Source organism: Numenius arquata, chromosome 2, assembly GCF_964106895.1.
Source record: "Numenius arquata chromosome 2, bNumArq3.hap1.1, whole genome shotgun sequence".
Classification (NCBI taxonomy): Eukaryota; Metazoa; Chordata; class Aves; order Charadriiformes; family Scolopacidae; genus Numenius; species Numenius arquata.
In genome coordinates this window covers 22291962-22352909 of record NC_133577.1, presented here as the reverse complement: position 1 = coordinate 22352909, position 60948 = coordinate 22291962, and the positions used below count along the sequence as shown (strand labels likewise).

General features: G+C 47.1%; 3 protein-coding genes across 3 annotated transcripts; 2 read left to right on the top strand and 1 right to left on the bottom strand.

Moving 5' to 3' along the window:
* Nucleotides 1-3738: 3738 nt before the first annotated feature.
* SPRTN (SprT-like N-terminal domain) lies at nucleotides 3739-9924 on the bottom strand. Its single transcript, XM_074168972.1, has 5 exons — nucleotides 9543-9924; nucleotides 7947-8046; nucleotides 6992-7120; nucleotides 6352-6619; nucleotides 3739-6069 (listed from the first exon to the last, which is right to left on the bottom strand). The coding sequence occupies exons 1-5, from the start codon at nucleotides 9857-9859 to the stop codon at nucleotides 5333-5335; spliced, it is 1551 nt and encodes a 516-aa protein (XP_074025073.1). The 5' UTR covers nucleotides 9860-9924; the 3' UTR covers nucleotides 3739-5332.
* A 217-nt stretch (nucleotides 9925-10141) lies between these two features.
* Nucleotides 10142-15999, top strand: EXOC8 (exocyst complex component 8). The gene is made up of 2 exons (XM_074169090.1): nucleotides 10142-11656; nucleotides 12331-15999. Exons 1-2 carry the CDS (start codon nucleotides 10142-10144, stop codon nucleotides 12937-12939), a joined length of 2124 nt encoding a protein of 707 aa, XP_074025191.1. The 3' UTR covers nucleotides 12940-15999.
* Nucleotides 16000-41489: 25490 nt separating this feature from the next.
* RHOU (ras homolog family member U) lies at nucleotides 41490-48705 on the top strand. The gene is made up of 3 exons (XM_074163401.1): nucleotides 41490-41811; nucleotides 42610-42668; nucleotides 45673-48705. The coding sequence occupies exons 1-3, from the start codon at nucleotides 41490-41492 to the stop codon at nucleotides 46126-46128; spliced, it is 837 nt and encodes a 278-aa protein (XP_074019502.1). The 3' UTR covers nucleotides 46129-48705.
* Nucleotides 48706-60948: the final 12243 nt, after the last annotated feature.

Here is a 60948-nt window from a genome sequence, read left to right as displayed (position 1 = left end):
CACACCCCTCCAGCTCCCAGGCTTAGTGAGGTGCAGTTTATAAATCCCTCTGCCTTCCCACAACTCTGTTCTGCCTCTCTTGAGGAGTTGGGTTGATGCCAGACGGTGCCAGAAAATTAGATTTTTCACTGCAATGGATGCAAGCAACGCATATGGTGAACACAAAAGGATGCCTTTTGGGTTATTCACTGAGCCTGAAGAATAACTTCTTTCTAGTATCTAATCTAAATTTCCCCTCTTTCAGTTTAAAACATTTCCCCCTTGTCCTATCACTACACTCCCTGATAGAGTCCCTCCCCATCTCTCCTGTAAGCCCTTTAGGGACTGGAAGGTTGCTATAAGGTCTCCCCAGAGCCTTCTCTTCTCCAGGCTGAACAACCCCAACTCTCTCAGCCTGTCTTCACACGAGAGGTGCTCCAGCCCTCTGATCATTTTTGTGGCCCTCTGCTGGACCCATTCCAACAGGTCCATGTCCGTCCTGTGTTGAGGACTCCAAAGATAGACACAGTACTTCAGGTAGGGGTCTCACGAGAGCAGAGTAGAGGGGCAGAATCACCTCACTCGACCTGCTGGGAGCTACTGTCTCATCTTCCAAGTCCCTCTTGCAGCAAAGCTAGAAGAAACACAGAAAACCCAATTAGATGTAAATTTACCTCTCATCTCTCAGCTAGTTTCAGACCTACACCCGCGCCATTCCTTCTCTTTTAGCTTGTTTGTGGTCCACTCGGGGTTCCTGCTGAATCACCTTCAGCCTGGACTGTGGGTGTAGGTGAAACAGGAGGCTGCTAATTCCCCGCTTTCTGTTGGTTCCCTGTGCAGGTTGGAGAGGAAGAAGTAAGTATTTCTTAAGTGCAAGGAGTGCCACCTAATGGCCCGTTGAAGAATCCTAAAGCTCCATACAGCCTAGCATCTTGGTATTTTTTTCCATATACAGGAGTATATGAAAACACACACAGCATATTTTCCACACACATAGTGAAATCTGAATGGCCTGTCTACCCATCAACTATTCTTTAAGGGTAATTTAATGTACAGTCTTTACCTTCATATGCAAACAATAGTTTCTTCAAGCCCAAGACTTCAAAACAGCTGTAATAATCTAGATGGCAAGTAAGAACCAAGAACTTGAGTATTTTAGTTTGGAGTGTAAAATTCATGACTGCTGGCTGGCAGGTAAGGAGCAGCTGCTGGAGAGCAGCCCTTTCACTGCTGTCACTACTGTGTCAGGCAGCAATAATCGTGCTCATAGGGGAATTTAGGTCATATGTAACCTCAGGAGGTCACCCAGTCCAACATTTTATCAGCCTTTCAATTTAAGGTGGCTAAATGCGACTACTGCTGCATGGACACCGCGTTCAAGGATAGCTGGATCCAGCAGTGATGAAGCAAACAGCTGTGGTGGCAGCTTCTTGACGTTCTCCAGCCAGACCCGTTTACATCACCCCATCATCACCATGAATTGCTCCAACTGATTCAGAAGAGATGTCCATGTTTTTTGTTTTTTGTTGTTTTTTTTTTTTCTTCAGAAACTCACCGTTTGTTCTGTCTTGCTGTCACCCTTCAGTAGGGTGCAACTTGCTTTACTGTAAGGAGGCGAAGGATGCTGCGTGTGTGGAAAATACAATAGAACAGAGGGGCTCCAAAAGAACGCTCGAGGAAGAAGAAAAATCCTTACAAGCCCTTTACTCTACAGTACATCTTGTTGCTGCAGCAAGAGAAGCCTGAAGTTTGAATAGCTACTCTACATTTCAGGAATTATTCACTAGTCGTCCGGTTACAACTAAGCCCTCTCCAGCCTCTGATTTTGTACCACGTTACCTGGTACGGCGGCAGGTAGCACAGCACAGCGTGACCCCTCCTGGAGGTTGTTCCAAATGAACAACATTTAGTCGTTCTCTTGAAAAACGTTCCTGGAAAGGAGGCTCAGGTAACTAATTCCTACACAGTTTGAGCAGCAGCACCTTCCCTGCCCGAGAAGCGCAGTTCCACCGAGCCATAAATAGCCTCCTCAGCAGCTTACCCACAGGAGTTAGGGCTGAACTTGCTGTGAGAATACACTTCCCATCTGACCTAGATACCCACAGGGAATACAAATCGTGGTTGGACTACAGGAGGTGGTACAGCATAGAGGAATGGCACTTTTAAAACATGTTACGAAGCAGACTATTTCTATTACGTATTTTCTTGCATGATACTAATGTATCATTAGTCCGGAGAAAAATGCTACTTCCAGTTACTTCATCAGAACTCATCCAGTATTATGGAAACTTCCTAGATAAACATTTCCTTAAAAAGTAAAAAATACTTGAAAACATTTGACCTTCAAGATTTCCTGCCAGATAAGCAGTTTCAAGGCAACTTAAGAGCAACCTCTTTCATCATAATGAAATAGCTAAGTAACCCCCACTTCGCAGTATGACCTCTAGAAAGGCTACCTGAATCCTTCTGAGCAATGCCACTGGATGACCACAGGGTAAGATTGCCTTTAGTTCGCAGAACCATTTGTTGATCTCTCTCGTACCTGATTTGTCTCAGAGATCACGTATATTAACTTGTTTCTCAGATTTCCAGTCAGGTAACTTATTTTGCAGTTCAGTGAAGCGTGTTTGGTCAAGATTTGTTACTAGTTTGTGCTGTTAGAGACAGCATCTAAACTCACTCAGGACAGAAGTCAACCGATACAGAAGACGAAATTTATCACCTTTGCCTTAAATTTACCAGCATATTTTAAAAGCATACTGGTAGTCATTGTTACCATTGTGGGAAGGACACCGTATTCAAGAACAAAATCTTACAGCAACAGCATTCACATACCTGAAAAACCAAGGCCATGACCAGTTAAAAATAGCCTGCAACAGGTAGCAACTGCGAAGCCTGTCCACCAAGCTCTTTGTCACCTTCATCTCTGTATAAAAGAGATCTTGGCACCATGATACTTCGCTGTAAAAACACGCATGGGCAGAGGTGATGTTTTTTCACAGTTGGTCCAAAACTGCTCAGTTGTTTTGAAAACACCTATTTCAGTACAGTTGTATATTTGAGACAGGAGTTGCCAATAGCTTATGTTCCCCCCCAGGCTACACTATTCACTGAATTCTACAGGCCAATTCCCACACTTGTTTCTATTTTTTGTTCAAATTAACACTGTTGATGTAAAAGATGACATCAGAAAAAAGAATCCATTTGAATATGAAAATGTATTTAACAATACCCACAATGCTCCCTTCCTGGAGTAATCCCTTACTCTCATCAGTTGCAGTGGGAAAGACAAACCAGGAAACTGATGGGAACAATAGTAACGGAAATACCTCTCAAAAAATGCTTCATGATGTGACAGACCATTCATGATGTGAACCTAGTCCTCATCTTAGAAGTATCTGTACTATTGTAAGTTTTCTTGAGTAGTACTGTCCTTGTAAAAGTCAAGTTTCCCTGGGAACACTGTCAGATACTGCAGTTTTAAGAAGGAAGTATGGAAAATTAAGACATCAAATTAAATTTTAGAATTGGTATTTGTAAAATTTTCCGCAGAAATGCAACAAAAGTGAAACTGTACTAAAAATATGATGGAGAAGGCAGAAGTTGATGCAGTCTATATTCACCAACACCTGTTTTTACAGGGAAATTTAAGAAGGAAAAGTGTTAATACAGAAAGGATCTATTAAACTAAACTGTTAGTAGATATACAGGTGAGTAACGCAAGACGGCCACATCTGCCATGTGAAACCCAGGCTTAATGAAAAGTTAAAATTCAGTACCAATTTATTCAGAATATGCAAGAACAATCCAATTGACATTAAACATCTGTAGCGTCAGTATTTAAAAAAATACACCAACGTTTAAGAGTAAAGGTATCATTTGCCAAATCCCATTGCACATCAGTTTATTTCCCAATTTCAAAAGGGAACAGCAAGTAATTGATTATATAAAGGCAAATATATGTGCATCCGAGGCTAATATAGCCATTTAAAGTTGTAGCAACAATGTATGAAGCAGCATAATTATTTTTTTTAAACAAAAATATTTATAATCAGTTTTACAAGTAAAGAGTCAAGCTGTTAACCGTTTAACCAGTTAAATACTTTCAGTGCAGCATGAGAACTGTTAACATTTTCAGAAAGTTTATACAGAAAACACATCTGCTCAGCGTTCATAACTTTTCACAGCACAATGGTTTTAGCACTCAACTTGCTGGCTTGTTGGATACTAACCACCGAGCTGGCTGGCTTCCAGAAGCAGCAAAACAAAGACTGTCAGCTAAGTCAAGTTAATGCCATTTTGGGCTGTAAAGCACTGGAAGTTTAACTGAAAAAATCAGAAAGACTTTTATGATACAGCCAGGAACAGTCTTTACCAGTATTGCTTCCAATATTCCTCACAACATTTTACTTATGAGTATCAGCATGGGGGGATCAGTCTCTCACGCACGTGATACCTATATCCTAAAAACTAGTGAACTTCCAACACAGAGTTTGTGCAAACAATCAGAGAAAGTGGGTGGAGAGTCTAGCTGAGATCCTGGAACAAGAGACACGCAAGACAGATGTAATTTGACCACTCCAACTTTTACCAGTACAGCTAACTTTTAAATCCTTTTTGAAAACAAGTATCTTGTACTTGATTTCCTAGCAGCTTCATTGCCCTTCTGGATTTTCTCTTTTCCTGCCACAACCCACCCATTAAATCTAAACAGATGCTTTGCTATGTTTTTGATGCCTATGCCTCTCCCATCTTTGACAGAAGTCTGTATTTGAGATTCTCACTCTCATCTATGTTTTCAAAAAGGTCACAGGTGAGAACGGCCATCTGAGAGTGTAATTGTGGCTTATGCAAAATATTTACTACTCTAAAAATACCTGCCACTTAATTACATTGCAGTAAACAGAACAATTCTTATCTATTATAAGTGGTTAATATTAAGAATGGCACAAAACACTTAAAAAAACACCATAAAGGGGTCTTAAGAACAAAGAAAAAATAGCAGGATTGAAAATATCTTGATTCAAAAACTGCCTTGAAAACATGCAGTTCAGCAAGTATCCACTTTCTCTTGTATTACCCAGTTTCTGCAACAAGAACGTCGACAGAAACATCCACCTACTAAAACACGAGTATTTGACTCTTTGGAACATGAGTAGCAGCGAGCTTCCTAGTCAGCGCTGATGTGCAACTCCACAGAACTTGTTGTTCAGCATGCTGACAGTAGTTTACATTCCAGTTCAGAACAGGCACGCAGGGAAGTAACCACAGCTAAGCAAACCCTGAGCAAAGTAGTTTTCAAGCAATGTTTTCAGCCTTGGTTTATCTTTTTGAGACAGCTTTCTGAAAGGCTTTATGCAAGACAAGAATCAAGGTGCTCATTTATTTTAGACTCCAAAACCTCAGCCTGGCAAACAGGACAACTGACTTTTTTATCCTGCCTCACAGCAGCACTGGAACTTGCAGAGGACACTGTACATTCAGTTTTGGTTTTCATAGGTGTGTTTATACTTGAAGTAATATCAGTGCTCCCTTTTTTAATGAAATAGTTTTCAAAGGCAGTTTTGTCTTCCATTTTTGGCCAGTACTGCAGTGTATTAATACATTCTGAGCTTTTTTTCTCTGGTGCAACCTCAGCTGTTGTTGTCTGCTCAAAACAAACTTGTTTTGGTGGCCTCTCATGAAACGGAATAAGCCTCTTGCCATTTGCAGAACCTTGGTTTGATTTTTCTTCCATAACACGAGCAATTTTAACAGGCGATCCACCAACATTCTTGTAAGCTTTTGTATTAGCAACAGAGGGTTTAGGAAACTCACGCTTTGAAGCCAAGTTGATTTTCTCACTGGCATCGTCAGTATAAAGTGGAAAGAAGATGCCACTACGGGGCGATTTTTCAAACTTTATCTCATTTTTAGGGATTGGTATTGTCTTTACTGCTGAACGATGCTGCGAACCAGGTGTTTCGCTGTTTCTAAGACTGCTGCTGGAATTTATGCTTTTTTCTGAGAGTCCACTGTCTCCTCCTCCAAGCCGATATCCCTTTCCACTAAAAGGCATCAGGTCTTGCTTATCACGTGTTTGTGTCTTGCCTGCAAAATAAGAAAAGAAAGTAAGAAAAGTAAATTTTCATACATAGAACACTGGCTTAGTATTTCATGTACTTCGCCTGAAAAATCTGCTGCTTGAAAAGAGTGTAGCAAACTAAACCTTTTGCAAACAATTAATCTGAGAAGGAACCTAGAAACGCACAAATAAAATGGGCCATGTTCTTTGCTACATAACAGTAATATCTAACCAAAGCTCATGTAGTGGTTGATCTATATTTGTTCAAGGAACTGTTTGGAAAAGAAAAAAGAAATTATCTTAAATACCTTTGTTAGTTGACTCAGAATTTGGAAGGTTAGTTGGTTGGGTTTTCTCCTTGGATTTCTTAGAGAAGTTCTCTGGCTCCTTCACTTTTGTGAATGTACCTCCACATGTCTCTTGATGCTCAGCCCACCAAAAGTCTCGTGCAGAGGGTGCTCTATTCATCGAACGTTTCACATACCCAAAATAAGGTTTTCTGTTTTGACAGGGGCCATTGCATCGCCACCAGTGCTGGCGATACAAATCCACCTCATCATGAAAAGTATGATAGATCTAGGTTTAAAACAAAACAAAGCAGTCATTCAGAAGGTTTCTAAATTTATATCACTAGCTGTACCATATTTTTGTAAAAACATATTACCATTTCATTCCTTTCATTACTGCTGTAAATTTTACATTATCAGTTAAAAGTGCTGAACCTGGGTAAAATTTGATTAACATTTAGCTACCATTAAAACAAAGCTTTTTTATTTTTTAAAAAATGAGTATGTCCTAGCCATCTTGTTTGAACTGCAATAAAATAATTTTGAAAATCTACCTGCAATTTCACAAGAACAAGTGTATTACTCATACCACACCAGGCTTACTAGAAAACCAAATCAGGAAGAAATCTCTATTAAATTAGGTTAAGTGGATTATGCTTACTGTGACATTGGCTCCAGTCAAGCGATTAATGCGACGCATGTGTTTGCAGAACTCTGGTCCGTGAGATTCACGATCTTTGTCATTATTCGTAACAAAAAGCAGAGCATGGATCATTTCGTGCAACAGTGTCTGAAACGATGCAAATCATTAGCTATTTACTGAAAAGCATTACATATAGTTTCAAAATTAAGCTGGAAGTATTTTACTCCTCTACATTTATCTTGGTATTTACATCTTATTTTCATGCCTTCACATGTTCAGTCTGGGTCATAAAAATATAATACTTATTCCACTTGTCAAATCAAATTATGTCTATTCCCATACCACCAAAACACGCTGGGGAATATTACTACAGTAAGTGACATTCCAAACAAGAGAAATAATCCTCAAACTTAAGCCAGATCTTCAAAGAGATCATCCCCTCTACATTCCAAAAAAGAAATCCTTGTGAGAAAGTTGAAACTCTATAGCATTTCTGTTCATTAAGTAAATACGAATGTTGAGCCAACTCAAAGCAGCAGCCCTGACAGAGGCATAAGCAACACAAACTTATGTTTACAGTCATATTCTTTATCCTTATTTTCTGCTGTTGGCCTTTTGACCTAAAGGATGAAGCTAAAGCCATTTTCTGATTGTCCTGTAAGTCCATGCTTGTTTTTAATATTAGAAGATAACTTAGGAGAAAAAAAAGTTGTTTTCTTTTTATAGAGTCAGTAAAATAAACAAGTGACTTTACAGTCCTACTTGGAGTTCCCCATTTTGAAGCTTAAAACTGAAAGACTACCATGATATTGCAACATAAGCAACACAAATGTAGCAATAAAGCCATCACTATTTTAAAATCTACAAGTCACTGTGTATGAGAATTCCAGTGAGAAATGTAAAACGTGTCTAAGGGGGGCGGGGGTAAACACTCTACATTTTACATGCAGATTCATGAGCAACCTTCAAATACCTCAACGAGATCCTTCCTTGGTCTTAACTTTAGGAGCGGCTCACTTAGACGAATGGAACACATTCCACCTTTTCCTTCATATCTACAGATTCCAGCACAGCTGAGAGACATGGAAAGCAAATATGAAAAGCTATTTGTTTCTGTAGTACGTAAAGAAAATTGAGAACTGGAGTTAAAATGCTGGGCCCTTCCAACACACACTAGGTAACTCAGGACATGAAAAAACACTTTTAGTAGTTACTTGAAAAATTCTGTTGAGTTTTTAATTTTCATTCATTTCTGTTTAGTTTAATCATTAAGCAAGAAAAAAAAAAATCCCACAAGTTTCTTAGAATAAACTCTGACTGAACTACAAATAGAGATACTATAATTTATTAGATCTGTTGCAATCACTTAATTATAAGCTAGCAATCCTCGGGGGGTGTGGGGACAGGGGGCGATCACAATGGACTGTTCCAAGCTGACCTGTTTAGGAGGCAGAGGACGGTTTTCATGAAAACTGTTGATGGAGTGAAATACATAAAACAGAGGCTAGAGATTCACAGCGGCCAACGTTGACTTTACTGCTCATTGCTGCAATTTCACCCCTCACCCTTCCCCAACTTTTGATGCTTACCGAACCTTTCAAAATTCCGTGGGGTTTTTTTTTTTGTTGTTGTTGTTGTGATTAGCTTACTCCTCTACCAGTTCAGTATCCAAATATTTTCACGTGTCTAGAGTACCACAACCAGCAGAGGACAAGACGGGGCAGGACTCCAGCAGGCAGCAATTGCATCAGCTCATCTGCTGCAGAACTGCAGCCTGCACTTCGAAGTTTTTTTTCTTTTTTTAGTTCTCAGATTTCTTGTATATTCCCTTTCCTACTCTAAGTCTTGTTAATATACTACTATCATTTCATATTTACCTTTCTGCCATGCTGTAAAACTATCATAAAAAAGGAGTAAGAAAAACGACAGCAAGAAAAGTATGTTCTTTTAAATTTCAACATACACAGTTCAAGACCAAGTTACTTATTGCACTGTAACATCTCTCCAGTTTTGCCTGCACCACAGGAAAAGCCATTTATGGCAGCTACAGATGACAAATGAAGGACAAAACAATGACAGCGACCAACCAACATCCTGGGGTACGAACTATGTTAGAAAAGCAGGACATTCAAAAACCTGGAAGAGAAGCTGTGGCACCAGAAGGTCGTGCCTACAAAGCTACAGTGAGAAGCAGCATATAGTGATAAATAACAGCTTTTCCTCTCCCTCCTTAAAGCCCACAGCTGTACGATGAGAAGAGCCAATGCTTATTTGACGGGTCACAGGCTCTTCTGACAGCTCTGACACAGCACCGGCACACTGCTGGGCCGTTCAGAGGCAGCTTCTGAAACTCGTCACCGGTGAACGCCATCCGGCAGCGCTGCTCGGGAAGGACCGGCTTCTCCTGCCGCCTTCCCGCTGCTGGCTGGAGAGCCCCCCTCGCACCTCGGCTCCCCGCCGGGGCCGGGCGATGCCTGGCAGGAGGCCCGGCCCCGGAGCGCCGGCCCCCTCCCCATGCAGGGCTGCCCTCCGGCCCGACCCAGAGCAACCCCCCGCTACGGCAGCGTACAGGGTCATGCGTGGGCTCCACGACACCTCCACAGCAGCCAGCCGGCCCCAGAAGAGCGTCTCGTTGAACTGCACGAAGAGGCCGTGTACGTCGGGGCTGGGGTCCAGCAGCTCCCAGGCCTCGTCCACCACCGACAGCGGGCGGAGCGGCGAGGGGGCTGGCCAGGCCTCAGAGGCCGGCGAGGCCTCAGGGTACGCCGCTGCCGCTGCTGCCGCTGCTGCCGCTGCTGCTGCCGCCGCCGCCTTATCCTCCGCTTCCCACAGCTCCTGGAGCTGCAGCGCCAGCACGAAGTCCTCATCCTCCGCCGCCGCCGCCATCGCGGCTGCAGTGCCGTCCCACCTGCCGGGCGCTAGCGCCCCTCCGGCGGCTCCAGAGACCCCGTGCGCATGCGCTCTGCGCCACCAACGGCACGGCCGCCCTCCCACTACGCATGCACCGAACGCCCTCCCCGTGGTCCGTAGGGGGCGCCCGCGCATGCGCGTTGGGCGCGGCCGGCGCAGGCGGCGTACGTGCCTCTGTGCGCAGGCGCGGCGGCGGGTTTCCCGGCGGCGGCGGAGCGGGCGCCGGTCGGTGGGGCAGGCAGAGGGGCGGCTATGGCGATGGCGCTGTCGTTGGGCGAAGGCGGCGGGAGCCGGCTGCGGCGGCAGCTGGAGTCGGGGGGCTTCGCGGCGGGGGAGTACGTGAAGCAGCTGTCGCAGCAGTCGGACGGGGACCGGGACCTGCAGGAGCACCGGCAGCGCATCCAGGCGCTGAGCGAGGAGACGGCCCAGAGCCTGAAGCGCAACGTTTACCAGAACTACCGGCAGTTCATCGAGACGGCGCGGGAGATCAGCTACCTGGAGAGCGAGATGTACCAGCTCAGCCACATCCTGACTGAGCAGAAGGGCATTATGGAGGCCGTCACCCAGGCCCTGCTCCTCCAGGCCGACCGTGACGACCCCGCCCTGGGCGCCCGCCGCGCCGCCGCTGACCCCTTCCTGCCGCTGTCGGCCAAGGAGGCCGCGGCCAGCGAGGAGGGACGGCAGCGCACCCTCACCACCCTCCTGGAGAAGGTGGAGGGCTGCCGCGACCTCCTGCCTGAGAGCCCTGGCAAGTACCTGGTCTACAATGGGGACCTGGTGGAGTATGATGCCGACCACATGGCGCAGATCCAGCGGGTGCATGCCTTCCTCATGAACGACTGCCTGCTGGTGGCCACTGCCCTGCCCAACCGCCGTGGCGCCTACCGCTACGATGCCCTCTACCCCCTCGACGGGCTGGCTGTGGTCAACGTCAAGGACAACCCGCCCATGAAGGACATGTTCAAGCTGCTCATGTTCCCCGAGAGCCGCATCTTCCAGGCCGAGAATGCCAAGATCAAGAAGGAGTGGCTGGAGGTGCTGGAGGAGACCAAGCGCAACCGGGCCCTCAGTGAGAAGCGACGCCTGGAGCAGGAGGCCCTGCCCCGACCTGCCCCAACGCCCCCCGAATCCACCAATCCCTTTGAGGACGATGAGGATGATGAGGAGGAAGAGCCTTCTGCTGAGGAGGAGGTGGTCGACCTCTCACTTGAGTGGATCCAGGAACTGCCTGAGGACCTGGACGTCTGCATTGCTCAGCGGGACTTTGAGGGGGCAGTGGACCTCTTGGATAAACTCAACGAGTACCTGGGGGACAAGCCTGTGAGCCAGCCTGTGAAGGAGCTGCGGGCCAAGGTGGATGAACGGGTCCGGCAGCTTACAGACGTGCTGGTGTTTGAGCTGTCTCCAGACCGCTCGCTGCGGGGAGGGCCACGGGCCACCCGCCGAGCCGTGTCCCAGCTCATTCGCTTGGGCCAGTCCACCAAGGCGTGTGAGCTCTTCCTGAAGAACCGGGCGGCCGCAGTGCAGACAGCCATCCGACAGTTGCGCATTGAGGGCGCCACACTGCTCTACATCCACAAGCTCTGCCATGTCTTCTTCACCAGCCTTCTAGAGACAGCAAGAGAGTTTGAGACAGACTTCGCTGGTAACAACGGCTGCTACTCGGCCTTCGTTGTCTGGGCCCGCTCTTCCATGAGGATGTTTGTAGATGCCTTCAGTAAGCAAGTATTTGATAGTAAAGAGAGCTTGTCGACTGCAGCAGAGTGTGTCAAGGTAAGAGGGTCTAAAGAGGGTGATGTGATGGCCAGAACAAAGGCTGTGAAGCTTGGAAATCCTCTTTTCTAACCCTCGGTTAGTTGTTAGATCTTGTGTGAATCTCTGGAGAGGTTTTCTTCATTGAAAGGTTAATATTGGTTTGGGGTTGGTTGTTGGTGGTTTGTATTTTTTTTCAATTTAACAGAGGGAAGCATTAAGATGAAAGTTCACAGGAAGAAAAACTCCACCTTTATCAGAAATGCAATATGTATTTATTCTTAATTTGCCTTTAACCAGTAGGAGAACCTAAAATTTACATAAGCTACATCTAAATTATGAGTATTTTGAAGACTTTTTGTTTGTTTTCCAAGCCTGTCCTAGACTACATTTCTATAATTTTTTGCAAGACTAACTTTCTCAGGTTATAATTTCTTTCAGCTGCTAATAGGGGAAAAAAAAAAAAAAGTGTGTGCATGTGGGGTTGTAATGTGATTGTGCAGAGTATTTTTGATAGGCAGAGTTTATCTTTCAGTTATCAATTTCTCATTAATAAGGAATTTCTTAAAGCAGGAGAAATGAGTAAAGTATGACTGACACTTCACCATTTTCTGAGAATGGTAAATGTGTAAGATGTAAAAGGGGCCCGCTGCTACACTCTAGTAACACCCCTTTGCTTTTTGTTAATATCCAAGGTAGCTAAAGAACACTGCAAGCAGCTTAGTGAGATTGGACTGGATCTCACCTTCATCATTCATGCACTTCTGGTGAAGGATATCAAAGGTGCTTTACAGAGCTACAAGGATATCATCATCGAGGCCACCAAGCACCGCAACTCTGAGGAAATGTGGAGAAGGATGAACCTAATGACTCCAGAGGCTCTGGGGAAACTCAGGGAGGAGATGAGGAGCTGCGGGGTGGGCAATTTTGACCAATACACAGGTGATGACTGCTGGGTCAACCTTAGCTATACCGTAGTAGCTTTCACTAAGCAGACTATGGCCTTCTTGGAAGAAGCGTTAAAGCTTTACTTTCCAGAGCTGCATATGGTTCTTTTAGAGAGTCTCGTGGAAATCATCCTGGTGGCTGTCCAGCATGTTGATTACAGTTTACGATGTGAACAGGACCCTGAGAAGAAAGCCTTCATTAGGCAGAATGCATCCTTCCTGTATGAAACTGTCCTTCCTGTTGTGGAAAAAAGATTTGAGGAAGGAGTTGGAAAGCCAGCCAAGCAGCTACAGGATCTGAGAAATGCTTCGAGATTGATGCGTGTAAATCCAGAAAGTACCACCTCTGTGGTGTGAAGTGACCTAACTGTTCTTATGAACAGAGTGTGAAAGCACTTAGTGAAAATGTTGTACATTGAATTTATGAACTAAATGTTGGGGGTTTTTTTTGAGTCCCTGGAAAATGCAGTTTTATTGCTGCATTCCAGAAGCTGAAGACTTACCATCAAAGCCTGCAAGGATGCAATGTTTTTCTTGGTGGATGGGAGAAAGAAATAAGGTTGAGGTCACATGTCCTTGGACAGCATATCCTGTAAGAATGGCTTGTGTAGTGTTTGTGACTTGGGAAATACTATAATATACAGTTTTTGGCCAAATGTTTATGAAAGTCTTAAATACACATACACCATATGGCAGGAAAAGACCACTTCTCATCACATCGCTGTAGGACTTCTTTTTCAAGGCAGAGTTCTGGTAGGAGGGGAAGTGCTGACATGCTCCCAGGGTGTGGTATTTGGTGAGGCACCTCCACCATCCAGTTGTGACTCAGCACTGAAGATAAACAACATAGATTTGCACAGTCTGATTTGTTTGGCAGCAAAGCAGACTCTTCAGTTTCTTCAACATTCAGATTCTCTTAATTCATTTCAGAGACAGATCTAAAATAAAAATGGGGTTTTAATAGGTTTTTGTGTGTGGGTGAAGGGGCTGCTTTTATTTAATAAGCTGTCCTGTTGGCCTAAATTACAGCTCTCTGAAAACAAACCTTCTCCTGTCAGAAACATTTGTTCCCTTCGGAGAAGTGAGAATAACTTTCTTCCCTTCCCCTTTGTGTTCCTCTTTCTTGTTTTCTCATGGACTTCATTAGGGTCAAGTCCATTTGGTGAAGTATGCACTCTTGCTTGAGGTGCTGTCATAAATGCATTGTGGGCCATTACCTACTGGTAGAAACCATAGCGAAGAGGCATAAGTGCTCTTGAGGTGTGCAGGGCAGGGAGAGGGACTGAAGGTACTGTTTCATTTGGAAGAAACGGAATGCTAGTTTTGCTGTACAGAAGCAGCACAGGATGAAGAGACTGGGTGTGGGGCTTTTTGTAAATTATGTGATCTTCAAAATACACACTGTCTCTCCTGCAAATATTAGTGTCATTTCCTGTAATACAGCAATAACTGAGAAGAACAATTGTCTTTTGCAGAAAACACAAGGTCTGTATTTGCTTAGGACCTCTAATGCAGATGGAGGTAGTTTGTGCAAATGCTCATATGCTTGGGTTGAATGGTGATGGCTATATCGTTCAGTATGTGTCTCTGAAAATAAAATAAGCCAAGTCTTGTGTAAGGGCTGGCTTTAGAAAGCTGTCAGCATCATCTTCTAAGCTGTGTAAACTTATTCCCCTTTAGTGCAGACTTTCTTAGTTGTGAGAAAATCATGTTACAGCTAAGTAACCTTGTAATAGATTCTCAGTAAGTGTTCTTAACTGGAATAATTGAGTATCCTACTCCTCTTGCACTTTCAAATGAAAGCTTTTGGAGTTTGTATCATGGTAATGAATGCCTTGTGACTGCCTGAACAAACAAAAGATATAAAGGTAAAACATTCTGCATAACTGCTTATACTGGAGCTGCTTCATTTCTCCCTATTTTTGCAGTGCTGGTTCAATGCAGTTTTCACTTTAGTGTCTAGTTTTTGTTCTCCTGCTCTTTGGATGCCTTTTGAACTCTCAGATTTTGCAAAGCATCCTACTGCCTTTGCTCACGTGCTCTCCAGTGTTTGGACCTTTTTCTAGCAGATCACAGAAAAAGCCCTGTGCAAAATTGTTTTAGAGTGTAACTCATTGCTCTCAGCTAAAACTGATTGAAAACCACTGAAATAGCTATAGTTTTATTTTAAGGTAGAGGAACAGTGAGAATTAGAACTTGCGTGAACATATTATGTCCAAGAGAGCGCCACAGAGGCGTTACTTCACTAGTGAATTGTTTTTGATACCAGAACCTGGTGATGTATATCAAAGTAATATATTCTCTGTCATCTGTTTAAGGTGAGCAAAGATAGCAACCTGGCTTTACTTAATCTGAGAAATACTTTCAAGTGGATTATAAGTGAGTGCTCTCCGTGATGATAGGTAGAAGTTAGAGGGAGAAGAGGGGGCTTTTTTCCTCTGAGGACAGATATATTTTATTTCTTTACAGGAGAAGAAAGCAGAATAAATACAGATGAGTCTTATGTAATTATTTTTTTTTTTCCTGTGCAAGAGAAGGGTAAGCTGTGGAGTTGCAGGTCAAGACTCTTGATTATTGTGATGCTTGAGGATTTTGTGTACAAATTGTAGTTTCCTGATTCTTAACTCTGGCATAAGGTTGAATAGGAGGAGAGCTCTATTCATGCTTCTGTTGCAAGCTGGTGTAGTACGTCTTATCCTCGTCACAGGATGAAATGTAGAATGTAATTCCGCCACGTGCTCTGTTATGTCTCTGTCACTGCTCCCTTCATCAATCTATTTATGGCCCACAGGGCTGTCATCCGTGGAGCAGTGGGCTTACATGGATGTTGCTTTTAATGGATCAGGGAATCTGGCATTTCCTTTGGGTGATCAAATATCATGTTCGTGTGCCTGTCACAGTTCAAACACACGTGGATTTGTATAAACTGCTGTAGGTAGCATTAATATTTTGTAACTTGTGAATTTATTCAAGTCATAATAAAGAAAACCAATAAGTTAAGGAAAACGGTGTGCAATTAAATTAAACACGCTTTGTTAATTCAGTTAACAGAAAACGTCAACGTATGCTGAGAGTCATGGTTTAATAAATTTCGGATTTGCAGACGGTAATTTGGAATGGCATTTTTCTTTTCCTGAGCTATACACTTGTGGGGATAGTGTTGTTTAAGCTGAGATTTGTAGTAACTACTGAATAATGTGACAGCAGTTTTGTTGATTTGAGGAAGAACTAGTCATATTTTTCTGTTTTGAGACGTTTTCGTATAAAATCTGGTTTCCTTTAGCTGCTGTGACAAAATTGTGATGTGTAAAATATAGATTTTTTTTTTTTTTTAAATTCAGATGAATTTCTGTATTAGAATTTGATGCAATAACTTTTCCGAAAGTGAGGACCATATATTAAAACTTTTGGACGTACAACACTAGCGGTGTATTTCTGTTTTTATTACATCATCATCAGAAATAGGATGTTTGTTCAAAGTTCAAGTCCACTAATAAATTTCAACAATGATGTCAAAGAGCTTCAGGGCAGTCATTTGTGAGGGAGATGTAAGAGGCAGGCAGATGATGAAAGCCAAGTGATGGCACTGCAGTTACATTCTTATAAAGTCAGTGTGTGGCTTAATAAGCAGAAGTTGGAAGGAAATGTTTCTCATCATTGTATCTGATTAAAATTGAGGAGAGGCTGTTCTCTAGTCTAATGGGACTTTGGCTAGATGCGTGAAGCCTTATCAACACCAGGACAGCACAACGCTATGGAGTTTGTTATCTTCCAGAGATTTTTTTGGCACTGGAGTCTACTCATACTGAACTTGAATGCTGAATGTGCAGTACAAACCATCTCCTCACTAGGTGGAGTTTTGTCCGTTCAAACCTCAGTGTGCCGTGGGCAGGCTCAGGCGTTAAACCTGTGCTACCTCACAGTGTGGCTTGGGTTGTTTTTGTAGCACATTGGGGAACGAAGGTGCTGCACCGAACCATTTAGATGTTAGGGTCAGCTCTTTTTCTGTTAATTAGTTCTTCTTTTTCTGTTAATTTCTTAATTCTTCATGTTTCCTGCTGTGTTCCTATACCATCAGCAGGCATTCTGCAGAGGATGTCAGCTTTCTACTTTTTCTAAAGGTACGTACTAACGTGACTTTTGTTCCGCCTTAGAGACACTCTGCTCAACTGCAAGCCCCTGCAGAGATGTGGAAAGTCGCTTGTCCCAGATTCAGCTGTCGCATGTAAGATAGTCAGCTTAATGACTTCTCAAAGTCAAGCTTGTGTGACCTCTTGTCATTTTAATTCAATATTGGACTGAAATTCCAATGAGACCTCATGCTCCTAATGCAGATTTGCACTCCAGCACAATAATGCAGAAGGTCCCCACCACCAATCTGCCTAATTTACAAACTCTTTATGTTCCTTTTACTGCACAACTCTTACATTTTAGTTGAGTTACCTTTCACCTAAAAATAGTAGTAGTTCTGCAAGCTCCCAGTGTGTTTTCTCTGAAGAAAATCAAATCCAGAATGGGGCTTATCAGTCAAGGAGGTTTGTGAGCACAGCCTGTAGACACATCTTTTTCTTCAGAGGTTCAAGAGTTGTGAGATGTGTTCAATCGCTACCCTGAAAGGTGGTGGAGAGAGAAAAACATCCCAAACTGTGGAAAAAATGTTTCCCAGTCTTACGTAGTATACTGTTTTTGTGAAAATAGATTTATGCCCTTTATAATTATAAGGGGTGCTGACTGGAGTAATCGATCAGAATTTGATTGAGCTACCTTGAGCAGAGTAATGACCTCTTGAGTACCCAGGAAACTTTGCTAATACAACTTAGTGGCCTCAGCGTGCCCTGTAATACAGTCCTCAACTTCAGAGTTGCGGCTGAATCAGATTCTCTGTGACAGATGCGCTCTGTTTGACACAGCAGAGAGCAAGTGCTAGCAAGAGGCCTGGCCTGTGCTGAGCACTGAGCAGTATTCCCCTTCCCCGTGGTTTACATGGCTGATCAGGAGACCTTTAAGGCAATTTTAGATCACCCTTCTGTGACCCTGTGGCATTTATCCTCTCCCCCTCCCCATGCAGTATCGGGATCATGGCCGCATTCCTTTCAATGGCCTGAGCATCCCACTTCTCACCCAGGCAGATAATCATATCTGGGGAGGATGGAGAGAACCTGCTCCCCAAATTACTCGAAGGGAGCTGTGATGGCACATGGTCACCAGTGGGGGTCCCACAAGAGCTCTGCATTGGTGAGCATCACCTCGGCGCAGGGAAAACGGGCACCCACTGTATATGCAAGCAGATATGATTGCATTCAATTTGTTCTCATAGACCAGTACAAGAGCTAAAAGCAGGTATGAAAGGTGAGATAATAATCTCTTCGTGTCGTGGCAGGAGCTGGACTCTGAGGCATCGGCTTAGATTGCCCAAAATATAAATTGCCCCTGCAGCTGTTGGGAATCTTGCTCATATGTGCAAATACATTGGCATGTGATTATTGAATGTACTGTGATAGGGACCAGGGAGAAGAACAGGTAGCATTAAATTCACTGCTGCTTGGGAATTCCTTGGAGATGCTTGGATTAATCATGATTCCAAGTTATTAAAAAAAAAGATTAATCATGCAGCTCTTCAGCTAGTTGCACCAACACATACAGTTTTTTCTCTGTCCTCCCAGAAAGCTGATGCAGTCAAAATCAAAATTCTTATGAAGGTGAGAGAGAGTTAGCCACATCCTTTGTGATACGAGGCACGTGAACCTAAACACCTGAAAACTTGGGCAAAATTGAGATCTGAACTTCAGACACCCCTGAGCCTAACTGTGGGACAAGAGAAAACTTTGCCTCAAATCCCTCCAGACTTCAAGTTCTCTGGGCTTTGAGTCATTCCTACTGTTTCTAAAATCACAATTAATAGCTGACCATCTGTGCCAGTCAGGTTTGTTAAGACTAACATGCTTTGTTACATATTTTTTTAAATACAGCTTTACAGCACTGCTGCAGTCTGGGGCTCCTGTTGTTACATTCATTTTCAGTTCTCCAGACCCAGTTTTCACAATAGGAAGGGGCCCAGCTCCTTGCCCCAGCTCCTGCAGGATGGGGTTGTCAGAAGAGTACTTGAAGCTCTGCAGAGAATCCTTCCTTCCTCAGGATTCAGCAAATTTTCCTCTCAAAATGTGGGTCTCTGATAAGCAGCTCCTGTTCTGCTTTTTTTCCCCTCACTAACAACTGGCAGGATTGATTGTTTTCCCACTCTGCAAAGCAACTTCTCCAGCAGAGGTGCCAGATTGGCTTTGTGGAGGAAGGAGGCCAAACTGCATGTTAAATTACAGCCTGTGCATCTGTTTTAATGTAATTCAGGCCATATACCTCCCACCTGCTCTCGCTAATGACAATGTATATGGGGAGAAGAGGGTTAGGTGGGTTGCAAGGAAAGATCTGTAATCTTTGTCCATCTGACTTCCATCCAGCAAAGTGCTTAAGCAGGCACTGAAAAGCATAATACGTCCTCCTGAATTTGAGAGGTCCACTCCTATACTCAGTTAATTAGATGGTAAAGTGCTTTTCATTCGTGGAGCATCACTATATTTCTGTTGAATTGCACAAGACCAGCTGGCAAAGAAGCAATAGGGGGCTGAGACTAGAGCAACAGTGGCACATGAGCAAACATTTGTTTGCTCATGTTTCTGTGACACCTCAACTCTAGTGTGACAAATTGTGGTCCCAAACAAAGCCTTCCCCTTCTTCAGCGGGAGCAATAGGCTCCATAAATCACCAGCATTGCAACTTTCCAGGAGGCAGCCATAATAGAGTTGGACACGCTAAAATAAGTTTGCTTCATTTGACCTGGTGCAATATGTGGCACCGCGTTAGGGTGGAGGAAATGCCCTCAGGAAAACTACTATGCTTAATGAACGGTGTGCAGTGAGGCTGGATCAGCTGCTCGTCTGGGATGTGGCTCCACCAGAGCACAACATGGGTGCCGGCTGGCACCAGGAGTGGCAGTCCACCACGCCACTCCTGCCCACGCCTCCATCCTCCCTCGTTTTACCCAAACCCAATGCCTCCCACAGCAAACCCTTCCCTGCTGCCGTCCACCCGGCCTGAAGTAGGTCTCCTCACTCCCGCCGGGATTAAACCCCATCTTGTTTGCTTGGTGACAAGTGGTGTGCACAGTAGGCAGAAGGCCCCTGTGCCACCGCCTGGCATCTTCACACCAAATAGCCCCTCTTCTGGTGTGCCTGTAATCAGTCACCGTTTTTTGTTTTCCCCTGAAGTTTATTACCATTTAAATAGCCCTCCAGCCTGAGACCCCCTGGGGGGAGGTTCTGGCTCTGCTGCCTCATGCTCTGTGAAATTAATTCCCCTAAGATCGTGTCCTCACAGGAAAATTGTATGGCTTCAACTGAACTGGTTTAGAAAATGTTTTAAACCCACGCAAAACCTTCTGTGGCCCTTTAATTTTGACTGGAGCACTTTCTACATACCTGGCTTGGGGTATAACACGCTTAGACAGCAAAGTGTTTATTCCCAACCAAAATTACAGCTCTGAATCCTGCTGTCTGGGGCAATGTTTTTCACTACTGTGGGCAATTTCCATATTTAACTCAGTGTGTGTTTTTAGGCCTTGAAGATGTAAGGGCTAGACTGCAAATGCCTTTAATCAGGAAGCAATTAATCGCACAAATTTCCTCCTTGCAGTCAGTGTAGCGCTCACCCAGGTAATACTCCCTGCGAGGCGATGGCTCATGCTTGTGCCATGCCTTTATTACTGTATATCTCTGCTAATTAGTTCCTGTTGGACGGTAGGCCAGGTTGCTACAGGGGGTTCAGATAAAAGGTACAATCAGTTAAGACGATCTAAAGATGGCTTTAAGAATAAAAACAAATGGTTTGCCTGATGAGCTCTTTTTTTAAAATATTATTTCTGAAGAGAACTCACAAACAGGATTCATGCTTTTGATGGAAGTCAGGACCAGGTTTGCAAGGATTGTTCCAGTACCTCGATGTTGAGCACGCTTGACTGGGGCTTTTTACAGAGCACCCTGCTGCTCACCCAAGACTGATCCCAAGTCAGGAACACCTAGTTTGTCTCTTTTTGCACCCACCTCCAGGCAAAGGATCACAGTCCTGGTTCTCCCTCAGAAACGATGCTCAGCTTCACTTTGAGAGGGGTGTATGCGTACCCGGGCAGGGAGAGCTGGGGGGGGATGTTTAGCCCTCATTGACAGTCCCTGGGGCAGCACATACACCATGTCTCGCAAAACAGGAGGGTAAATCTTCGGCTGCCCCCCTGCCCACATTCAGGTCAGGGCCATTTCTCCCCTGCTAACACTGACACCAACCTTGTTCGCTTTTTTAAACACAAGCCACACATCCTTCCTGTCCTGCATGCTGGCTAGAAATGACGAACTCCCTCATTAGGCTATTATTATAATTTACTCGCAGAAATCTTCCTCTCTGCACACCCAACACACAACTCTTCATGTTTTACTATTATAATTGTATTTTCAAAGCTATAAATAACACATTAGCCTGGTTTATGTGTTCATGCAAGTCAAGCTATAAACTGGCAGATGAATGAAATTAACTGCCTCCAGAATTCACATTCCTGTCACTTATTCAATTATTTGATCAACATAATTGCTCAGAGCAAGAGCTAATTGGAAAATGACATGCATTTACCCTCTCTATAGAGGAAGAGAGGCTTATCGGGTATTTTACTGCAGGCACTTTCATTACTTCCAATATTCTGGAAGAAACAAGGTTTTTAATCGAGCCAGACCCAAATACACAAAGCTTATGTTGCTAGCCAGATGCTTTCCCACCCTTAAAATAGTTCCAGTATTTTGTGGTGCAAGGGTTTGAACACGTCTGTACTGCACTGCATGCAAGTACCTTGGCACATGGGTATGGGAGCCACAAGCCAAGCTTGCCCCCAGGAGTCTACAGCATTACATGTGTCCTTGATTCCGTATATCTGTATTCATGCTGGTGCTGCAGCGTTACATGTTTGGTTCTGCCTATGACCGGCGTCCATCCCTGGGAGCTGATATGGAGAATATTAGTCAGCTGAGGCAGAAGAGCCTCTCAGGAGTAGAAAAGGCAGAAAATGATTTTTTTCTTGCTGCTGTTGTAGAAAAGACTTTAATTCCTCACCTTGCCAGCTCAGACCCTGTGTCAAGGCCACAGTTTGAAGCACTGATACCTTTCGAATGATTTTTTTTGTCCCTTGCCTCACTCAGATGTTCTGCTTAACATTGTGAATTTACACACACACACTCTCACATACATCTGTGCAATTTGCTATTAAATGAAAACCTAAGAAGCAGGTGCCTGAGCAGAGATGCGGATGGAAAGGATCGGGAGGTAGGAGACTCAAATCCTAAACGGGTCCCTGTTTCCATTATTAGCTCTAGCATTGTTTGGGGTTGGAATCTTTAATTTGTTTAAGTAAGAGACAAGCAAGCACTTTTCCAGGCTGTGTGAAGGGGGAGGAAGCTCATCCATCAATGTCAACAGTTTGCAACCTATTGTCTGCAGGCCCTGAGGGGATCTGTGGGTTATCTGTAGGGGAAAGGGAGCTAAGAAAATCGGCCCTGTTGTCAGTTGCCTTAAATTCTTGACCGATGGTCTGCACCTCTGCTGGAAAATATTGGGCTCTGCAAATTAAAACTGGGTAAAAACCAACGTATTTTCCTCCTGTTGTTCACGAGCAGTTAAAGCATTGGTTTTTTGGCTGCTTCAAAAAACTCCAGAAGTGGTCCACAGAGCGTGTGAGGACTGAGAAACATGCTGTACTGGGTTTTGCCCCCTGAGCTCTAGTTGTGCTGCTAACACTGCACAAGTGATACAGGACAGCTCTGGGAAACTCATTGTACTGCATGCAGTGTCCTAGAGGCTGGTACTGTCTATATTTGATGAGAAGTAGTTAAACAGGTAAGTATTTAGTTCATCCAAAGGCAGGTTAAGAAATGAGTGCAGCATGGCCTGTTTGTACTTATACCAGGACATTTCTGACAGCGGAGGTCTTTTAGGGTAGGAAGAAAAAGTATACAGTAAGAGAATAAAAAAGTGACCCCACCATGGGTGGCCGGGGAGCCTGCAGGGGTCCCGGGGGGAAGGAACAACCTGTATATACAAGTTTGTTTTGCTGCTTAATGGGGATGCCCTGCAGTTTGGAAAAGAGGAATGCTGAGGACACTGGGTGCCATTCCTGCTCGCAGCTCTGCTTCGCACATGGCCACAGCAAGCTGAAAATGAGGATGATGCCAAGGTTTGGGGTCCTGTGAGTGACTCCAGCCAGTGGACAAATAGCTCCTGAGTGTGATGCTGCGATCTCTAAGGTATGACTAATGGTATAAATCAGTAACCTGATGGCACCACAGAGAAGAGAAGGCCGAGGGGAGACCTTATCTATGTTTACAAGTACCTAAAGGGTGGGTTGAAGGATGATAGAGCTGACTCTTTTCAATGGTTTCCAGTGATAGGACAAGGGGCAACGGGCACAAGCTGGAACATAGGAAGTTCCATTTAAATATGAGGAGAAATTTCTTTATGGTGAGGGTGACAGAGCACTGGAACAGGCTGCCCAGGGAGGTTGTGGTGTCCCCTTCTCCGGAGATTTTCAACACCCGCCTGGATGCAGTCCTGAGTAATGTGCTCTCGGCAATCCTGCTTTGGCAGGGGAGTTGGACTAGATGATCTCTAGAGGTCCCTTCCAACTCTGACAATTCCGTGATTCCGTGACATTGTGCATGGAAAATGCAGGCTCCTTTGTTGCCAGCTGTAAGCACGAAGCGTAAAAAGAAAAAAAAAAGTTAAAATATTTAACTAAAAAGGTATGTCAGGATCTTAAAATTCAGGCCACTGCTAGGGCCACAGCAGGGGGCAGGGGTGCCGGGAAGTGGCCGTCGCCAGGGCAGAGGGAGGAGGCAGCCCTGCAGCCTTGCCGGGCCCCGAAGCAAAGGGGTGCACAGGCAGCGGGACCGGGGCAGCGCCCAGGGGGGAGCGCGGCGCCCCCGGCCCGCACCGGGATGCGGCCGGGGAGATTCTCCCCCAGCGGCCAGGCTGGCACCCCACCGTCCTCCCTGTCCCCAGCGGCGCCGGCACCGCCCCGTTCCGCCCCCGGGCCGCCCCCCGACCTCCGCAGGGCGCCGCGGCCGCACAGACAGCAGGGGGCGGCCGCCGCCGCCGCCGCAACCCGCCCGCCGCCCCGCGTCCAGCCCCGCATCCCAGCAGCTCCGCATCCCCCTACCCGCCTTCAGCCCCGCAGCCTCACAGCCCGGCACCCCAGACCTGCACATGCAGTTCCACGGCCCTGCAGCCCCTCCGCCCAGCACCCTGCAGCCTTGGACCCAGCCCACAGCCCTCCAGCCCAGCATTTCCATGCGCCCACCACCCAACAGCCTCATATTCCCCCAGCTCGGTGTCCCAGCAGTCCCACAGACAAGCACACTGGCAGACTTGCATCCAAAATATCCAGTTCTGTAGCCCTACAGACCCACAGCCTAGCATCCAGCCCCAAATGCCTAAAATCCCAGCATCCCTACAGCCCAGCATCCCTGCAGCCCTACAGCCCAGGAGTCCTGCAGTCCCAGGACCCCCACAGCCCACCACCCAGCCCAACATCCAAGCTGTAGCAGCCCCAAAGCTCTGCAGCTCTGCATCCCCGGGGCCCCACACCCAGCATCTCAGCATCCCAAGCATCTCAGCATCCCAGCCCAGGGCATGGAGCAAGCGCGGCTGGCACAGTGCTGCTGCTCGTGGGTCTAGGTTTTATTGTGGTTTCTGCCCTCAGGGGCAATGACAACTGTGACCGTGGAGGTGATTGTAGTTATACTGGGGCTTTTTTGCCTGAGGCCCTGTTATAAACTGTACTGGCAGAAGTGCTATTTCATTCCTGGGAGCTGGAAAAATCTTTCTAGTGCAGGCTTGCCACAGCCTGAGGAGTCAGCTTTACAAGCGTGCAGGATGCAGCCAGAGTTACTGGTGCACTCCCGGTCCCACCGCTGCACAGTGTTGGAGGCAGGCAGGCAACACGGATAAAGAAAGGCAGCAGCTGCCTCTGCAACTTCTTGGCTCCAGAGCTGCAGCCTAGTACTTCACTGTGAGATTTGTCACCCTCCCTATGCACAGTAACAGATTTTTCAGAAGGATTTTAGCATTAGAAAAGGATACTGGAAACCTGGTGCTTTTGTTCCACTGGGATATTCATTCTGCTGACTGTGAATCGATAAGATTGCATTCTGCAATTGGAAAATTCAATAAATATATGCAGAAAAATTATTGTCCCCCAGTTTTTTGTCTATTCCTGTCCACTTTCTTGTCCTGCTGAGCCTCATGCTGGCAACTCCTTGCAGGAGGCCTGTAGTGTGTTCGATCTGATGGAGTGCTCCTCTCCTGCCCAACTTACAGCAGAGCCTTACTGCATACCCAAAGCGATGGCACAGATGTGCTGCTCCTCTGTGAGCATATTCCAAGGTCACATGTGGGCAGTCTTAGCTGGAACTTCATCCTATTTTTCTTTCAGGTACAAAATATCTGGTTACTATTTTCTGTGGAGAGAAACGGAAAAAGTCCCTCAAGTCACAAAACGGGATAGAAAACCAAGCTGTGGAAAATATTTGCAGATAAGAAATAAAAATGCAGTTTGAGTCAATGGAAATATTTAATTTCAATACTTTCAAGTGGATTTTTTTTGATTGCTTAAAAGTAAAATTATTTAAATTGTAGAAGATATTTGAATAAAGAAAACACTATTCTAAATGTCAACAATGGAAAAATGTGATGCTTTGATACCCATAATTTTTCTCCTTATTACTTTTATTTGAGAAACGTATTGGGCATGTTTTATTTTGTAGCTCCTGCAAGAAAAACAATAATCTTAAGGAATCAGTATTTTTCAATTAGAAAATATTTTACTGAAAACTCCTATCGGGAAAAAAGCTGGAAATAGTTAGTGTGAAAAGTCTAGCAGGAAGCTTTTAGTTCCAGATGTGTTGTTCTAAATCCCCTGGTATGACAGAGGTACTTACAATTAAAGTTCAAAGATGCAATGCCGGTGGAACTAACTACATATTTCCTGACGTTTGTGCCTGTCAGCACAGGGGTGGTTAGACTGCTGTTTACAAATCTGAGCTTAATTCATTCTCATACCAAAGGGAGCAATCAAAACCCCAGTGATTCCCAGAGACAAACCAGGGCCAGTGTACTGGAGGCTTTCTCCCATCTTATTTCTGGCTGTGTTGTTTTCGGAAGAAAGATGCACACAGCAGACATAGTCCAATCCCAGCCCTCCTCTGGTGAGTCAGAGTCAGCTTCTTAGGTCTTACGGCTCTTAAGTCAGGAGGGAAGGATGGTCTTGTGGTTTAGGACAAGGACTGTGAGTCAGAAGAGTTTATTAATGAAAAAAAAAAAAGTTCTCCTTTCATTTATTAGCAGATGTCTCTAACCACCCTAAGCAAGTTGCCGCTAGAAAATGTTAACTGTAGGCATTTTAAAGCTAGAGGGGGTGGGGAAAAAAAAAAAGCAGTCCAATTAACATTTAATCATTTCTGCAGCAACATTACATTTATCCATAACCAGTTGTCCTGATAGGAAAAGGACAAGCACCACAGTAAATACCAGAAATATCCTGATTTGGGTTTCAGGCTTGCTAAACTCCTGTTGATTAAGCTGGGAATATTGATTAAGGACCTCAAGCTGTGACCCACAACAATTCAGTCAGGTTACTCCTTCCGCTTAGCAAGGCTTGAGCTAAATTGGAAAGCAGGATAGAGCCTCAGTGAGTTTATCAGCTCTGAGCAGTGTGTTTCTAGGCAGATAACCTGCAAGCACCTCCCTGCTCACCCCCAGAGTCTTATGGGGGATTCAATAGGTTGTCTGTGTGCCAAGAGATATTAAAGTCCTTCAAAAAAAAAATTAAAAAGCAACCCAGCTTTGGACCAATTGTCTGGAAATCAGTCATTCAGTCCATATAGTTAATGATCAGTTGGTGGGTTAATAGCCAAACGTGAAGTTAAGGGTGATTAAAGCTTTAAAAAAAATTAACTGCTCAGTGACTGTATTTAAAGACAATATTCGGTTATTTTTTGATGATTACTTTTCTGTCTAGGCTCCCACGGATGCTGACAAGGGATATTTTAACTTGTCTAGGCAATAGCACCATAGCAACAAACCCTTAAGAAGTGTGTCAGTTTGGTGCACAGGACCTGTTTTGCATACCAGGCCTTTGATCTTCAAGTGCGTTTAGCATTGCCATTTTTCTACGAGTGTGCTGAAAAGGTGAAATAGGTCCCTTGTTTAAGTAGGACAATTAATTATTGTCATTTAGCTTTTGAAGGACAAGCTGTGCAGAAGAGCTCCAGTCAGGCCTTGAACGCAAGAACGTTTACACTTGGGTTACCAGGGAAGCAAGCTGTGCGAGGGTCTGCAGAATCCAGTCCTTATTGTGTCGGGAAAAAAAATGATATTTTTATTTGTTCATCTTCAATTCATGCTTCTTCAGTTTACTGACGAAAGAAATGTTAATTATTTGAACTACAAAAGCTAATGCAGTAAAAATAGGGCTTCTCCCTTCTGCTTCGTGCCACAGCAAGATTGTCGGGCAAACTTTGACCGAATAACCATGCCACTAGCTGTGAAAAGTACAAGGAATTCCGACAAGTTTTGAGGGCACCAGCTGAGTCTGTCAATCCAGCAGGGAAGGAAGGAGGAATCACTGCAAACCAAGTGGGGACTTTGCCAGCGAGACTGTACAGAGATGGTATGAAATAGGTAAATGATATAATACAGGTAAGAACAATAGCTGCTTCCAAACTGTACTAAACTGGAAGAGGCAAGTGTCATTTCTTGTTTCTGTGATCTCTCTCTGAGAGGGAGCAATCTAAAATCTGGAACAGAACAGCATTTAACAGGATCTAGCTGTACATCTGATGATAGCTCTTGACTATGTCTTCTTGCAGGCTTCTTGGGTAGTGTCTGGTACCCAGCACCCCTGTGTGTCTCACCCAGGAGACAAGCAGTCCCCTGGTCACAGGCAGTGCCTGGCGCTGGGCAGCCGGCAGCACTTGCACGGGGAAGGGACCCAAAAGGGCTCCTAGGAGGACACACAACCCTGTGGTTATCAGGCTGCACTTTGGGGGCACACTGCTGATCCACAGGCCAAGAGGAGCTGGTTGGTGAAGTGGATGGAGAAAAAGCAATTTGAACAGGCACATCTGCTTACACACACGGTGAGGGAGCAAAAGCACTGAGATGTATCCTAGGCTTTGTCTGGTTTCCATAGCGTTGTCAGTGAAAATCATCACGGAGCCATTGCACGTTACAGTCCTTGGATTATTTTCCAAAAGTATAGCTGGAAGACAAACTGTCAGGAAACACCAGCATATCCCAGCTGCTTAGAGATAAAATCAGCTGTCCCTAGTCATTCCTGACAGCTCCAGGGGTCTCACCTTGCTGGAGGTGCCTCAGCCCCAGGAGGCAACCGCAATATGCAACTGTCTGTACCATTAGAAAGTTTATCCTACCATCTGTATTGAGCTTTCCTTGCTGCAATTTAAACTCATTATTTCTTGCCTTATTTACCTCCACATGCTGTGGAGAACAGATTATTCCCTTTCTCTTCCATGTGGCAAAGCAGCTCGGGAACGGCACTGTCTGCAGCTTTCCTTTTCTGTTCCTTTGGTTTTATTCAATGTTGTCTTCCCATCCTTAACCATGTGCTGGGTTTGCCTCTAGTTTTGAGTCCTGTGCAAGCTCTCATTCCTCCCCCTGGGCTCCATTTACCAGGATCACCCAAAGCACATTCTTGTTTCCTCTGCACCCACTTTGCTCTTTTGCTTCCCTTCAGGAGGGCTGCCCTTCACAAAAGGCAGCTCCCAAACCCACGGGCACTGTACCACACACACAACCAGCTCCACATTAACCAAGTCCTAAGATAACCTAAAGCATGAGAAAGAAAAAAAACCAACAGCTCTGTGTATAGTCAGTACCTGGAGCTAAACAGAGATATTTTACCCCTTGTATTTTCTTGTTAATTGTTGCTCTGGACATTTTTGTTTTATCAGACGGAGAATGACACTGGAGACCTAACTAATTTGTGCCTCTTGTCAATGGCTCTTTGTTTTCTTGTAGGTTTTTTTTTTTTCCTTATTTTTTGCCTGACCCAATAATAATTTCTTTGTTCCCTTTGGTAAGCTGGCCGCTCAGATCGTTATATTCCTGCAAGGCAGGCCTGTCTTAAACCTGGCTGGATTATTATTCATAATAGCAGCAGCATCCGCTGGGATGGCAGCAATTCACAGCAGCCAGGGTTCCCTCTGCTAGGCACTGAACAAAAAAATCATACTACTCAGCTCTGGAGTGACCGGGACAGGACAAAAGAGATGGAACTCTAGGTGAGAAAGGACCTTTTTTTTTTTATAAAATGAAACTAAACACTTTGGGCTTTTCCCTCGTAGGTACTTTATTGCCCTTGCTAATGGCAGGCTCTCTGCCTATACTAGCGTTGGCTAGCAGGAAGGTACTAACACCCTAGTAAACAAAGCAGAGGCAGGGCACAGGCCCAGGCAGTTGCCCATACGGTTAAATGGTTGGCATTGTCCTCACATGAGTTTGTCCCAGACCAAGCAAATATTCCCGCAGCTGGTGCCCAGGCATGTTTCGGGAGCCGGGGTGGGCCAGGGAGGGCTCCTGGCAAGCAGTTTGGGCACAGCTCTCCTGCTTCAGGGGGACAAAAGCTCTTCCCTCTGGGGATGGCTGGGCACGTCAGTGGAGCTTGGGGACAGAAAACATCCCCTGGCCTGTCTTATTAATTTGCGTTGCTATAGCCTTGGTGTCTCAGCACTGCACAGCTTTTAATGGGTTTACTCATCCCAGCATCCCTGTGGGGTGGGGATTGCTGCTCAACCCCTGGGTCTGAGAGGAAAAAACATACCCGTGAGGACACTGAAAGGGTGACGAGTCTTCAGAGAAGCCTTCAGGTCCCACAACCATCTTTTTTGTCAACCTCCTGTCCCAGCCCCAGGGCTTAAAGCCCCTTGGGATGGTGAGGATGATCCAGCCAAGGAGATGTGCCCCAGATTGGGTGGGGGTGCTGCCTAGGACTGCAGGGATGAGATGAAGCCACCTCCTCTGAGCTCTGTGGCTGAGACAGAACCCAGCCTGGTGAAGCTGGGAGGCTTAAAGCATGAGCTAGGCAAGTCTGGTCCAGAAAACAGCATCAGGCTTGCACTTAACTTGACCCTTAGGGACTTGCAGAAGCTTAGACAAGGACCTGGCTCCTCTGCATTGTATGCTTTGCCTTACTGGGATGTATAAGACCTTGGGGCTTCTCAGAGAACACGTGTCAAATCCATACAGATAGTTTGTGCAGAGGAAATTGGTAGTGGGGTCTGAAAGAGCAGAGGGTGCTCAGTGCTTTACAGCCACACTGCCTGAAGTTCCTCTGCTGGGAAAAACAAAAAGCAGTTCAGAATCATGAATTTTCCATAATCATTTTCTCCATGCCTGCGTTAACAGGGATGATTGGTCTTTTAGGTACTGAGTCACCAGTCTTTGCTGTTGGATCATGCCCATCACCATGGCGTCAGGGACTGCGTGTGAATGCAGAGAACCTGTATTCATTAATTAAGGCATTACATGAAAATGCACTGTTTTATCTACAATCTTATTTTGAGATTTTTTTTATAAGCAATATTGTTATTTTGATAGCTGAAAAGTCACAACTGGACCATTTGAGAGAGCACTTTCAGGCTTCCAGGGCCAGCTCCCAGGCACATGTTGAAGGTCTCTGCAGAGCCCGGCACACACAGGGTGAGGATTTGCAGCAAGAGGAGGGAGGTGTCAGGACCTGTAGCTCCCGGCTGGCAGTGTGGTGGTGGGCCCTGCCCCAAGCCACCCAGCTGCAGCGAGCCCACCTCTGGCCATAACCTGGTGAGGAGCTTTGCTCCGACCAGCAACCACCCCGAGGCTCTGCCGGGCAGGGCTGGATCCAGGGACCATATGGATCCAGGCTGTGAGGCTTCAGCTGTAATTTATCCCAGCCTTTTTGTTCTTCCTAGCTCACATCTCGCTGACACCTGCACAGCTCCTGTGTGGTGGGAATATTTGCACCTTTCCCTCCTCCAGGGCACTGACAGCAGGGGTGCAGCAAGGGCCATCACCCACACAGGTTGGAGCTGCAACCTTGGACCCCACCAAGGAGGTGAAACCTGCTCATGGCCTTTCCCTAATTATTATTCTCCTTGCTGAACCTTCTCCTTGCTTGATACTGCCTCTGGTAGGAAAGATGTTTTTCTTGCGTTATCAAAACAGCTTAAAAGCAAAAAGAAAACTCAGCAAAATGGAAGTTACCACCACCACCAAAAAAAAAAATAATCCATGCAACAAAACTGGGCCTTACCCACTCTTCTCTTAATTAGCCCTAAAGAAAACAATAAAACCAGAAAGCAAAGCAAAAGCTGACAGGGGTAATTGGGAAGGGCTGCTGGAGAAGCAGGAGCTGTGGGAAGTGGGGGGATGCCTGTGGAAAGCATCACCTTGAAGAGAGCCCCAGATTTCTGAGGTCTGCCTCTCCCCTGAGTCCCATTGTGTAGCAAATCAGAGTAGATGGGGTAATTATCACAGCTGTGTTTTGGGCTGGTTTAAGAGGTTGTACTTTCCTGGCTGCCTTTGGAGTGCAACAGCAGTGGCAGGCAGCCAGCCTTCCTGCCAGCACAGCCAGCTAAACCCACCGAAACAAGCAAGCAAGCAACTAACCAACCAACCAACCAACCAACCAGTCTTCTGGAAGAACTTGCTCAGTGATTTTTGCCTGTTCATTTTCAATGACAAGTTTCCGAGGAAAACAGTAGCATTTAAAAACCCACATGTGCAGCCAAAAAAGCTTGTGGACTTTTCCCTCCTCCTCTCCAGCAAATACTTTGCTGCCTCTTTTACAATGCCGTTTCTATTGACGTAAAGCAAAGATAAGAAATGTTTGCCCGCGCTGCCTCACTCAGTTTTCCATGTGTGGCTTCTGGCTGATTTGCCATGTGTCCCTGCTGAGGTCTCAATCCACTTCTGACTGAAAGCGTCCGGGTCCTTGCTTGGCTTATCGTGCCGACACAGCTGGCAACCTATTCATCTCCTGCTCCCGATGCCTTTACTTCAGTGGGAAAGCTCGAGTGCCTTATAGCGGTTTGTATTTACAGCTAACAGAGGTTGGTGCTCAAAGACCCTATGTCACTTCTCCATGAAAACTCTTCTCCTGAAGTGTTGGAGCTGGGGGAGGTTCAGCATTTTCATCCTTCTTGCTCTGGCACTCTCTTTCAAAGGTATGGACAGCCATAAAGCAGCAGAAGCAGGTTCAAACCCAGGATCACATTACCTACCAGTAATGCTTTGCCCCTGTTCACATTTTCAATCTCAGGACTTCAAGATATCTAAGAAGAATCTCATACACTGATAAACAGGCTCAGTTTTCACTTGACAGAAGTTTTCCTGTAGAGCTATGCTTTTAGGCACACGAATTCTGCCTCCCTCCCTAACTAAGAAAGGACACCAATCTGGCAAGATTATCCAGCAAAGCACCCCTTGAAATCTTACTCTGTTCAGAAAACCATTTTAAACCAGGCTGGTGAAAGCCCTGCTGCTTGAAAATAAACCACCCTGGAAGGGTTTGCTTCATAGAGCCGCGTTGGTAGCACCGTTCTGGCAACGCTTTCTTTCTTTCTAAATCCAGCTAAATCCTGAGGCAGAGGGAGGTTTGTGAGCAGGAAAGCTGGGACTAGAATGGTAATTTCCTGAGCCTGGCCTTGTACGCAGGCCAGGAGACACTCTGGCTGCTAACAAAATAGTTAGCGAGGGACTCACAGGTAGAGATGGGACGCTTGAAAGGAAAAAATAGCTTACATTGTGGCTGGCTTCTATGTCTGATTACGTATACCTATTATGGCTGAAAAGTTCTGACCTGAAAACCTGGGAACTGAAGGTTTTCATCCTGTCCTTGTAAAAGAAGAGAAACATAATGCCTGGTTAACTGCTTTCCAGTATCCCAAACCTGCTTATAGTTCTTCTCCCAAAGCAGGTTGCTGGTGGGGTGAAGCACAGCATGCTGAGAAGTGCCTGCTCCTCCCCAGCTGCGGCTGCCAGTGCCAGGGAGGTGGGCTGGACCTGGCACTGAGTTAGGGATCAGGGGGGCACCTGGGAGAGTCTCCAAGTACAAACACCTGAGCTTGGACTGCGCAGATTTGGGTGACAGGATTTGCTCTGCACCAAGTGAATCGTGCTTTTTGCTTTCCTACCTTTGTTTTACCATGCAGCACAGAAAAAGTCATGGCTTTCCCGGTTCTGCTGTGCTGCCCCAGAGCCACCTGTGGATGCTGCCCCGTGATGTCCACCCTCAAGGTTGGGCAGCTATCAGAGAAGAACAGCCTGTTCACTTTCAATAAAACTGACACTTGTGCTGCCTTGTTTCAAGCCTTTTAATCCCCATCAAGAAGACCTAGCAACTGCTTTCAGAAAAGATCTTTAAATGTGGAAAAGGAAAACGCTTTTCAGCAGTGGCCATGAGATTCTTCCAAGTTTGATACTACAAGGAAGCAGCCAGCTCCAAAAGAGATAACACTAGGACGAATCATTGTTTTTTGGACTTTAAGAGTACCCAACTGAAAATACATGGGCCAAACTCGCCACGGAGGCAGATCAGCACAGATCCATTGGCTGGGGAAAGCTTCCCCGGGAAAGGTGGGTGCAGAAGTGAGCGCAGGGGTGTCCATGCAGAGCAGACAGGTCTCTGCCCCTTCACCTCCCAGAACCATTGACAGGAGGTTCAGTACCCATTAGGAAGTTGCTCTCACCCCCTATGAACCATGGGCTCATGGAAGGACATGTATGGCCCAGCAAGAGGAGCTCTGGGGACACACCGTGGTAGTGGGGAGACAGTGGAGTTCTCTAGGGAGTCCTGATCTCTGTTCACCCTGGCTAATGACCATTTCAGCCTGACCTGGGCATATTTTACAAGGACCATAAGATTGCTCAGCATTATGAGGCTGTCCAGTGTCCTGGTTCTCTGTGCCTAGGGGAGACATGGACTGTCCGCTCCCTTGCATTCCCCTTCCCCAATGTTTGCGTGTGGGTTTAAGAATTCCCAAACCTGCCTCCTTCCACCTGCCTCATTGCTGACTGTCTCCCTCTGTGTTCACTGCTCTTCCCCATCACTCTGGCCTCTGGCTGCCTCTTCCTGGACCTCCAGCCAGCTCTGATCACATTATCCTCTGCCAAAACTCATTTGCAAACTGGGACCTTATTCTTAAATACAGCCCCACACCCAAAATGCAAAGAGATATCTCTGCATTTCCTTTATCAATATATTTATCAATACTTGGTCCTGTCCTGTTCAACATACTCATCAGTGACCTGGACGAGGGGACCGAGTGTATCCTCAGCAAGTTTGCTGATGATACCAAACTGGGAGGGGTGGCTGACACCCCGGAGGGCCGTGCTGCCATCCAGCGAGACCTGGACAGGCTGGAGAGCTGGGCAAGGAAGAACCTCATGAGGTTCAACAGGGAAAAGTGTAGGGTCCTGCACCTGGGGAAGAAGAATGTCAGGCACCAATACAGGTTAGGTGTGGACCTGCTGGAGTCAAGTTCTGAATAGAAAGATCTGGGGGTCCTGGTAGACAGAAAAATGACAATGAGCGAGCAGTGTGCTCTTGTGGCCAGGAAAGCCAATGGAATCCTGGGCTGCATAGGGAAGAGTGTGGCTAGTAGGTCGAGGGAAGTCATTCTCCCCCTCTACTCTGCACTGGTGAGGCCACAACTGGAATATTGCACCCAGTTCTGGGCTCCCCAATTCAAGAGGGATAGGGAACTACTGGAAAGAGTCCAGCGAAGGGCAACGAGGATGATTCAAGGATTGGAGCATCTCCCTTATGAAGAAAGGCTGAGAGAGCTGGGACTCTTTAGCCTGGAGAAGAGAAGGCTGAGGGGAGACCTTATCAATGCTTATAAGTATCTGAAGGGTGGGTTGAAGGAGGAGGGAGCCAGACTCTTTTCAGTGGTTGCCAGTGATAGGACGAGGGGCAACAGGCACAAGCTGGAACATAGGAGGTTCCACTCAAATATGAGAAGAAACTTCTTTACGGTGAGGGTGACAGAGCACTGGAACAGGCTGCCCAGGGAGGTTGTGGAGTCCCCTTCTTTGGAGATTTTCAAGACCTGCCTGGATGCAGCCCTGAGTAACATGCTCTGACATGCTCTGGGCAATCCTGCTTCGGCAGGGGATTTGGACTAGATGATCTTTATGGTCCCTTCCAACTCTAAAAATTCAGTGAAATTCAGTGAAATATGTAAACGTGTCAGCATTTCTAGGTCTGGCCACCGAGGTCTCCCTGGTCCAGACATAAGCTCTGCATCTCCCATTGTGCAGCTGGAGTCCTCCTGGCACTCCCCAGCTTTCTCTAGGAGATCAGGCTACTTACATCTGTCGTGCCACCAAGGTGGACATTTTGGGGAGGAACTCCCAGGTCTGGCAGGCTGCTCTGGAACTTGGCTCCCTTTTGAAGTTGCCCTGAAGCTCCAGCAATGTGAGGGGTTTGGGTACGGTGTGCAGGTGAGGTGAACAGAGGGGGGTGATGAACTTCGGTGCACACAGACTGCTGGGGTTCATCCCCATTCAAAGAGACTCTGGGTGTCTGGTTAGTATAAAAACAAACCAGATGCCTGGCATAACCCTGAGGTGAAAACTGATAAAGGTCTTTTAGCTTGGCTAGAAAAGAAAATGTCCGCTGTACAGAAAACACCTCTGAGATACAGATGACTTTAGGAACACAGATTGAGGCACTGAAGATTGGGGTAGGAGTGTACATCGGAGATGGTAGATTGCACTCTAGGCTTGGGCATGAGGGCCATGGAGATCTACCTGTGGAGTCACCTGAAGGTGTCCATAAATGCACGTCACCTCAGCTCAAGCATGGGTGAAGGGCAAAGACAGTGCCCACAGCAGGGATGAGAGGAGGGCTGGAGCAGGAAGCGGCTAGCAGGGTTTCTTCCCAGGAGTGCTACGAATGTTGGGAAAGCTGTAGCAGAAAGGTTACCCACTAATCTGTCCTTACAGGGAGGGGGTTGTGTAGTAGGAAGGACAGTTTTTCCCAGCTGCTGGGACTAGGATTTTGATAGGTGTTTTGGGAGTCCACCTGGGGAACTGGCGGGCTTGTGACAGCTAAGAAAAGGGATTCACATATGGGCTGACGGGTGGTGTGGCAAAGAGCATCCGTGCTACAGATGCCAAGCCTGTTTTGAGTGCTAGCTGCTCTGCCCCTGGCTCCTCAGAGACGTGTGTCCAAACTGAGCTGCCATTTCTCTGCTCAGCTCTCTCCCCTGCCACTCTCACCAGCCCCACTGGTGTGCAGCATATTGCCCAAGCATGTTTTCTTCTCCTCCAGCTTAGTGCTTGGACTCACCTCCCTCTCTCCAGATGGTCTCTGTAAGCCGGGGCTCCTGGGGCAGAAATAGCATGGCAGGTTACAAACCCCAGTGAGCAGGAGGGCAATGAAATGCAGGATGCCACAGGGCAGAGGCAGTTCCTTCACTCAGGTGTTCGGGAAAACTGGTATCTTTGTTATTTTTCTTACCAAGACTTTTATCTGTCACCAATGAGATCTTCCCCAGTCTGTCCCCAGCAGTGTCCAGGCGACCTGCTGGGGCCATGGCTCCGTCCTTGCACAGATCCAGCAGGGAGAACCCTGGGAAGAGCAGCCAGTCAGGAGCAGAGCTCCCACCTCTGGTGCACCCGGAGGGGTGTGGGACAGCCCTAGGGCAGTGAAGGGCTTCAGGACAAGCAGGCAAATTGGTGACCGTCACACAAAACACAAGGACATGCAGCACATTTTCAGCAGCTGTGACCCCAGATCAGCTGAAAAGGATTTTGCAAGCGAGATAAAGGGATCACCTCCCACCGTGGTTCCCCTGCAGAGGCACTGCAGATAGGAGGTTAGGGTTAATTTGTTTTCTGAATTAACTAGGAATTTGGGAGGCTTGAAGCAATTGCGCTTTGTTTTGTTTTGTTTTCCAGGTTTATCTCAACAATCCTTTTTGCCTGTGAGTTTTTGGTAGCGTCATCTCAACCAGAACTTAGCTGAAGGGGTGGGGAGAGTTTATTGTGTTAACAATGTGTGTCCCTTACTGATTCCTTTTCCCAGGTAGCGAAAACTTCCCTGAAACAGATATTTTGGGTGATGAAAATGTTGTTTAAAAAAAGCCCTTGCACATATATGTATATTTTTAATTACAAATCAAATATGTAATAAAAGCAGCAATATCTTGTACTTCTCTAGACCTTTTCCCTCCTTGTTCTCAAAGAACAGCCTCAAAAGCACTTCTCTGGAGTCAGAGAAGGTCAGAGACATCCGTTATTCAAGCTGCCTTTTCTTCCCCAGGTTCTTGCCCTTTCTTTGCTCCCTCATACTTCCCCTTTCTTTTCTCCCCAGCTCAGACACGTCACCAGGATCCTGCTCTTTGGAAAATGAAGGGGTACATCACAGATAATTTCTTTTTCCAGACCTTGGGGTTGCTCTTCTCGACAAAGAACAGGATCTTGGTGACAGCCCTGCAGAGCAGGCTGTACCCTTCCCTTGAACAAGCAGCAGTGCATCACGTCATGCTCGGAGCGCGCTGCCTCACTCCCTCGCCTCTCTCCGTGTCAGGCTTTTCAAGTTTCTACAAGAAAAAAAAAAAGAAAGCTTTCATTCTACAAGACCAGCATCCAGTTCATATATTTTATATCACGGGGAAAATGATAAGCCAGGATATAACAATGACCTACTTCACGTCTTGATAAAATAATTTCCTCTCTCTGTCATTTTTTCTCAAAGAATAATATTTGACTAACACAAGCGTGTAAGATAGAGCAAGAGCTTTTCTGTGAACTGGCTGATAATGTGCCAAATTCAGCCCTGAGACAGACAACTGCCACCCTGTTGACCTACGTGGAGTTAAGCCTGTTTATCCCCCAGCTCAGAGCTCTGAAAATAATTGGGTTCAAACCTGTGAGATGTGTGCATGCGACAGGGCCGAGGCCGAAAGCTTCAGAGACAGTGGCTATCTGTCACAGCATCCCTCCATCAATGCACCCTCAGCCCACCGCCACCACGGCTGCCTGGGAGCTGCTCTGACTTGCTGCTGTGGTGTAAACTGGGGCCCCCTCTGCAAAACAACCGGTTAGCTCATCCTTTTACACAAAAGGCTACTGTATTTGGTAGGGTACATTACAGTATAGGGCAACCATGCAGCTCTGAATCCACTCACGCCCCCCTCCCCGAGCACAGAAACAATGCAGACCGTTATAGCTATCTCACTGGAGCCTACTTAGCTCAATGCATTGACTGTATTTGTCTACTGAAGGTGTTTAAAAATGTGCATGTGGCATTTTTTTGCCCGCAGCATTTGCATGAAGAGCTTTCTCACATCATCTTTTGACACCGTTCAAACGGAGTGTCACTCAGTGCATATTGCCCACTCTCTCATCTCCCACCTACGGGAGTTTTCCTTGTGGTTGTGCATCTTTCCTCTTAATGAGTTCTCATCACAGCACTGACACGGGCCACGGATTTGCTGTTTGTCACTGCAGATAAGAGGTGGCATAGCTCAGGCATCCTTGTGTCTTCAGTTGGGTTATATTCTGTCCTGGCATCAGAGACCACAGTATGTCTGCTCTCCTTCAGCTGGCAGACTGTTCAAAATGGACAGAAATTCATAGCTGTCATGAGTCCATCATGCCATGACACCCTGCCCATGATGGCCAAAGCTGACCAGTGTATCTTACTTACCATATTTACCATGAGCTTATTTAGCACCAGCATATTTACCATATGCTGACTTCCATCATCACATGCCATTCCACAGTACTAACAAGATACATGATTTATGGGATGCTGCTGAGAGTAAAATATAGTTAAAATGTAATTATAGTTCTCCTTTTATTTCTTTCCTTGCATAAACGTGGTATGAACCAAGTCTGGTCTATTGACTTTTCTCCAATTTTTTGTTCCCCGAGGTGGAAAGTTCCTCTGGATTTCTAGAGATGGAAAACTACAGATTGCTGGGCTCTGGCGGGAGAAGGAGAAGGGTAACAAGCATCTGGGCATGGAGACAGAGACTCCTCTTGACAGCTCTGCTCCTCAGGCACAACGGGTCTTTCTATCAAAGCTCATGTATGTGGTAGACAGCTTTCTTGGGTGCTGCTTGAAGCCTGAAGCCTAAACTCTCACAGAGCCTTAAAAGCCGTACCTTTTCCCTCAGTATGTGCCTTCTGTTAGCCTTCCTTTGTCTTGTGTAGAGATGCGGCTGTGTGTACTTGGAACCATGCAGAATAAAAATGAGACACTGGACTGCAAATGTGGCTTTGCACCCTGCGCAGAGCAGTAGGGAGCAAACGCTTCAGACGTAACAGCATCCAGTCTCCACGCTCCATGCAGTTCTTCAGAAATGACTGAAGATGTTATTCCCTGTCTTGCGTACATCCTGGCTGTCTGAAAAGTCTCACTGAAGTGATTTGTTTTTAATTCAGAACAAGGGACACAAGTCTCTGTGCAATTCACTCATTTTCCTCCTGGATCAGTTGAAGGAAAAGAAGTACCTGTAACAATTTTTGGTAGCGGGATTGGTACCTGTTTTTGATCAGACACGTGATCACTCTCACACCAAACTATGCAGTTCATTATTGAAACAGCATCAGTGCTCAACATGTTACCACAGTACAGGTAGCTCTGAGACCCCTCAACCGCTGGAGCAGAGCAGACACGCGAGGGCTTCTCACCCGTTTCAGTGGAACATTTGCTGGGCTGAAGGTGTCCAATACTGAATTTAACAAATGCCATGACTTTGCAGCCAGGTGGCTGTGGAGCATGCAGGCTTTAGGGCTCTGCTCTGGAGGAAACAGCCCCGGGAACAAGTGTGGCAACAGGCTGCCATGGTGGTAACCTTTCAAACAGCTGCAGCTGTTTGCAAAGTAAACCTGTGCTTACACACGTAATTTTTTCCCTTTCCTGACAAGAATAAGCCGTACTAGCTTTATCCCGGCACAACTACATCATGACTCCAGGGAGTTAGCTGCAACAGTATTGTTAAAGCAATTCAGCTTTTGTAGGTAGGCAGGCTATAATTACACTAAATTAAAATAGAAAGCTTTTGTTCTAACCTAGGCATCCCCAAGAGGACTTGCACCAAAACAACCAAAGGTACGAATTAAGCTATTTCTGTTATTTTAGCACATGCCTGAGCACAGGCAGGCTCCCACTCTGGTCCTTCTGGCTGTCAATCCTGGCAATGCTCAGCTGCCTGGGTGATTTCCTCTTCTAGGGCTTCATCACAGGGGGATCAATATACGACAGTACCTGACAGGGAAAAGCTTCTCAGTTGTGGCCGGGTGCACTGTCATGTCTCTCCCTGGTGCTAACTCCTGTGTCTGACAGCACCGTCTTTGTTCATTAAGGGGAAGGTAATCCCACAGGACTGGGGAGTCCCACAAGTGGGTCAGTGGCTCCTGTGGGTCTCGTGCATGAGGGTCACACTGAGCCCCTGTGCTCTGCTGGCTGCCATGCTCCGTCCCTGCCTGGTCGTGCTCCCTGCAGGGAGAGGGTGGGTGATGCTGCCCGGGCACAGGGCTTCAGGGAGCTGTTTCTTCCCCACCTTTCCAACTGCATGCACGAGGCATCCAACCTGGGGTCTTCCCAGCTGCCTTCGGCCAGGGAGCACCTTGGCTCTAGGCCTGCTTTGGAGATCCCATAATGCTGTCTAAGTGCAGGAGCGCCACAACTCCACGGAGAGCCACAGTAGCTATTCCCATGGAAGAGGCCATGGCACAAAGGAAAGCAACGCCAGCTGCAGCGAGTCCTTATTTCCACCAGGCACGACCATGCAGCTCCAGGGTTTGGAGTAGAAGGATGGCAGCTCCCCATAGGCCCGACATTTCCATCTCCTCCAGCGAGGGTGGGACAGGCTAGCTGGGGCACAACGGGCAGCGGAGGCATCCGCTGCGGAACGGATCCCGCTACACCACAGGGGCTTCTGGATCAGCGAGGGAAATGGGGAAACAGCACGCTGCACCAGGAAAAAAAGAAAATGATGATGAAAACAGTAAACTGAAATCCTGACGTTTCAGTCGCTTAAGCTACCTGTACTTGCCATCTGCAAAGCGGGGATACCAACAGCTATAGCCCAGATCCTCCAGCTGGCACCGTTCACGTGTGTACAGCGCTGTTGAGGTCTTCAGAATAAATCCATTAATTTCACCAATTTAGGGCAGAGCTTAACTTTTTAGCAGGTTTTCACTTTCTGCGCTCAACCCCAACAACTTTCCAAGGCCAACCCATCCCAGCGCTGCTAAAAACGTAGCTCCCCCCCGCCTCCCACAGCGCCTGGCCCACTTCCTCCCGCCCCAGCCCGGCAGGTGGGCGCTCACCCACCGGGGCGACCGGCGGCGGGCGGGCGGGCGCTGCGCGGCCCCGAGAGGGAGCGGGGGGCGCGCCCCCGCCGCGCCAGCCAACGGGGAGCGGGCCAATGAGGGGCGCGCCCGCGCGGCGGGCGGGGCGTGCGGCGCGGGGCGCGGTGGCGCCGCCTGCCGGGCAGGGCCGGGCCGGGCGGCGGCTCCTCCTCCCCGCGCGGCGCTATGTCACGCGGCGGCGCGAGGCCGCCAGTTGGGACTCAGTAGCGCGGGGTGAGGCGAGCGCAACCCGAGCCGGGATCCCGCCGCCTGCCCCCGCGAAACGCTCAGCGGCGCCGGGGCTGGCTTCGCGGCGGTCGCGCCGCGCCTGCCGGCCCGCCGGGGCCCCGCACCGCCCGCCAGCCGCCGCCGCCGCCGCGTCCCGCCGCCCACCGGCCGGCGGCCCCGCGCCGCGCGGTGCTCCCCGGCCGGCGGGGCTCGGCGTGGCCGGTCGGATGCCGCCGCAGCAGGAGGGCGAGGCGGGCTACATCAGCAAGCCGGTGCCCGGCGGCTGCGAGGTGCCGCCGGTGCCCCCGCGCAGGGTGCGCAGCGGCCGGGCGGCGGCGGCGCTGGGGGCGGCGCTGGGCGGTCGCTGCCGGGCGGCGGGGACCGGGGCCGGGACCGCGGCGGGAGCCGGGGCCGCAGCCGAGCCGCGGCGCAGCATCAAGTGCGTGCTGGTGGGGGACGGCGCCGTGGGGAAGACCAGCCTGGTGGTGAGCTACACCACCAACGGGTACCCCACCGAGTACATCCCCACCGCCTTCGACAACTTCTCCGGTAAGGGCCGGGGGGCGGCTGCGGGGACCGGGGCGGAGGGAGGTGTGCTGCCGCCGCGGGGAGCGGCGCGTCCCGCCTGAGTCACTCCGTGGCGGAGCTGCTGGGGGGGGGGGGGGCATGTATGGGGTGTCCAGCTCCGGTTATTTCGTTATTTATTTATTTGGGGTCTAGACCCTCCTCAGGCAGGAGCGGAGCCTGTTGGAGCACCCTCGTGGCCAGCGGCACCGGCTGATCTCCGGTGTAGCGGAGCCGGGCTGGCAGCTGGTGTCGCGCCCTACCGTGCGGCCACAGCCGGGCTTTAATGGTGAACTCTCCGGTCTCACGCTTCCAGCCCTGGGCGAGATAGGAGGAGGAGAGCTGAAATACTGGCCTCGTCTCACCGTTGCAAACGGGGAGGTTCTGGGTTGTCTCTCTGGTTCGGCGGGGGCTTGTCGTGTCCCGGGCGTGTTGAAGATGTGCCCGAGGGTGATAAACGCAACCCTTCGTAGCAGAAAAAGGACGCGGGGCGCTGGGCTGGCTGTCCCCGCCGCCGGCTAGGGGTTAGCGCCGTCACTGCCTGCCTCGTCCCTTGCGGTGAAATGAATCGGAAAGCCCTGAAGGGCTTGTGTGTGTGCCCCGAGTATTAGTGATAGACTCCCAGCTCTGTGAAGTTGTTAAATCTAAACTAATTGAAGAGAAGACTGAAAGAGCTGAGGGATGGTAAATCTTATTTTGTCTTTTTTTTTTTTTTCTTAATGGAAAACGTGTAAAGTTGAACTCACCACACTTTCCCCCCTCCCTCCTCCTTTCTCTCCAAAGCTGTCGTGTCTGTCGATGGCAAGCCAGTGAGACTTCAGCTCTGCGACACAGCGGGTCAGGTCAGTGAAGCCACTTATTTGATTTAAGTGACAACGGGAGGGGAGAAGTTGTTGCGCAAAGTAGTCCGGCTGATGACTTCATGGATTTGAAAGGATTCCCAGTGTTTGATCATCTTATTAAACTGCTATCATTTTCACTGCTGCTTAACCCACTGCGGTGCCCGGTGCCTGGTGAAGGGTGAGGGACATACTGTGCCTCTGTAATAGGGGCTGGGCACAGGCTGCTACTCTGCTGGCTCAAACTGCCCCTCTGCTTAGCTGGACTGGAAAGGCTGAATGTATTGGGGATTCGAGGGCTGCCTGGTTTTCTCTTTGAGTGGTTGTCACTGTCTTTATTGTTGCTAAATAACTGTGGGTTTAAGAATTATGCTGTTTGAGGTGTGCGCATGCAAAGCATCCACAGCTGTAGGTGTCCAGAGGTAGAGACTGTTTTTGAAGGGGCAGAAGCTTAAGGGAGAAAAAAGTCCTATTGGGTGTTGTCTGTGGAGACTTCGTATTTGCCATTCCCACTCCCTTTACAAGTGCTCCCGCCCCAAAGCTGAGGTTTGCTGTTCTCCTAAGTCCTGGAAGGTGGCTGGTGCCTGTCAGCTCCAGCTTTGCCCAATACATAAAAAGAACCCATTTCTTACCACCTTTTATTTTCTGCAAGCCCCTGGCTTGTACCACTTTGAGCAATGGGCGACCGGTGACCCTGCTTGCCAGGGGTTGAGTCTAGGTAGCTAAAAGTAGCCAAAAGTATTTCACTTGTGTTTGAAGGCAGTGGGAGTTAGGTTCCTGCGCAGCTTTGTGGACCTGGGTCTACGCCTTCACCAAAACCCCACTGAAAAATCTCAGTGGCCTTAACACACAAACCTATTTAGATGAGTTTTAACTGGGCGCCCTACTTAGGAAAGGGGTTTGAAGGGCTGTGCGGTCCTAGGCAGCAGCGTGGGACTCCCATGTGCCCTACAAACTGAAGCTAAAATCCTACAAGCAGCCTTTGTGGGTAATGATACGAAGTAGAACAGCAGAACCGTCCCATGATTTTGTGCCCTGCTGAAGAGACAGGGTGGTACTGCAAAGGCCATGGCTGTGCATGCTCATATGCAGAGTGTGACAGGTGAAATTGCCACTGGGTAACAGCCTGTGGACAGGCAGCGCCTGTGGAAATGCCACCGCAAGCAGCAGAAGAGACGGGCAGGCCCAGTCACCTCTTGCCTTCACTGCTGTTAATGGTTAAGGTGTTTGCTCTGGCTGCCCAAGTGCAGCCGGAATGGGTAGAGTCACTGCCTTAAAAATGAAGGGGTTATCTAAACCGACAGAAGTCATCCCAAATCAAAGCTACCTAGCTGGATACTTTGGTAAAACAGTGCTGCAGTGAGATGGCTGCTGAAATCTGCAGGGAAAAAAAAAAAGGCACTCCAGGCAGAGGGAAGTTGTATTTCAGCATCACCAGCCCGAAGAGGTGTAGAGTCCTTGCTGGTCAGGTACCTACCATTGAAACTGCAGGAGTGCACTTGGAATATAAAAGGCTCTTTTTCATCTGGGTTGAAACCCTTAAGATCTGGTTTTGGCTTTCAAACACGTTGAATTGAGCCCTTTTGAGGTTGCTCAGGTAGCAAGAAGAGGCAATTATATGGCGAGGTGCCTTTCTGTAAACAGCCCTGTGGTTCAGAACGGCAGCTCGTGGTAAATGTGGGGTCTCTCTCAAGCCAAGCGGTGAGAGCCTGGTTCCCTCTGAGGCTTAATCTGAGAATCAAGAGAGCTAATGAAGCTTGCTTTCTTGACTCGTGTTTTATAAATCGCTGTCTCTTGGAGTAGCTGCTGGAAGAAATTCATTCAAGCGAAACGAGACTTCTGAGGCTTCCAGGGAGCTTTAAACTGCGTATCCTGGGCCTCCAGAGACTTTAAAGCAAAATTTCACATCTCGAAAATTAACATGGGACTTGCAATTCAGCAGTAAACTGCTGGTACCAGAGAGATGTTTTCAGCGGTGTGTGTTCTTTGCACTTCCAATTCAGATCTTTTGAGAACACAGTCCGTTTTAATTAAAATGTCGCTGCCGCTGAGGCAAATCCTACCTGTTCAGGCTGCTAGTGTTACCCTGCTTTTATCCTGCTGTCAGCATAAAAGCAGCCTGCATGGAGTTAACCCTTACTTCTTGCTGCATTCTTTGCAGAGGATCAACATGCCTTTGTTACCGTGAGGCGTTTGGCTTTCTTGTGGCTAGCTCCTGAAGCTGAAAAAGGGCCTGCTTTGCACTGAAAGTGGGGAAAAAAAGGAAAAAAAAAGAAAAAATGTAGCACTGGGAGGCCTGTTTACAGTTTGTTTGATGTGGCCTGGGTGGGAGGGAAAGGTAAAGCTCTTACTCTATGCCATTGGCATGTTAAGCCCGCACATTGTGAGTCATTATTGCTGCCATCAGATTTAAGTCCCTGGGCACAATGGCAGCGAAATTATTCCCATATCCTGTAGGATGTTGTTAAGTAGTCACCAGTTTAAAGGACGATTCCAGGAAAGGTAGCTTGCTGCCGCTTGTCTGCTCTGCTCTTGCCTTTATCTGGAGGTAGGGGTGTCAGTAGCTCATCGGAGCATCTCACTGACTCGCCCCTGTGAGGTGGACTTGTAGAAAGTGCCTTCTCCCTCCCATACTTTGATTTTTGGCTGTAACCTGCTTCTGGCGGCATTGCTCTGGTACAATAGGGTAGAGGCTGGTGCACAAAGAGCAAAAATTAAGCACTTGAAACAAGCTGCGGCATTAGTCAGAAAAATCTCAGCTACATGGGGAAGCCACCACCTTTGTCCTGCATGCCCGATGGTGGCAGGGTGAGATCTCCAGCTGGGTACAGCCAACTTCTGTTCCTCGTGTTGGGTGGTGTGGGTGCTGATGTCAGGGTGCCTCTCAAGACTGCAGTGGCAAGTGATCCTTAGCTCCTCCAAATATCAGCTAGGGAGCGTATTGGGGCATCCTCTAGGGCTGATGTGCTCTTTCTGTTGGGTGCTAACACGATTTCATTCCATGCAGGATGAATTCGACAAGCTCAGGCCTCTGTGCTACACCAACACGGACATCTTCTTGCTGTGCTTCAGCGTGGTGAGCCCTTCGTCCTTCCAGAACGTGAGTGAGAAGTGGGTTCCTGAAATCCGATGCCACTGCCCCAAGGCGCCCATTATCCTGGTTGGGACCCAGTCGGACCTCCGGGAGGATGTCAAAGTTCTCATCGAGCTGGACAAGTGCAAAGAAAAGCCGGTCTCAGAGGAGGCTGCGAAGCTCTGTGCCGAGGAAATAAAAGCCGCGTCCTACATCGAGTGCTCTGCTTTGACTCAGAAAAACCTCAAGGAGGTCTTTGATGCGGCCATTGTGGCTGGTATTCAGTACTCGGATACCCAGCAGCAACCAAAGAAATCCAAGTGTAGGACTCCAGACAAGATGAAAAACCTCTCCAAATCCTGGTGGAAAAAATACTGCTGTTTTGTATAGGGGTTGCAAGGACCTGAATGCTGCTCTGAGGAAATCAAATAGAGGCTATATTAGCTGAAATCTCATTCTGTGTCGTCTCGAGTGTATAGTGTAGATCTGTATGTATGTGTATATGTTGCTACTGGATATCTTGGCTGCCCTTTCGAGGGTGGCAGAAGGATTCTTAGTTAAATAATTGCTACAAATCAGGTCTGGCATCCATTTTTGTGACTAAAACCTCTCATTAAGGAAGAAGAGCATTACGTGTCTGTGAGGGTAGAAGGATTTGTCCAAAGGATTCGGCTGCTTGTGTTATAAGGTGTGCACGACGGGGAGGAGCACACTAGAGGCCTTTGCTGGCAGGGCTTCGGAGGAGGAACGCGCAAGTAACGGTGGAAACGTAGAGCTCTGTACATGGACTATCAAAGGGAAAAATAACATTGTGCCTCCTAACTGACATTTGTAGCTTTAAAACCCCACTCCTGCTCTCTTCTCTGTGTCTTCCCAAGCAAATGCTCTTAGGCGTTGCTTTAAAAAGGGTATGTGAAATGTGTAATCTATACGCAAATGCCACATTTGGAAAGGTCATGAATATACCTTCAGCATGCGGTGAGGGAACCTAATCCCTTATGGAGCTGACATCTCGTTTGTCACCTCCTGACTTTGTGAAAGTCCTTTCTGTCCTCCTTCCCCTGACCTTCCCAGGAAGCCGCGTGGAAGCCTGAGGGACATGACCAAGCTTTAATTCACTACCTTGAGCAGTGGTGATTTCCTCTCTATTTTTGCAGACATGACGACAGTTCATCTATTTCAGCTGAAAGGAATGTAAATGCTGTTGTGTTGTGGTTTTTTATTTTTTTATTTTTTTTATTTTTACAGAGATGTAACAAATATTGGTGCAGCACCATGTAAACCGCATCTGGTTTTAAGTCTACAGCCAAGAATTTCAGGATGCCCCTCCTTACCTTTTAAGGCTGCTTAACAAATAACAAATCGGGCAGATCAAGATTTATAACAAACCAGACTCTAGAAACTGAGGCTGCTGTGTCCTCTTCAATGCTGTTTTCAACCAAGTTAACATTTCCCTTCGAAAGGCAACAGTCACTTCTTGTTGAATCTTGTCCAAACCCATAATCATGAAATTGGCTGAGGCCACCTCGGAAATAGGTTGTGTGTTTTTTTTTTTTTTTTTTCCCCAGATCAGTCCAACAGATTAACTGAAATGTGCCTAAAATGTAGCTGAGTGATCAACATAGTGCAGAGTTGAGTGTGACCTCTTCTCTGACTAAATCTGGTTCCTACTAAACTAAACCTAATTCCAACCCCAGCGAGTTTGAGAGACCTGAGGAATAACGTGACTCTCTGCAAGAATTGGTATTTTAACTTATTCTGCAGAGGACATTTAGTTTGTGCTGTCTGTCTGCTTTTTTATGGCTGTGACTATTTTTTTTTTTCCCCTAGATATTTCAAGATCAGATTATATTCTTTTTTTTCTTTTTTTTTTTCTTTGGCCATAGCCTTGAAGTGACCTTTTTCATGGTCTTAAACTAAACTACAACGACAGAAAGCCAGAACCGTTTTTTTCATCAGAAATGAATCAATGCCCGATAGAAAGGAACTGTGGAAGCCATTTGAGTTGATAAAGCCGACCACAGTTTACCTCCTGGCCTATTAAAGAAAATGACACTATGTAAATGGTTCTGGGCTGTATTGGCATAGGCTCCACAGGCAGTATTTTTTCCTCCTCTACGGTGAAATAAGTGCAGAATGGGTAATGTTCCATCGCTGAAAACTTGAAAATGGGATGGAAATCTTTACCTAGGGTCTGATTCAATAAAAATGTGTTGGCTTCTGCACTGGAACAGCCTGGAAAAACAATTTCCATAGCACAGAAGCTGGATGCATTTAACTTGATTGCATCTGGTTGGTAATGGTTTAATGTTTACTGGTCATGAGGTTAACATCTGAGCCTTTGTATTTCTTACTCGAATGCTTTGACAGGATTTCAGATAATGCAGTCATATCATCATCTTCAAGAAAAACATGAAGCCAGATTGCTCTTGGGTACTTTGTAAAATGGTCTCAGTTGATCAAAAATGTGGGTTTTGGGAGGAGACAGGCTTGAATCTGAGCAGCTTCCATTTGCAAAAATAACAAAATTTCTTCTGCAAGATCATACTTCTTTGTATCACGCCATACTGGAAGCAGTAGGTTATATTTTATAAGCAGCCTGTTTCATAGTCTGGGGTAGCATTACTTTTAAATGTAGCCAGCTGTGACTGTTTCTGAAAATGTGATGTATATACAACTTGTTATAGCCCTTTACTAGGTGTATGTAAACTGAGGTCTAATAACTTTATGAATACTGCTCTACACGGGGCTACACAGGGTCTAGGTTTTAGAAATATCACTTTTAAAATCACCAGTATTTTACGAGCGCAAGTGAGGGGGAGATGTCTCTATGTAGTCTATAATCTGATGTGCCTTATAAAAAAGAAAAAACAACCTCTCTTCTGTTTTCTAAGTGTAGGCTATATTCCAAAAGAAATATTTCATGTGAGAATGATATAAATGAGGTATTTGGAAATAAATTCTGACCTGTGTATGCGTCTGCCTCTGCTGCCTGCTTGAGGAGGCTGGAGGTCAGTCCCTAGCCATGCACCAGGGCTGTGCTCCCAGTGCCCCGGCAAAAAGCCTCTGGTTAAAAATTACAGACTTTCCCCCTGTCCTGCCCCATCCTCAGGGTGCTGGGCTGGGTGGGAGTGGTGCGATGGTGGGCTTTCTACCGCTCTGGCAGCACAGCAGCCTCTTGCTGTGGCCCAGTGAGGCATGGACAGGCTTGTTGTGCCTGGTCCCTGAAAGCAGGACGAGAGGCAGGAGGAGCACAGCCTGGCTGGGGACAGCTGGGGGGACACCGAGACTGGTGGCATGGTGTTTCACCTGCCACAGGTTGGGCCATGTGTGTCCCAGGGGAGCCAGGGGACATTTTTGGAAGAGCAGAGCTGGTTCCCTGGTGGCACCAAGGATCTTATCACCCCCTCCCTGGGTCCTGTCCCTTGTGCTAGGGCCAAGGCATGTGAGGCTTGAGGTTGTTCATACCCAGCCTTCGGGTGGCCATGGCACAGGGGCCTTCTGTGATGGCTGCCCTGGGGCCGTGTTAGCCAAGTGGGGAGCAGCACCTAGACCCCCGGGCATCCCTTTGGAGCTGGTGGTCCTGCTATGAGATCACTTTGGAGAAGGGGGTTTGCACTGAACCAAGGTTTGTAAACTGTTGCCTTTGTGTTAGTTTTTGGGGAGGTCAGTGGAGCAGGCACGCCAGGGTGGCATACCAGGATGCCTTCCCGTGCCACCTGTCTCCCAGGTGGTAACGCTGATGTATTTTCAACCATCGAAACACATGCAGCCTGCACAAAGCAGAGGAAGGAGACTGATGTGCCATTCATCTTCCCCATGGCTGGTTCCTTGGTGTTTGACAAAAAGTCTTGGCTGCTTCTCTGCTTTGAAGTGCTGGGGACTGCAGGGTGGCTTATTCACCTGGCCATGTCTGCAGCACAGCCACCCTGCTTGAGTGCCTGACCCACCATGGGCTCCTTTCTGGTGAGTGCTGGCTGTTCAATCACTGGTGCTTTTGAAGAATCACTTCCACTGGGTTTGTGCACTGAGTGACGCGAAGTTGGGGCGTGCTCTTTGGAGACTCAGTCACCCCAGATTTGCACGCTGACTTTGCAGGAAAAGGGGCTGTGCTGGCCGAGAGTCCAGAACTCACCGCTGCCGGATCCTGGTGCCAAGATCCTTTTGCTCCCTGTGGGGCGATGTTCTCCTGCTGAGACGGGCTGCTGTCTTACATGTCCCGACATCTGGACAGGGCTACGGCAGTTCAGTCCATCCTTTACGCCAGGGTAACGCTGTGCATGTGTGTGCTGCTGTGATCAAAAGGCTCCTTCAGCTGCCCTGCTTGAGATACTGGATGGGGTGGCAGCTGAGGCTGATAAGAGAGTACCTAAGTAAGCCTGCTGTAGATAAGATTTTCCAGGAATGCGGAAATCACTGCCGTTTTGTGATGGATGGAAGTTCCCAAGAGAGGATTTTGTTTTCTTTCATATCAAATTAAAGTGCTCTAGGAAAAATTGATTTTTTTTTTTTTTTTCATGGAAAAATGTCATCTTTACCATTTTTCCCCATGTATTTTGTGCCTTGGACGTACCTCTAGGGTGTGATTGACAGTTGACTAGAGCTGAGACATTGACAAATGTGGCAGTTCTGGGAGAGGAACTCTCTAAGGAAACTTCACCACACTCATACTTTGCTTTTTATTTTCTTCATAGACATCAGTTACTGACCACAGAAAGGTCAGTAACACACATGCTGCAGGAGATGGCCTTTTTGTATAACTGCATGCAGCTGACCTAACATTGTCATACGTATAATGCTTAAACATTGAACCTCACTGAAATGCCCTTGCAATTCAGCAACATTTCTGAGCTCTAGTAGATAATCTGTTTGTACAGAAGGTTTGTACAGAAGAGACCTCTATCAGCTTTTGCCTTTAGTATTGACCTGGCATGCAGCAAGGTGGGGAGAGGGGAAAAACAACTACTCAGGAAAGAGACATTATAAAGTTCAGAAGAACTGGCAAAGGGACTCCTGGGCAATGGGGAGTGATAAAAACTACGTACTCCAGGCATAAGCAGATTAAAAGCCTAATTAGAGAAATGCATGGGGAAACGAACAGCCCCAAGGAGGGCTGCTAAGTACAAAAATACAGCCTTTTCCTTAGGAAGTCTCAAAGCTGCAGATAGCTGGAAGCTGGGAGGAAATATCACCGCACGCTATAGGGAAAAATCACTCTGCATTTGCTCAGTTCTTACAGTCTCTCCCCAGGCATCTGTGCTGGCTAGGGTCAGGATGTGGGATGAGGTGGACTTTTGGCATCAACCAACATGGCTGTCCTAATGTATTTAATGTTTTTGAAAGAGCAGGATGGGTTTCAAGCCAACAGCAGGGCCCCAAGATCCAATAGGACCTTCTGAAGCTTTAGCTTCCCACATTACTGGCACCCAGTGGGAAGATGTAACGTGATGAGGGTTGTTCATTACCCATTTAGTGCAGTTCTCTATGGTATAACCTGGGGAACAAGCAGTTGTGTAATTCAATGAATTTTATCATCTGAAGCAGAGTATTCTTCAGTGTTACCGATTTATTTCCCCACACTGTTTTAACAGGATGGATAAATCAGTGAAGTATATGAAAAAAAAAGGCATAAAGACCCAGCTTGGGCCAGCTTTTTTAATTCAGCCCCAGGTTTTTTTAATTCAGCAAGGGAAATGTGTCTAGAGGAGGAAGCATGAGGAGTAGCACTGCTGATCTGCAGGGGCCTGCCCCAATCTCCTGAGGAGCTCTGCTGACTCTTAAGCACAGGGCAAGAAGACCTGCAGCAGACACTGATTCATACACTAATGGTGGGTGCAAGAGTGTCACCAGATGTCTGTTGTTCTTTAGATCTCGGCATTTAGGTTGGATCTCGATCTTATTATCTGGAGGCAAAAGAGGAATCATTTCACCAAAGTCAGCAGAGATGCAGAGCTGTAAAGCTTTATGTAGCATGAAAAAGACACAAGCAATGATCCCTATTAAGCTTCTGGAGTTGCAGGTGTGCTCGTAATGATGGCACCTCTATATAGCTCTGTCACCCCTAACTTCACTGGAAGGGATGGATATTGACAATCTTCTGCTCCAGAGTTTTGCTGCTTTTGGTGGTCTTCTGGGTCCAGCCCACCTACTTCATGTTCCTTGTAAATTTTAGCTTGCTGTTTCTGTGCATAAGCATTAATTCACCCAACAGACCTAGTTTCAGTGTCTGCCTCTCAGAGTCATATAGAAGTCCTTTGGTTATTGTTCATCAGAGGACAGGCTTAATCACTTGGCTAATGCAATCCCAACCCAACATCTCTTGCAAATTATTTTTCTTCCCCTTTCTAGAAAGTGTGTTGTCGTCACCAGTCTCCCCATATACCCATCTGATGTTTATGACTCCTGGTCCACAATTTATTCAATTAACTCCAAATGTCTTTTTAAAACCCTTCTTTCTGGGATGGTAATTTTAGTGGAAGTGACTTAATGGGGATGATATGACATGGGATAAAGCAAGGTCCTTATCAAGACAGTTGCTAATTTTCCTATCACTGCGGGATGTCCCTGGCTGTGTGTATGCTGTGGGCCCTCTGTGGCCACCTCGTCTGTGTCCCTGATGCTGGCCACTGCAGTGGTGCTACTTGTTAACGACGGCAGAAAACAAGTTCCAGGGGGAAATGTAATTTTTATGTTTTGCGTTTCCATTTTCAAGTTGCTGATGGAGTGAGCTGCATGCACGGAGTCCTGCCTTTTGTCTTGGCAGGCACTTGGTCTTCCATGGTTCAACGTGGGTAACCACACCATGAAACAGCTGCACCACTTTCCTCTGCCTCAATACACCTCGTAGTCTTTTGGCTGAGGAATGCCAAACGAGATTTATCTGAGGGCACTGCTGGAACGATAGTTCCCCAAGTCATCCTCTCTTTCCACGGCCACCCCATTCCCCCCACATTCCCCTCTCTATAGGCAATTTTCTCATTTATTTTTAATTCAAAACAGCTCATTGACCAAAGCCTAGTACTCAGCATTTTTCTGCTCCCAGTATCCTATTCTTCCATCTTTTGAGCTCTGTCATGGCCTTTCCACATTTTAATTACAAGTTCACCAGGCTTCAGGCTACCCTGTTTCTCAGGGCTGAGCAAAACCCACTCCTTTTTTATCCCCCCTCATTTTCATCACCTGCCACAACCCACCTGGGTGAATCTGGGGAGAAGACTAGTGGCATATCGCAGAGCAAAGATTGAAGATTGGGTGGCGATAGCAAGGGGGTAAAGTCTCTCCCGCTGCTGGTTGTTGCGGTGGTGATAAGGCGGCACCAAGCGCCGGGGCAGCTGTTGACTTCTCAGGGCGAGGGTGCCTGTATCTGCTGGGCTACAGGCAGATCCCTGGCCATTTTCAAAGGGCTTTGAAGTACCCTCTGACAATCTTCTCTGGGAGATAAGAGGTTGCAGGGAGAGGAAGGAGTTCCTGGAAACAGTTTCAGCAGCACGTATGTTTATCTAGACTGGGTAACCCAGAAGGAGGCCAAAACCTGTGCCACCAACACCCGAGAAGATATGCAGAGATTCAAGCAGAAAATTCAGAGTAATGTGAAACCTCAGGGTTTTAAAGTTTAAATCAATAATTTTCCTAACATCTGACTCAGGCCTGCAGTTGTACAAGGTGGACATTGGTGGGTGCATTCCTGCATGATCCTTTCAGTATCTGCATGGAGCTGTTGTTCGTGAATTTGCTTTCTTTCTCACTGATGCCAGGCAGCCCCAGAGGTCCCACACCTGCTGTGTAAAGAAGTATTTGTTTTCCTTTGTTTTAAACTGAGCTCCTGTTCATTCCATCACGTACCCCCTGGCTCCAGCATTGTAGGAAGTGGCGAATGGCAGTTTACAGGTAAACATGCAGCCAGGTGACCAGGTAAATGACAGTGAGACCTGATCTACTGCCTTCTCTGTTTTGTAAATCACCATCGTATTTGCTTTTTTCCTCCCCAGCTGAAGAATCCCAGCCTTTTTCAATCTCTCCTCATAGCTCCATCCTCTTGATCACTTCAGTTGCCATCCCTCTGGTTCTCCTCTAACCCCACCAGCCCACTCCTGAGGGGTGGAGAGCAGAGCCACGGGCAAAATCTGTGCCCTGTGTTTTGTTCTTCAGCACTCTTCCTGGTAATGCTGAGCATGTTGTTGTTGATGTTTCAACAAGCTTTGGTGTTGAGACTTGTCAAACACTTTTTGGGAATCCAGCCATATCATGTCCCTGGAATCCCCATTACCCCCAAGCTTGCCTTCATCCCTCACATCTGCAGCAGCTTTCCAGAAGAATTTCTCCTTGGAGAAGCCAGGCTGGCACTTTCCCAACAGACCATATTGTCCATGTGGCCAGGAGTTCTGATCCAAATTTTTCTATGGATCTGTGATCTTACCAAAGATGAAAGTCAAGTGACCGCTTCCTCTATCATTCCCTCCACCTGGAGGACACAAATGGTGCACATTTGCTATTGCACCAGAGTACTATAAGGCTCCATCACACTAGGCCAAGATTTTCAGACATGACACAAGTTTTTGGCCACTTCGGTGGGTAGCTCACCAGGGATTTTCAATAGGTTTGCTGACCACCAACCCAGTGGAAAGCAGGTCCCTTTATAATTATTCCAGGTCTGACTGTGCAAATTCCCAGTTGCATTTGAAACATTTGACCTTAGGAGGGCAAAAATGCTTGAGCTGCCTGAGATGGAGGAAGAACAGCAGTGCAAAATAATATTCTCCTGTCAAAGTTCTTTGAGGAAGGGATCTCCATGTCCTTCTTTCAAGTATAACTTAAAACTGATTTTGACTCACTGGACAAATATTTTGTGCGGAAGGTATCGTTTGCCCAGTTAGAATGGAAACTCAGTGAATTTTATCAAAATGACATTGAAAATGTTCCCATGATAAATTTGGTTGTGAAAGGCACTTGTCCAAATGTAATGTTTGTAGAGGGGTCACAGGCAGCAGATTTGGCCCAGTAATTTAAAAATATTCCTGATTTTCTGGGAGGTTGTGATTCCAGGCTTTCAACAATATGTAATCTGCTGATGCTTGACTTTGGGCAATGGGGACAGTTGATACACTGTTACTCCAGGCTAGGAGAAAATGGAGTATGATATTATTATAACTGCCTCCTGTAGCAGGAAAATGCAAAAGAAGCAAGCAAGTTGGACTCTTACCAAATTTTTTAACAGAGGAAACTCCCCCTTTTTGCATTGGGAGCTTACTGTCCGGATGCGAAATGCAAGCTGTAGAGGTGATCAGGCATTTTACCCCTGTGAATGCAGAGAAGGAACTGTTAATTCAATGCTTTTGGGAGCAACATCAAAATAATGATGAGAGATGGACAGGAGGCACTTGGCAAGCCTGATGACAGAAGGATGCCTTGATAAGCACCGTTATTGTTTGGGATCCAGTCCAGATTTTTGGAGTTCTTCATCTGGAGGGTCAGTTAAAACAGTCACTTAACCCCTTTAAAGTGCCACAGATTGGTCCTAATTGGGACCAGGTTGTTCTGACTGGAGGCCGTGTTTGCTGGTAAAGCTTTTTGGCATGAACCAGGGCTGGCCGACCAGAAAGCAGCCCCAGATCCTCATCCATCTGCAACAGTTCAAAGGGAATCGACATGTCACAGCAGCTGTCTTATGGGTCCTTTGTGTCACTTTACTGTACAGCTGAGAGTCTTAACATTTATGAGGCTTGAAATTTTGACCTACGCTTTGGATGCAGAAGACCATGGAGGAGAGAGGAGCACAGGGAGAGGACTGGAAGTGGCGGCGGGCAGGGTCAGGGCTGCAACCAAGCAGTGCCCTGGGGCTGCTGTGGCTCGTAGTCCTGACAGCTGTCATTTCTGTAATAAACAAGATAAAAAGGTGTTTGGGGGTGGGGAGTGCTAGATCCTGGGGTCCCGGTTTAACGTGAGCCCCCATTTGCTTTGTAGTTCAGTCTATTGGCTTCAGAGGGGTGTTTCCACAGTGAGGACAGCAGTTGCTGCACAGGTTCCCATTAATTTTCCCCTGCCACTTTGTATTTCTCACCCAGGCATTTCTGTTTCTGATTAATTAGCAATCAGGGTGGCAAAAAGATAACACAATCTGGTGTTTACAAAAAGCTTTGTCTCAGTGAATGGACCAGACTGGAGGTTCTCAGGACACATGGCCCATAAAATCCCCATGATGGAAGGGCTTGGGGTTGGTTTGTTTTTTCTTTTTTTTCCCTTCCTTTGTCCTTTTCTCATCCCGGTTGGCGGTTTTACTCCCAAGAGTGGTGTCACCAACTGGTAATTTCCCTGGGTGCTGCGATTGGGGTGGGACTTCTGTCTCAAAGATTGTTTCATTGGCTCACCCAGGTTCCCTCAGCCAACACGTTGCCTTTCAAAAGGAGCCCTCAATATAGAAAGGACATGGACCTGATGGAGCGGGTCCAGAGGAGGGCCACCAAAATGATGAGGGGGTTGGAGCACCTCTGCTATGAGAACAGACTGAGGGAGCTGGGGTTGTTCAGCCTGGAGAAGAGGAGGCTTCGGGGAGACCTAATAGCGGCCTTCCAGTATCTGAGGGGGGTCTACAAGAAGGCTGGGGAGGGTCTGTTTACAAAGGCCTGCAGTGACAGGACGAGGGGCAATGGTTTTAAGTTGGAGAAGGGGAGATTTAGATTGGATATTAGGAACAAGTTCTTTACTATGAGGGTGGTGGAACACTGGAACAGATTGCCCAGGGAGGTGGTTGAGGCCCCTTCCCTTGAGATATTCAAGGTGAAGCTCGACGAGGCCCTGGGCAACCTCGTCTAGTTGGGGGTGTCCCTGCTGACTGCGGGAAGGTCGGACTAGATGACCTTTGGAGGTCCCTTCCGGCCTGGACCAATCTATGAATCTATGAATCTATGAGTGGGAAAACGTGTAATAAATGTAATAGCAGCACTGATGGTGCTCATTTGGAAAAGGAGATAATCTCTGTTTGCACTACCACGTGTTAATGGGTGAAGCATCTGCAACGTTTTCTCAATAAAGCTGGTGCTGGATTTGTCTCCATTGCCTAGAAAATCCGCTTTAATCTTGTGAAATGCTATCACTGTAATAAGAAGTATATCATGGCTTGCATCACTTTGCTTATTCCCTTCTGTTGTCTCAATCTGATGTGGTGCCAATTTGCAAATATTTAGCTAGATTAAAGTGTTAGACTTGTGTGAGGGGAAGAAGCATCATGTAACGGGAAGAGAAAGAAAAGAGCTGCTGATAAAAAATAGATGTTGTTTGGTCCTTTTGGGCTGCGTGTTGCCACATTAGTTAAATAAAAAACTCATTTATCTGTGATCCATTTGGCTGGATTGTGCTGGCTTAGGACGGCCTTAGCTTTGTGTCCTTCCCTAAGCAGGCAGATGGGGCTGCTTATGTGAAGAGCCAAAGAGGTTAGGTGAAAAGAAGAGGGAAAGAAGTGGGATTTTCGCCTTGCGGTCCGGTTCTTTGGCCTGCAGACTCAGGTCCCAAATCTGCTCCCGGTTACGCTGTGTAACGCTAAAGTAACTTGATTTACAACAGCCCACTCTGGATTTAACCATGCGTAATTGATGGCAGAGTCTGGTCCTTATTATTCGTTCTGCACCTAGCCAGTTTAAAGGGTCAGGGAAAATATCTGAGGAATAGAACTGCCTTTGATCTTTGGTTTAATATTTCTGCTACATTTTACATACACAAAGAGCTATCTTGGCCTTTTACTAAGAGTTGTTCAGCAAGGAGAGGCATAAGAAATGGTCCCTGTGATGATGAGGAAGCTTCTGGGACATGTGAAGTATAAAGTAGAAATGGGTAAAGGACGAAGATGGATTTCTCCCTCTGTTATTCCCACTGATAAGGCTATGTGCAGGTAGAGGAAAGGAAAATAGCTAGTGAATACATGTCCTTTTTATTAGATCTTTTAATTTGAAATTGTTGGTTTGCAGTGTCACAGAGAATGACAATGCAAACACCAGCACTGTCACTGTAATACATAGTGTGGTGGTTGCCCTCAAGAATTCACATTTGCCAACACGTATGCTACACCTGCACTACCATGTCATTATTCTAAGTATAGTGGTAAAAAAAAAGATAAGGCATCTCAGTTTGCACACGCTGGCTTTTGTAACATTGGTGCTAATATTTAATTTCACCACTGTCCCAGAATGTAACAGGAAGCGTCAAGAGGGTTTCGGAGAGGTGAGACGTATATCTGTAACATCTGTTCTGGATACTCACCAGGGCCCAATTAATAGGAACAAGTTGTATTTGACGCTATCTGAGCATAACTCGCTTTTCTTCTTTGCTTTGCAACTCACCTGTAGCAAAACAGCATGATGGAGCTTGAGAGGTGCTTTTCAACACCACTCATTATGAGAAGCAATGCAGCGTGGCTTCCCCGGCGCATCAACAGCTCAGGTTTTCTTTTGGAGACCCATCCTCTCCAAATCAAGTTATCAGCCATGCAAAGCAAACAGTGGTCGGGGGGTCAGGATTAGCCTGCAGGGACCCTTTTAGCTGGCTTCCAGACATGCCAGCAGGTCTCCAGGCCAGCCAGACTGTGGTGACCACTATGTGTATTTGGGGGTCAGAGAGGAATGAAGACCTCTTTTAGAGCTGTTGGAGTTTGTTAAGTCAGACGCAGGTTGTGCAAATGAATTTCTAATGGTTCAGGGGCCCAGCCCCTGACCAGCAAGGTGGGAGCGAACAGGAGGTCAGAAGGAAGACAGCACACAAGCACACGAGAGTGTGCTATAGGGAGAGAAGGTCTTAGGTACTGGAAGAGGTGGGCTTGGCCTTCAGAAATGTTTTACTTTTCAATCCCTGCCCCTGGTTAGAGAAAAATAATTTCCATTCTGTGCTGAAATATCTGTGGGGGACCTGTCTGCAAAATGGTAGTGTCTAGAAAAAAATATCACACGAGCATGCATTCTCAACAAATTCCTTGTATTGAGATACTTACTGATCAGAAAATGAGGCTACCTTTATCGGTTTTTCCGGACTTTCAGCTGAATACATACAGGGAATGAAGAGCACTTCAGATACGTATTGACATTTTTATCCAGCGGCATACGAAGCACTGCTGCCCTATAAAACTTCAGTATATCTGCTGTCTGTGTGCAAATCTTGTCTGCTTTCTGCATATTACTTCCATGACTTGTTGATGTTCAAGCTGACGCTGTGGAAAATTGGCTGTTTTCACTTCACACAGGGAATTAATTATACTTTTGCCATTCTGACTTGCAGAACTCATGCCAGATAATTTTCACATAAGATTAGAGGACTCAGCAAACCTATGAAAAGCCAAACATCATCAGCCCCAAGCCCCCTGCCATACTGAGGGACAGGCAATAAGAAGCCAATTAATGTCCCCAGGAAGGTTTATACACTTTGGATTGCACCCAAGCACAAACATGATAATGACTGGAAAAAAACCCATTCATCCGCAGCCTGTGCCAATTTTTTAGCTTGAAAGTCTACTAATTATTCTGTGTGTCATGAGATGACAGGACGTCCCCACAGACAGACCCACGGGTCTGCTCGCAGAGTGCTGGGTGAGCAGCAGCCCTGCCAGGTGAGCGAGAGTCCTGCAGCCCTGCCCGCTCACATGCCCTGGGTGCTCCTGCAAAAAGAGCCCCATCCTACTCGGTTCAGGAGGGGCTGTGGATGTTCAGCTGTCATTAGGGCGTGCCAAGCCTAAATTGCCTGGGTTATGGCTATACAGGGGACATGGATGAGGTCCCAAGCTCCCTCTCTGGGTGCTGCCCCAGCAACACCCGTCCTCACAGCACCACCAGACCCGGGACCCGCGGGGCGTGCTGCAGCACACACCCTGCACAAAGCAGCCCAGGAGAAGACAACTGCATTGCCTCACCTGGAAATACCTGAAATACCTGTAGGCCACACGTGCTCCCTCACTACAGGCTTACTGAGCACCCTCAATGACCTTCCCTCCCTGCGCTTCAGCTTTTCGTCCCTCTGCCTCCTCACTTCTGGTCTTGCCTAACCTTGGCAGGGCAGGGGCTTGGCCCTATACTCCCCTCCCAGGGAAAGCACATCCTCTCCTGGACCATGCAAAGGTTTGGATTGAAACTTTGCCTTGTGGGGCCATTCCTACAGTTTTGGAGTGGATTTTCCTTTCCTAGAATCTGCTCTCCAGGACAGGCGTAGTGCAGATATTTCCTCTTGTAATTAGTCCTGGAGATTTACTAAAAATACAGCTTTTTAAAGGGAAAAGATTTTAAAACCCTCACTGAAGTGAAGCATCCAAGCTGACCCACATTTTTGTTTTAATATCTCAGCGGGGTCCGACCCTGGTTCCAATGGAACGTAACATGAGATTTGGTCTATACCTACACGGCTAGAAAATGTAACCCAGGCCTTCCCCCTTGCCAAACAAGATAAGTCAAGCATCAAAAACCTCTTTCCTTCAGTGGGTGAAATGCTATCTCTCCAGGACAGCAGGCCTGTTCTCAGACAGGAGCTTAAATCAAAGCTTCATCTGGTGTGTAACCCTCAAGTGCCGTCCAGCAGAAAGACCAGTCATATGAGCAACATGTGAATTTTCCCTTTTGGCGACAGGCAGCTCCGTGGCTACGGCAGCCCCTACCCAACCTCATCCAGCTGAGCCCACTCGTACAGTTGGTGATAACACAGGCTTAGGTTTCCACAGGGAGAAGGCATTTGGCAGGGAGGCAGGAGCTGGGTGAAAGACGTACCTCTGAGCAGCGTTGCAGAGGGAACCTTGCCCTTTCCTGGGGTGCTCAGGGAGGCAGGAGCTGGGTGAAAGACGTTCCTCTGAGCAGCGTTGCAGAGGGAACCTTGCCCTTTCCTGGGGTGCTCAGGCAGGCAGAAGCTTGCCACAGCCCTGCCCTGGGGACAGGGTGTCCCCACAGTGCAGCCATCATAGGGTGGCATGCAGGCAGGGCTCTGGGACACCCGGGATGCCCAGCCCCATCCGGCTCCGAGCTGTGCAGCTGGAGAGAGCTGACACTCCCAAGCATGCCCAGCTGCTTGCTGGGGAAGGGATGCTGTGTATCACAGGACAGCCCTTGGTACGAAGTGTCTGAACTTCAGCCTCATACCTTAGTAGGAAAGCAATCACTTGGCACGTGTATGCAGCACAGGGTGCTCAGTAAATGCATTTTGCAGGAGCTGTTGTGCCACAGCAATGGCTGAGGCAGAGTGCATGCCTTATAT

Bases quoted from the DNA above. Each gene is read 5' to 3' on its own strand.
- SPRTN (XM_074168972.1), bottom strand. From the start codon at position 9,859: ATGGCGGCGGCGGCGGAGGATGAGGACTTCGTGCTGGCGCTGCAGCTC. The intron at 8,047-9,542 runs GTACGCTGCCGT...CATGTCTCTCAG, and splicing joins TGGAGCCCACGCATGACCCT to CTGTGCTGGAATCTGTAGAT. The intron at 6,070-6,351 runs GTATTTAAGATA...CTTATTTTGCAG, and splicing joins TTCTGAGTCAACTAACAAAG to GCAAGACACAAACACGTGAT.
- EXOC8 (XM_074169090.1), top strand. From the start codon at position 10,142: ATGGCGCTGTCGTTGGGCGAAGGCGGCGGGAGCCGGCTGCGGCGGCAG. The intron at 11,657-12,330 runs GTAAGAGGGTCT...TTAATATCCAAG, and splicing joins CTGCAGCAGAGTGTGTCAAG to GTAGCTAAAGAACACTGCAA.
- RHOU (XM_074163401.1), top strand. From the start codon at position 41,490: ATGCCGCCGCAGCAGGAGGGCGAGGCGGGCTACATCAGCAAGCCGGTG. The intron at 41,812-42,609 runs GTAAGGGCCGGG...TTCTCTCCAAAG, and splicing joins CGCCTTCGACAACTTCTCCG to CTGTCGTGTCTGTCGATGGC. The intron at 42,669-45,672 runs GTCAGTGAAGCC...CATTCCATGCAG, and splicing joins TCTGCGACACAGCGGGTCAG to GATGAATTCGACAAGCTCAG.